Here is a 72,089-nt window from a genome sequence, read left to right on the forward strand (position 1 = left end):
GTGTTTGACATTTTTTTTTTAATTTACTTTTACTTGAGTTATAGTAATTTTAGTTGAGTCGAAAGTTAATCTTTAGGTTTACTACGAATTTGTGAGTATTAAAGAGAAAGACTTGATTTCTTAAACGAATAATATATTCTTGTTTTAAAGTCACTGTATGAACATAAATAAATTATACTTACTAATATTTAAAATAGACTTCCATCCGAATTTAGTTTTAAAATTGACTATACTGTAAGGAAAATATAAACGTTTTTTGTTTGCAGCTAAACTATTTTGTAGTAAAACTTGCTTTAAACAACGTTTGATACATATATCAATTTATAATATTAATATTAGCTAAAAATAATTCAAAAAAAAAATTGTATTAGAAAAATTCATTGTCAGTTATTTAAAACCTAGTAACGGCAATATTTTAAAAAAAAGTTCATTCCAAACTATAAATAAACAAAAAAGTATCTGTCAAACATAGTTTAGTCTAACTAGCTGTTTAACTATAAAAGTACGAAATCATATTTTAACAAAAAACCGTAACCTTTTGTTTTTTATGTACTAATTGAATTTCAGTAAAAATAAAATGTGTTTAACCTTTTTAAACAACTTACTGTTGAAAAAATAGCTGTAAAAAAACACATTTTACCAAATTAATCACACGCATTTAAATTATTTTATTACATGAATTACAGAGAGTGGCTAGAAAATTACTAAAAACTAAAAATAGCACTAAATTTAATTGACAACTATTTGAAACATAAAACATTTATTGTGGTAAAAACAAATTAGTCAAACATATGCCTACAGAGAGGACAAGTGTTATGTTCAGCAAACCATCCTTCAATACATTTTTGACAAAAATAATGCTGACCATCGCAAGTGAGACGTCTCATCTTTTTACCAACATCTATGTCTTCCATACAAATACTACATTGATCACCAACAACTGAATAATCGGCTGTAAAAAGATTGAATGTCTGAATTAATTCTTTAGACAAGCCTTGTGACTGATCATCATTTTGTTGTTGTTGTTGTAAATTCAGAGTTAAATTTGTAAGACGATAAACTGTTTCATTAAACTTTTGATTAAATTTTTTATAAATGCTCAAAAGTTTAACTTTTTCTTGCTCAATATTTCTACGCCTTATTCTAATAATGTTTAGCTGATGAGTTTGTTGAATAATAGCCAGTTTTTCAGTCTCATTTGTTACAAAGTGATGCTTTTGTAAGTTTTTTAGAGATTCGTTATTTTCAGTCAGTTCTGTGTCGCTTTGAGATACATATTTTGTTAGATGCTGTACTTTATTGTTATATCCAGTGTCAAAGTAATGTTGGTTTTGATACAAAGTCCTTTGCAACTGTTCAATATCAGAAATATATCTGATACCCTTTAACAAATTTTCCCAATTTTGAAACATCCTTTCGAGATTCTGCTCGAACTTGTTCCAATTTAGCTGAAATAAATCGTTATACAATCTATATTTAAAAAAAATTAAAGAGATTTATATTAGAATAAAATAATAATCAAGTTTCAAAACAATTTAGTTGTAAATATATATAACTCAACATCATAATTTTAAGTTAATTAATTAAGCATCTTCCTTAAACTTAAGCATGTTTAAGCATTTAAAAAAAATTTTAATAAAAAATATGTTTTTTTTTTTTTCAAAGAAAAAAAATTTCTCGAGGTATTTAGTAATAATAACTGGAGCACGAAAACTTTTCGGTTAACGACTTGCACACCACTTGAAAATTTATAAAGTCTTGTCCAGGATAATATATTTAAAAAACTAAAGTGTTCTTTTTATTTTATTTCAAAAATTTTGTAGCAAGGATACTAAACGTTCTAACTGGGAATAAAATAAACAATTTTAGTCTATGTTTTGTATTAAAGATTATTAAGCGCAGTTTAAGTATAGTTTAGGCTGCAGTGAAATTAAAAATCGTTAAACTTATTAAACTAAATAAATTACGTTATGATCATATAAAATGTTGTATTAAGCTAAGCATTATAGAAAGCACAACACTTTTTGTAGTTATTGTAATAAGCATTTGTGTAAATTAAAATTGTATGGTAAACTATTACTAACAGTACGCCCAATATTAAACACATAAAACATTAATGCCAATTTAATAGTTAACTTAGCAGGAACTGTATGGTAGATTAAGTCTTTTTTATATCAAAATATTCGAACATAACTTGGCATGTATTTGTCTCAACTTTTAAAAATTTGTTAGAAACAATTTTTAATTTAAAAATTAAAACGCGCATAACAAAAATGTATATAAGGTTTACTTACTAAATTATTTATACATTTATAAATTTTATGGAACATATTAATAGATTTTTATTAAATACTAACCTCAAGTTTTCCATTTGGATTCAAATCTAAACCAGCTGTACTTGATGATGAACTATCCATTGCTTATTTTATTTATTTTATAATATATCTAAGTAAGAGTTATATGATTTGATTTTTATATGGTTTTGCTAGTAGAAATTGAGTTACAGTTGTTTATAACAAAAACATAGAAAAGTTTCAAATCTTTTTATATTATAAGTAAGTTTAGTGCAGTAAATTTAAAGCAAAAAACTTAACTGATTTTTTTTAATTCTAGCTAAATGCTGAAAAATATCATATGAAGTTTGAGTATAAAATAAATTGTCTTAACATAATAAAAAGTTTATTAGATAGTTAACAACATTTTATAAATTTTATATTTAAAACACAGTGCTATTAATGTATTATCATTAATAATTGTCAAGTTTTAGTTAGCTTATTAATTATTATTTATTAAGAAGACTAAAATTATTTACAATACAACATCACACATGTTAAATTAACATAATCCTATTCTGTTGTTTAGAAGAAACAAACCTTTAGTCCGAATATTTACTGTTGTACAGTTTGAGTGTAGTGCAGGGGCGTGTCTAGACTTTTTTCAAAGGGGGTTCATATTTTTTTGTCTTAATTTGCTGCTTAAATACGTGTTTCTTAGGTATGCACTGCCAGTTAAGTACACATTGTGCGTACTACTCAAAATTTAGCCGAAAAACCCTGTGTTTTAAATGCTTTTTTCTGCTTATAAAAAAAACATATAAGTAGTAAAGGACAAATATTATTTTTTTTATTCTAAAAATTAAATTTAGATGAAAAAAAAACCAAAATAACCGAAACAAAGTTATGAACTTACAAATTGTATATCAAAATTTGTTATTTTATTTCTTCAACTGTTACAGACATAACTAACTTAATCTGTAAAAAATTCAGAGTTGCCACTCGCTTTTTCAAAAATTTTTCCAGGTTTTCCATATTTCTTCCAGGTTTTTATAATTACTCATTTTTGGGTCTATTTTCAGTTTTAAGTTTAGTTTAAGGTGTTAAAAAGTTTAAATACATTGAAAAGATACTGTAAAGCTACTTTGAATGTGCTTTTAATAAAAAAACAATTTAATAATACAATTCTTTTTATTTATGTGATAGATTTTTAGAGTCAAATTGAAATTTTATTAGTGAAAATTGTTAAATTTTTGTTTTTTCCAGGTTTCTTTAGTTATTTTTGTTCAAAATTCCAGGTTTTTTCAAAGTTACTAAATTCCAGGTTTTTTTTGCCTAAATTGTCAAATTCCAGGTTTTTCTAGGATTCCAGGTAAAATGGCAACCCTGAAAAGTAACTTTTTTATCAGGAATCAATATTATAAAATAGTTAAAACTAGAAAAAAATTTTACAAAAAGAATTCCAATTTTGATTTAAATGTTAGTATAGATGGAGTTCTTACAGTTTTTTCTTTTAAATTTAAAACCTTTTTCATTTAGATATCTATTTATAATAAAAATATTTTTATCGATTAATTCAATCTATAAAATTTGAAATTTTACTAAATATACAATAACATATACAAAATTATAACAACTTGTTAAAAATTGAAATTTCACTTTAAAAAAAAGCTTAGACTTATATAATTAAATTAAAACAAGTTCAAATTATTATTGAATGTTTGCCTGATGGTTTAGGGATTCTGATTATGGTTATGAAATGTCTAATTGTTGAAAATTTCAAAAAATCAAGAATCAACTTAGTGGTCAACAGATGTACAAAAAAAAATAATAATAAATAAAAATATTACAATACCATTAAATGATAAAAGAATAAATTGCAAGATGGTGTAGTAGCATTTGATTTAAAATAATGATAGTGATTTTGAAAATTCTCTGGATTTAACTTTTTAAATTTTAAAAGCTTTAAACATCATTATTATATACAATTAACTAAGTAAAATAAAACTTTTGTTATCATATTGGAAACTTTTTAAGTAAAATTGTAAAACTACTAGTTGAAAAACAATAATTAATCAAAAGTTATTTAGACTAAGTAACAATTTTTAATGAAAACTAAGACCATCTTGGTAAAATGTTTCCCAGAAAAAAAATGCAACTTTGAAACTTTTACCTATTATGACGTTACAATTAAAACTTTATTTAAAATTTATTTCAGCTGAGCAAAAACGAGAATTTTTGTTAAGGAAACTTAACAATCTTTCAGTGTTAAAAATTCAACATTCATTATTCAAAGTTTATCAAATAACCAAAACATGTCAATGAACAACGTTATTAGTGATATTTTAAGAATCGTTTTATTTTTTTTTTTTCCTTTTTTTTTTATCGGGGGGTTCACAGGAAACAGGAAACCAGTAAAAACACGCCCCTAGTGTAGTGTACAGCCTAAATAAAACTATAACTAAGTTTAAATTAAATTTAAGAATTTATAGATGCTTAAAGGTACTTTAAACTAGTTATAAAACTTGGACATAAATTTTGGTAAATATATGTTACATTAAAAAGCATATTAAACACTAAACTTTAAAATGTTTAAGTTTTTGTCGTTTTTCATCTTTTTTAATGTTAACATGTTATCAAGTTTACAAGTGGATTATTGATAATCAAAGGATTATGTAGTTTGTTCCAGGTTTTAAAAGAACAAGTTTATTTTTTATGTTAAATAACTGTCTTTAAGTTTATAAAAGTTTTAAAAACATACTTAAAAGCTGCTTAAAAAGGGTTTCATAAATAAAAAACTGTATATGATACTAAAACTAAATTGTATCCAATGTATCTTTTTATAAAATCTGTATTTAATAATTTACATGTAAAATTGGCTTAAAATTCTATGTTCTTAATTTTTAAGTGTCAAAAGTTAATGAGGCAATCCTCTCTTTCCTCAATTAATTATTGATTAAGAAAAATTAAAACTACAAGCCATTGAAGAATAATAAATAATACAGCTAAGTTATGAAAAAGTAGTTTGTAAAAACTTTTATTAGTCAAGACTAAATATTTTAACTAAACTACTTGGGCTAAGGCATCGTAGAAATTGATATAAGAAAAAAACATATTAAAAAGTAAAGCATGTAAGTCTATAACTGAAAAGATTAATTAATTATCTATAGCTGTAACCTTTAAATCAGTAATGTAGGGTTGCCATTCCTTTAGCTAACATAACTGTCTTGGATGACCAAAGAATTTTCCATTCTTATATTTTTCAGACCTTGAAATATTTTATTTTTATTTTTCAAATCTAATAAATATTAAAGTTTTTAACTAAAGTTGGTAATAAAAGAGCTTAAATTATACAAATTAAACCTCAATCAAAATCTAAGAAAAAAAACTGAAAAGATTTTTTTTTAATAAATAAACTATATTTAATTTTGTATAAAATATATTCAGTACATAGAGTCGGCCTATGTTTAAAAAATTTAAAATTCCTGTGTATTCCTAAACAGCCTGAAATTTTAAATTGTTTTAAATGTACTAAAAATACTGAGTGTCCTTGGTATTCTGAGTAAGCGGTAACCCTGTATAAAATTATAAAAGCAGCCGTATAAAACTTCTGTTTCAAACATTTTTCCAAAAACTTTTTATACATTGACAATACTTTAAAAACTAGTTTAACTAATTTTAGTTTTAAAAAATGTGTTTTACAGCAAATAAAATCAAAAGCTTAAAATCATAAGTTATTATTTTCAAAAAAGTACGTCTTAATAGCCTTTTAAATATATAAATATAAAAATAGCCTTCATTAACATTAATAACTTTATATAAGAAAAAAATAAATTGAAGCTCATCTTGTCGAAGGTGTTCTAGTAATTTGTTTAAAAGTTTTCTTAATTTTTAAAATTTTAGAAACTTTTTCAGGTCTTTAAGTTTTTTTTAAACAGCTATTTTAGGCAATAGTTTCAAATGAATTAATATTAATTTATCAAAGGTGTTTTTAGATAAATAAAAAACTTACAAGATAATGTATTGCAGCTAAAATTTTTGTTTAGTTCTAATATAACCTGTACCAAAATTTTAAATCTGTTTTTTATTTCAAGCTAAGATAAATATATTTCTTTTAAGTGTTCTCATCTGATTGTATAAAAATTGTTTATATTATAACTCCCATATAGGAAAAAAAAAGCATACAGTAGCAAATGTTTTAAGTCAGACGAATGAGTTTATATTTTCCTTAAATAATTGTTTCCTGTAGTATACTCACTAGTTTAATTTTAAAATATTATTGAACTACTGAACTATACTTTTTTACTTCTTAACATGTAAAAACTTACTTGTAACTTTAAAAAATCTTATGAAGATGGAAGTATAGCTTAAGATTTTTCTTCAAGTTTTTGTATAAATTCTAGGCACTTTTCATAATGATTTAAACTTCAGGTTATTTTTATTTGGCTCATATTAAATATTCAGACTAGTGTTCTAAATTTATAAAAGTTAGTAAACAACAACTAAAACTACAGTTTATACTATATATCACTCCTGTTTAAACTTTTATAACATGGTGGTATAAGAATGAAAATATTTCGAAAAAAATAGTAAACATATTTGAAGAAAAATAGTAGATTTTAAAGAAATCCCTTGTTTATAAGAACAAAAAGTTCAGAACAAAGCAACAGATTATAAACTAATTAACTCATTACATTTAATCCTTTCTTATTCAAATATCTAAAGCTAAAGAAGAAATAATATAAAATAAAAAATTCGTAAACAGTAAGTATTATAAAAAAAGTCTTTTATTGTAATAAGAGTTTTACTACATAGCAATTCTGTGTTTTGTATGCAACTTTTTAGAAAACTTATTTGTTCTTAGGTTCACAGTCTTATGTTGAATTAAAAAATGCGTTCTCAAAAGAATGCTTATAGTTTTAGTATTAGAAAAACAATAAAGTTAATTATTTTAAATTTATAACTAAGACATATAAAATTGATAATTTTTTTTTATTATGGTAATTTAAGAGTTTATTATTCTTAAAGCAATAAATATTGACTTCAGAATAAAATATTTTAAGGTTTAAATTGCAAGGTTTAAAATGGAGAATTTTAACTAAGCTACACTAAAATCTTAACACCCTCTGGTCAGTCTAAATCAATTTTTTGGAATTTGCTGTAAAAATTGCTGCAATTGAGGTAGCTTTAGAATGATCTTACTAGAACTAAATAGAAACTAAATACTTAAAAATAGTTTATGTTTTCAAATTCCCATAGAAGAAAATCCAGAATGTTAATTTTACCTAAAATGGTTCACAAGCAAAGACAAAAATCGTTGGCGATAAACTTAGTGTGAGATGAATTGTTAAAAAATCTGAGATTAAATATTTTTTAATCTTTTTAATGCATACGGTTATAGATGTTATTTTCAAATTCCGCAATAATATTTTTTTTTTTCGTTGTTAAACTGAATAAAAAACAAATTAGAAAATATAAGATAACATTACTATACGATTAGAATATCTAGTGAATTATAAATGCTTAATGATAATTTATTTATTTCATTGTAAACCATTTTTATTGTTAAAAAAAATTGTTGCTAATAAAAATAAAAATGCTTTTACTTTAGCATGTTGCATACAATTATTTTTTATAACAGTGAAAATATTATAATTTATATTGTGTTATGTTTATGTATTATATATATTTTATTATAATTTATATGACTCTACAAAAAACTAATAATAATTCTAAATATCTAAGTAAGTCTTATTTAATATAAAACTTAAAGAATACTGCATTAATCTAATTTTTTGAATTATCCAGTATTATGTTAATTTTGTTGATACTAATACTTGTTTTTATTTTTTTTTGTCGAAATGGTAGTAAGCAATTAAATGTAAGAAATTCCAAAAAAAAATAATTATGTTCATTTTGAAGTTATTTTTTATATAACAGATGATTAGCTAGAACATGCTTTAAATCCAGAACATACGTTAAATATATCCAAGAAATGTGCTATTTTATCACGGTCGCCTGGCCCTAATACACTACTCAAAGATGAAGCCGGCGGACGCCATTTATTAACTAAATCAATAACAGCGTCAGGCAACGCGTCTGACCAAGAGCGAGTGGTCATTTTGGTGACCACCTTTTTCAGAACCTTACTAGTCACCATACGTGCTACTTATATACAATATTATAGCGAATAAAACCTTAAGTAAGTACTTAACAAAATAAAATACAACATAACAACTAGCTATTTACTAATTGGACTCACAATATAAAATATCAAAACAACAATTAAACCTTAGTAACACGTAAATGAAATAAATAAGTATAATAATCGAATAAAAACTAAGCAAAATGTAAAAGCTGACTTATGTAAACAACAAGGCCATGAAAAATGACGTAATCGCTCATGCGTAGTATATTTAGTCATTTAACAACTTTTTTTTGCTAATTCTCCTAATGCAAAAAAAAGAGTTTTTTTAGATCTATTAACATTCTGGATTTTCTTCTATGAGAACTAGTAAAAAAAATATTCTTATTTTTAATTTTATTGCATTTTAGTTTAGAAAGGCCACTCTCAACTTAGCTTGAAATTTTATCAGGGAAGTTAAAGCTTAATCACCATGTTGTTTTCAAGATAAATTATAATACAATTTTTTTTTAGTTGTTATTACTGGTTTTTCAATTTAGAAAAGTAATCAAAGTTTTTTTTTTTTTGTGTAGTTGTTATTGTTTAATACTACCAAAATCTAATCTTGTTTTTGCAATGTGACTATTTATAACATGTCATATTCCAATTTAAAATTGATATTACCTGTTTATGTTTTAACAGATTAGCCATAAAACTTTGAATCCTAAAAAACCTGGAATTAAAACTATTAACGAAAAAAAATAAAAACCTGAATTTTTAAAAAACTATTAAAAACACTTGCATTTATATACAAAAAAAAATCTATAAAAAGCCTGAAGCTGTATTTGCTTTAATTATATATTGTTTCTGTAAAATTACTAATTAATTTAAACATGTTAAGACGTAAAAAATTTTAGTTTTGTTTTTTATTATGATAGTCACATCCAAAGTCAATTGTCAAAGTTAAAAAAGTAAAGTAAAAAAAGGAAATACTTATCAAAAAACAATCAGTCGTCGTTTGTTACAATTGTGTTTCATTTATTTTTGGAATTATGAGGTAGTATACTTTTTGAACTATCAAATCAGAAAAACCCTAAAAAATTCATTATGAAAATTGATAGTGATGGTACAGATTAAAACAGAAAAAAAAAATCTCTTGTTTATAAGAACAAAAAAATCAGAATAAAGCAACAGATTATAAACTAATTAACTCATTACATTTAGTCCTTTCTTATTCAAATATCTAAAGCTTGAATAACTCACAACAATTATGTTGACTTAAGGAGTAGCATAGCAACCCTGTCTAAACACAAAACTATGTCTGATAGATTAAATAAAAAAAGTTATATTTTTAGAACTTCTTTTTATTATCACAAATACTTTAGGTAAGTTGATTTTAGAAATAGAAAATATACTGTTTTTAATTAAAACTTCACTAAAACAGTATATTTTGCTTCTAAAAATAAGTAAGAGAATTTATATAAAAAGTTTTCTTGAAGTTTTAGACTACTTTATTAAAAAATAACAAAAAAAAGTAAAATAATGTAAATTTAATGTGTATACAGAATATTTATTACTAAATACAGATTTAATATTTTATCTACAGGGTAGCCATTTTACCTGGAAATACCTTTAATTAGGAAATTTAGACAAATAAAATTCAAAATATGTCATTTTGAACAGTTTTATGTATAAAACAATACAAATTAAAAAAAAAACTGATTAACCCAAAAATTTTAGATAGTATGAACATACTTAAAGTACCACTACAGTACCTTTATAGTAAAATTATATTTTTAAAAGCACCTTTAACCTTATTTTAACTTAATTAAAAACACCAAAAGACAAGTTTTTTTGAAATAATTTTTTGGAAAGACTTTGGACAACATGACTAAAAGTAGATAAAAAATAGCTAAAAACTAAAGAACGAGAAATATTTTGTTGAAATAGCCTATTTTTACTATATTAGTTTACACCTTTTTATAGTTTATCTACTGAGTTTTCCAAATTTGAAGGCTTATATCTCACAAGTTGCTTTTAAAATAAAGTAATAAAAAACTAGAAGTTTAGTTATCAAAGTTTAATATAAAACTTTTTTTTAAGATTTCCATAATTCTCGTACTGCATTAATCAAAACTGTATGCTAGATAAAATTTGACAACTAAAACTACAAAGTTAAAAAACCTGGAATGTGAGAAGTTAATAAAAAAAACTGGAATTTAAATAATATTCACGTGTAAATAGTTAAATATTTATTATGTAAAAAAATTTATTGCATTCAATTTTTTGTACTACTTACAGTTTTTCTAATCATAGAACCTGTAATGCAGTATTTAGTATCTTTTTAATATATTTATACTATCTAAGACAGTTAATTAGTTTAAAATTTAGTTTTACACTAAAAACTAACAAAAAATTTGTTTTTTTCAAAATCTAGAAGGAGTTAAGAAGTCCTTGAAACACTTACCATTTACAATAAAAACCATTTCTAAACCTGATAAAATGTAAACCTTAAAAAAGAAAAATATATCAAAACCTAAAAAAAAAAAACTTATTGAGTTTTTATGATTTGTTTAAACAAAATTTGAATTTTGTAAAATTTTATGCTGTTAGACTATGATGTCATAAGACATCAAAAACAGTTGAAATGTATACAAATGTATACCTGTGAATAAAAGGTACAGATTTATTGTTTATGACATGTATAAGATTTTTATTATGTTATAAGTAAAATAGTTAAAAAGTATACTAATCAATTTTTGTGCAACAGTTTGGTTTTTTTATAAACATTTTTTTTTCTAACGTTAAACTCTCTTATAATCTTCTGAAACCTGCACAATGCTTTTTTGAAATATTTTACAGATGTAAATAGAAATCGTTCCAAAACTATTTTGTGTCAGTTATTGAAGCCCATGAAGTTTTCATTGGGTTACTTTCTCAAAAGACTAAAAATATTATGTCTGCTGATGTCTTTAAATTGTATTAGATTCAGCAGAAAGACTTAAGATAATAATAGCCCATGTAAAACAACTTAAGTTTAAAACCCTAAGGTCACATTATTTATATAGACTCTAATGACTGACAGTAAATTTAAAAAATGATCTGAATAAAGTTTAAATTTTTATAATCAACTTGCTTCAGCAAAAATGTGATTGCTTTGAAATTCTAGTCAAGACCTTCGAGATGTAGTTCCAGAAAGGAAACTATTTGTTATGTTTGTTTTATTGTAAAGTTCCGTAATGAAAAATGCTTATTACTTATAATTGATTTTCCGATTTTAAACCCAAGCAAGTAAAACTTAATAGAATTATACATTTTTTAGTATATTCCTATTAGATTCAAATCTTATGTAAAAGTTTTGACTACATTTAAAATGTTTTCTAAAGTATTATGTTTTTCATTTTTTAGTGTTTGATATGTTGTTAAACATAAAATATAACCACTATAAATCGTGCCTATATTTATAAGTAGTATAAAATACCTTCGATTATCATTAAGTTCTGAAGTTTTTTATATAACAATAAAATAAGATTATGGTAAGTATATTTAATTAAGTTAAGTTAAATTGAAGTGTAAACAAGTGTAGTCTGTTTAAAATATCATTATTTATATGATTAATTGAAACTTAATTATTAATATAGATTATAAATTAATATCACAATGGATAAATAAAGAAGCTATTAATTGTTATTAACTTATTTATTGTAATTAGTTTTATAATTAAAATTTTTATTTTTGACATAATTTCCATATGAGATTTTATAGCCTAAAAATAGAATTAAAAAAACAATACTAAATGTGTGCTATAAAAATACTATATTAGGCTTGTTTTTATTAAAAACTATTTGTATTACTTTTTTAAAAACAACTACAATTCAGTTTCTGTTAGCAAAACTAACTACAAAAAATTTACTAAAATATTATTATTTTTACTTAGATATATTATAAAGTATAATAAGCAATGGATAGTTCATCAAGAAATAAAGCTGGTTCAGTTTTGATTGCATGGAGAAGTGAGGTATGTAAATCATAAAATTATAAGCACCTTGTTATTCTATATATAGAAATATGCACAATAATTAACAATATGTTTGTAAGTATATTCAAATGAGTAAAACTTATTGTAAGTAAAGCTTGATACTTCTTTGCAATTATGTATTGTTAATTTTTGTATGTTGTTAAATTTAAGATTATTTCTAGCAAACTTATAAAATGTGAGATGTGTATATGCTAAGTTAGATTTGCATATCTTCAGAATAAAAAACACTCAGGCTACCATAAATCACAGGCTTGTTTATTTTTTAAATTTAGATATATTTTTTGTGTTATAAGTATTTGGTTATACTATTTAAACTTAGTACTATTAGCTAGCAAGTTTATTTTGCTCATAATAATATCTGTAAAAAAATTATGTGCTTTTTATATTGCTTAATTTAATATAAAACTGGTTTTATTTTTTACAATTATTTAAAAAGTAAAAATTAGATTAAAAGTTCTGAATGTTATAGCAGAATAAACTAAACGTAAACTTCAATAAGTAAATTTTAATATAAAAACAGATGAGCTTTCTTGGTAAGTTCAATTTCAAACAGATTAATTACAAATTACTTTGGTCAGATAGTTTTATTGCCTTTTTAAGGGTTACCGAATTGTTTTATTTAATACCCTTTTGAGAAATAAAAAAAAATGTAGCCCACTCCGACAAGATTTATTAAAAAAACTTTTTTTAAATACACTTAAATATTTTCTTCTTTTACTTTTCACTACCTATTCCAGAATAATTAATGAAAATATCAAATTTTAGCCTGATTGCTTCCCCTATTACTGCTTATGGCCCACTAAATTTCTAACACTTTCCAATAATATTTAGAATAAGTCGACAATTATCGTTAAATACACCTAAGATCTGTTTTTTTTTTCAGTATCAACTTCAGAATATTTAGTGTAAAGACTTTTTATGGCTTTGAGCTCCCCTTTAAGCCGTTTGCTGCTAATGTTTCTCTAAATATTACCAATTGCTAATCTTAAGTTTTAACTTTCATACTTAGTCTAAACTAAAACCGTAAAAGCTTTAAAAATTCATACAGTTTATAACTACTTAATTAACGAAAGTATTAGTGACCTACAAGATCTGAAGAACTAGTATCCGCTTTGATCCGTACCCGTATCTTGTTTCAAAATAAGTATCTTGCTTGATCTGGATCCGAATCTTATCTTTTAAGTTAAGACCCAGATCTTATTGATTAGAATAGGGTCGGATCCATGCTTTATTTAAAATTGTAATATGATCAGATTCTATTTATTTTTTAGCTATTTAACATGAGCTCAAGAATATGTAGTGTAAATTTTATATTTTCGTAATATTCATTGAACTTTAAATGACTTTCCAGTAATCTCTAGCGTTACTGTATTAATTTTACTGTAATTATTAAAGTAACTTTCAAACTAAAACGAGCCTAAGACCTCTTTTCCGCTTTGTATCATGAACTCCAAAATATCTAGTGTAAGTTTAATTCTTTTCTGCGTTATGTATTAAAACTTTCAAAAATTCCCTAAAATCACCTTAAAACGTTTTTGGTTTTTATTATGAACTTACAAATATTAAGTTTAAGTTTCATGTTTATTAGTAAGTAGTAGTAATATCTATATTGACTTAATTAATTTTTAAGAAATTTTCCCGTAGTACTTAGTAAAAGTGTTAAAACAAGCCTAAGATCTTTTTTTGCTCTTCATTAGTGTAAAAATAAAAATCTAGAAAAAGTTTCGAAACTTCTAAGTATGTCTTTTATCTGTTTTAGTAGAAAAAGCTAAAACGAATAAGGTATTGTCATTGACTTAACGGATCCATGATATTAGGATTCAGCTAAATTCGGTAAAAACTATCAAAATTTGATCTGGCTGTATCTGGATATTCTTTAAGATTAATATCCGATTAGATCCGGATCTGAAAACTGCGTTATCCGACCGGATCACAGTACAAATACTAGGATCATGTCGATCACTAAAAAGTATTGTATGAAACTAGCTAGTGATATTGCTTGCTAAAAGACCACATTAAATTTCGAATCTTTTCTCATAATGCTGAATCTATGTAACTAAAAGTAGTTTACAACTATTTTTTTGAATAGTTTTTAAGTATTAAGTTATATTTACTTAATGTAAACATATTCACATACTGACATTCTTAAATTTAAGGTAAATGATAAATAACTTTACTTAAAATAGTAGTAGTGAATCATACTTTAATACATAACTTTGATTATTTAAAATTTTACAAGTTTTTGTATTAAAAACTGCTTTTCGGTTCTCTTCCTTTAAAAAATATAAAAACTTTTTAGCTAAGTTTGGACAGTTTTGAACAAAATGTTGAAAGGATTTATCAAACTTGGGAAAGTTTATTTCAAGAAATTAGAAATTACTCTGATATTGAGCGGTTTCAAAGGATTATTAATCAAAACAAATGGAGTTTTAACACAGAACTTTACAGCAGGAGACGATGTCTGAACAAATATATACTTCAAATCGAAGCGGAACTAAATGAGAAAACCAAATGCCTGAAAAAATTACTAAAGCAATACTTTACATCAAGCATGACAAAGAAACAAACTATCATTCGACAAACTCATAAGCTACAATTTATTAAAAGTAAACAAACAAATATTGAGCAAGCTGAAGTCAAGCTTGAGTTGCTTCGAGACAAGTTTTATCAAAAGTTAAATGAAATAAATAGTCGTCTTCGAAACTTTGTTCCAAATCAACAACAAAATGATGATCAATCACAAGGCTTGTCTAAAGAAAAAATTCAGACATTCCATCTTTTTACAGCCGATGAGTCCCTTGTTGGTGATCAGTGTAGTATCTGTATGGAAGACGTAGATGTTGGTAGAAAAATGAGACGTCTCACTTGCGATGGTCAGCATTATTTTTGTCAGAAATGTATTGAAGGATGGTTTGCTAAACACAACACTTGTCCTTTATGTAGGCATAAGTTTGATTAAAATTATTTATAAACAACTATAAACGTATTATGTTTAAAAAAGTTGTCATTGAAATTCATTGCTATCAAAAAGTTTTAACAATTCTAATACTCTAAAATATTTTTTATAAATTAGATGATAAAATAAATGAAATTGGTTTATTTTGTTTTTTACAAAATTTTATTTTGTATTTATCATTTCTTAAGTTAGATGTTTGTAAATTTGAACATCTTTTTTTTTATTTTGTTTAGTGCGAAAACTAAATGTTATAGCTTATAGTTAAGAAATATTTTTTCTAATTTTACAGTTAAAAAGTTGTTTTAATTAGATTATGTTTGACCAATAATTAGTTGTGGATTTATAACCTGTTTGTGCACTTTTTTTTCCGGTTACTTTCCACTGTACAATAATAAAACTTGAACAACTGACTAAGGATTTATCATATCGAACTTTAAGATAAATTATTTTCATATAAATATCTAAATATTTCATTTGATTTTTGTACTAAACATTGTGTAAAAAAAAAATATATAACAATATAATTTAGCTGTAAGTATTAAAACGGATTTGTTTTTTTTCTAAAGTAAGTTCACTTAAAAGGTAAATTAGGATTGATGTCAAGTTTAAAGTAGTAATATATAATTTTGTTTATGTTCATCGGAGACTTTAAAACAAGAATATATGTATAAACTTTTAAAGCGAGCGAGTCTTTCTCTTAAGTAATCACAAACCCGTAGTAAACATGAAGATTACTTTTCGACTGAATTAAAACTACTTAAACTCAATCAAAAGTAAATAAACAAATCTACTCAAATATCAGACTACAGACAAGAATTTAATTTTTCAAAAACCATTAAGTATGTATTTTTTTTTATAGTGTTGATGTTAATAAAGTCCTTGTAGTAAAAAAACATGTTTGTACCTTAATTAAAAACTTTTAAAAAAGATTCCATGACCTTTTTACAACTGATTAAAGTTTTTAAATCCTAGATTAAATAGTTTAAACAAATCTAGCTTTATAAATTTAATTAAATTTAAGCCTCCAAATTCCTGTTCGAAAAATCATAACAGTAGTTTTTTTATAATTTACTTAAGTAACTAAAGTTCACAAAACTTTATGTATAACTTTTTAGAAAATATTTTTATTGTTTGCTTAGTTTTTTTAATCACTAACGATAAAATTTGTTAGTCCACTTGAAAGCCGTTTGATCTAATACGCAGAAAGTAAAGTTTATTTAGTTATATATATGTTTACAATCTTCGAAGCTACACTAAATGTGATTTCACCATCAACAAACATTAAGTATTAAAAAGCACAACTCCAAAGCAATTCAAATTTGAGGAACTTTGATTCTTAGTTTGACAATTTCCAAACAATTTTTCAACTGCGACCATAATACTGTTACTAAAATAAATGTTAGATAATTTTACCAACATTTCTCAAAATTTTATAGCTATTTATTGCCCTAGTATCATTTTTAGCAGATAATTGTCGAACAAAATATTTTAATCGTTTGGTGTCGCCAAAGAGCTTAATTTGAATTTATATCATTGAATGATTTAGCTTAAAGTTAAAAGTTGTAGTATAGTGCGTTTCTCACAAATTTTCAGTTTATAAAAGTAAACTTTATAAATAAATTTAAATAAAACTGTTTTCTAGGTGATTACAAAACTACTTGCAAACATTTTTTTTTGTTTATTAAAGTAATTATAACTTCCGAAAGTAGTAGTCTAATAGTTTGGTTTATACTTGAGTTTGCACAGTCGGTTAATTTTGCAAGTTAAAAGTTTGCACTGTTGGTTAATTTGCAAGTTAAAAGTTTGCACTGCTAAATTAGTTTGCATTCTAGATTTAAAAGTTTGTTTAAAATACAACTTTTTTCAATTTTTTATTAAGTAAATTACATTGGAAAATAATTTCACAAATAAACAGTCATTAATTTACTGATTTCTTTATGGTATTCTTAAACAAAAAACATAAAAATAATTACAATGTAATTTTAAAGTTTTATTAACTTTAATCAGTCTAATCAATAAAAAACATTTCTTAATTCGCCGTTATAGTAAGATTTTTAATTTCAAAATAAAAGCATTTAACACTTATTGCTTTAAATGCAAAAAAAGTACATAATTGTTTTAAAATGTTTATTAAAAACTTAAATCATTAAAAATCTGTGAAAAAAAAATAGAATTCAATGAAAAGAGTTTAATTTGAACAAATTTTTATATATTAACTTTAACATTTATAACCTGACAATAAAACATTTAAGCTTTAATACATTTAACTAATTAGAAACATATTTTAGTCTATCTAAAATGTTAAACATAGTTAACTTTGAAATATAATAAAATTAAAAGGTATGAATTTACCTAATTAACATTAATATTTATTTCTTTTATCACATAGAATCTTTTTAAAAACTTAAGCTGGTCGTATAATCCTTTTTATTCATATTAAAAGTAAAAATACTATGCAGCGATTCTTAACCTAGGGGTAACTTACGTCATGGGGTAAAATACCTTGTTTTAGGGGTTATTTTTTTATATACAGGTTTTTTAAATTAATGTTTACTTAGATTGCTTTAATTTATAAGTAAGTATTAAACTTGTAATTTTTTAAAGTTAAATATCCAATTTAGATTTTACGATTTTATACATTTTATAAGCTCATAGTTCAAAATATCTTTTTTTCTCAAAGTTAAACAATGTTTTGTATGATAGTGGTAAATTTGGTAAAAACCTTCCAAAAAGATGTAAAACATGAAAAAAAGTAAGAACCCCTGGAATAAAGAAATTTTAGAAAATACTTCCATTGGTACTTTTTAAATTTACTTACAAAAATAGAAATTAACACTATAGGAGGATTCTATCTTACTACTACTTGTTATAATTCTACTTATAAATTAGAAAAAGATCAATTAATATCAGTAAATATACAAAAAACGCTTTAAAAAATGTTGATGAAATGATAAAAAAGCAACTAGTAAAAACTAAATGTTTTTTAGATATAAAAACACAGAAAAATCAAAGTCTCTAAACTATAAAAGTTAAAACAGTTGATTATTTATAACCTAGCAAATCTAAAAACTGTAAATACACCATATAAACAGTAAAACCTATTAAACAATGAAAACTACATAGAAGCTTTTTTCAATTTAAGATGGTCTTATAATGCTTTTCGTTCATCATAAAAATGAAAAAAAAACATATGGCTTTAAATTGTTTTTTAAAATAATTTCATTGTTCTTCTAAAATTAAGTAACAATACAAATGAAAATAAAAGTTAAGATTATGTACATACTTTTTAAAAAGTATTTTGTTATTAATTTAGGTGTAAATAAAAACACAAAGATTTAATAATATCAGTAATAATACTTTAAAATGAGAAAAAGTTGAATTAGAATATTTTATACATTGGTTTTTCATAAAAATTAAATCAATAAATTAGTTATGGCTTAAAATGGATAGTAAACTCATTGTAAACAACTGTATTCTTAATTTAATAGTTTTTAGGTCAAAGTCTGACTATATGATTAATAAAATTAATATGCAATTCTAAAACGTGTTTATACTACCTAAAGAGACATCAGATATTCTCATTTTTCAGATTATGACACCACATACATCTATTTAGAAATATTTTATCTAAAAAAACAACAAATACATAAATTATTCGTTTTGCTACTTCAGCATTTAGTTTTTGTGCAAAAATTTTAATTTAGGGTAAAAAAGAACTTTAAGTATACTATTGTTGCTATACATACACTTTTATCAAAACTTTTTGAACAATTTAAAAAGTATTACTAAATTAAGTATTCTAAAACTATTAAAAAATACGCACCAAAATAGAACCAGATTAACTAAAATTAATTATTAGTCTTTTTTACCCGACAACAGTAGGTAAGCTTTAAAAAGTCTTACATGGAAAACAGACAAGTAAGCTTTTATATTTGATACTTAGCAAATGGTACAGTAGTAGTTTTAGAGTGTTTTAGTATTTATTTTAAGTTGAATTTGTTTATTCAATAATCTAAATGTGCTTCAAGATACTATATTATTTTATTGGTTTAGGTTTTAAAACTTAATAGTATAATAAGTTAATTATTTTTTTAATATGACCTTAAAGTTTTTACATTTTTAATAAGTCTATAAAATATAAACAACAATATCTACAAGTATTTAAACTGTAATAAATGATATGGCAGTAAAGTTATTGTATATGTGATTACTTGTGTATTGTTCTAAAATATATAAAACATATAAGGTTAAGTTATCACTTAGTTTAAAAGATTTGACATAAAATTGTTTCAAGTTTTTGTTAGGTTTCAATAGTAGAATTCGGGTATAAATACATTTAAAAGATAACTAAAATGAAAAACAAAAACACTCATTACTATCTCCTAATTATGTTTAAGTGGATTAAATTCTACTTTTAAGTATTTAAAGTATTTAAAATTTTGAAGTGATAAAATAAAATAACAACAACAAAATGACAACAATAAATAATAGACACAAATAGACAAAAAGTTTACAAATGAAAGTTTTAAACTATTCAAAAACCAATAACTTTGCGTTTGTTGTTGGGTTGTTGTATCTTCATTGAGTGAAATGTCGTCTTCGTTATCTATTTGTATTGTATTTAGTTGTTTTGATGAGTATTTTTTTTGTTTGTATTATCATTCGGTAAAATAACTTTCAGTTTTATTAGAGCTTTCTTTTGAGCTGAGAACTTCTTCAAATGACTCTTGTTTTTACAGGTTACGATTTCATTTAACCACGAGTGCTTAAATATTTCTTCTTCTGTCAGTCTGTCTTCCACTTTTCTCGAAAGCATTTTTTTTTTCATATCCTCACATTCTTTACTAACGTCGACTTTAAACTCAATTTCTTTTTTAAGAACCGCTTCATCATCTTTAAAAGCGAAATCGCTTTGCGAACAGAAGTACAACGTCTGAGCTATACACCACAAGTCTACATCTTTTGAATAACAATCCGCTTCTTCTTCAATTTGTTGAGGGGTTCGTAGACCAAAAGTCCCATAAACAAATTCTACTTCTGGATTAGTTTCTGTATCATTAAAAACAGAGTGGACGAAATCTAATAACTTTATTTCCTTTGTTTTCGAGTTAAAAAGGAAATTTTCTGGCTAAATATCATAATGAAATATTCCATTTTGGTTTAGTTTAAAAATCAATTACAAATTAGCTTGAAAATAGTTTTGCATTTTTTTTCAGTAAAATGCTTACTAGGTTGGTTTGTGGTGCATTCGAAAAAAATATTTGAAATCTTTATCATATTCTGATATTATGACAAAACAATTGTCATAAACATACTAATCGAACGCTTTCAAAACTCTTCCATTACCATTGTCGACACTGATGTTTTGTGCCATGCTTTGCACATAAAACTCTTTAGGCGTTCCGTTTTCTATGAGGTATCCTTCAATATCTCTACACTGAAATCTTTTAATTGCAACTTTAACCCTTGACTTTTTGTTTTTACCGATAAAAACAATGCAGAGTTCACTTTAAAACAGTACGGAGTTTATACTGTATTTCTCGTGAAAATTAATAGTGCTACCATTTTTCAACTCTTTGTTATCAATACTAACTAAACTACCGTATTTGGACTTATAAGCAACAAAAGAACTACTTCTTGTTATAAGTTTTTCAAAACACTTTTCGTTTTTAGCATGGCTGTTTTGATTCACAAGATCTTTGGGCTTGATCATTACTATTATTAAGCGATCTGTATCAAATTGACTGAATACGTAAGTTTTAATATAAACTACATTAAAGTTATATTTGACAATGATAATTTATAAAATGAAGAGTTACTTTTATTTATTTAGGTTAAAGAAAATCATTGATAATATTGTTGAAAAACAAACTAAAATTTAAATGTTGTTATTAATATTTAACATGTTTTTTTGTGATGCTAAAAATAAGTTTAATCTATCTTAGTCATTAATATTTTTAAAAATAAGTTTTGTTTAAAATAAGCGACCAGTTAAATAAATTAATTACATAATTTATACAAAGTCAAGCTATCTTAGTATTATTTTTGAACATCATATATAGTTAAAAAAAGCTAAGCTATTTTTTATTTTACTACAAAAAGTAATACTAACAAATATATGAAGTTGAACTATTTATAGTTAAAAAAAACGAAGACAAAAATCAAATTTATTGCTGTAAAGTCCAGCTTAGCTTAACTTAAACGATTTAATATTAGTGTAATGTTTATTTAAGTGCTTAGGTAATTTTCTTTAACTATTTAAAAAAATTCTAACAAGGTAAGACTACGTAAAATGTTTTCGTTCTTTTTTCGAAGACTTCTAAATTGTTTACTGTTTAAAATAATTAAGTATAAAAAAAAGTGTATTGTCACAACCATTTGATATATTTAAAAAAATACACATACTTAAATAGTTAATGTATTGATTTTCAAAAAACATATACAGATATCTAAACAAAAAAAAAGATTTTTGTTTTACCAAATTTATAATTTTTATGATATTTAAATTAGAATACTTATAAGTTTCAGATAAGACTTTTTAGGTACTTTCCTATAAAATTAATATATTCTGTTATTTTTTTTAGTTCATAAAAAAGTTGACAACTTTAAACTTTCTTTTTTAAGCAGTTTTATGTCTAATAATGTTGACATATATTGTTGTTTAAAAATGGTCTGTAAAATTAGTCACAATAAAAATATTAGTTATTGTCATTAACATGGTGTTAAGTTAAAAAAGTATAATTTTAAATATAACTATGTTTAAAAGTTAAACTAGTAACCTTGAAGTCTTCTTTTAAATAAAGTAGTAGAAAAATTATACGTTTTTGTAAAACAACTTTGATTATACAAAACCGGACCTAAGTATGTTTATACAGACATGTAATTTAACTAGAAAATAGCAAATAAATAACTCAACTTATTTTTGAGCAATATTTAAATTTGGCTATGTTTACAAATTAATCTTAAAATCACATTAATGTTAAACAGATTTTACGATTTGAAAATTAACAAAAAATATCTACAAATAATAAGTCATAAGTGAGGTTTATGTGTTTACAATGTCATGTTTAGTTTAATAGAAAAAGAAAGTCATATTTTAATTAGAATTCTCAGTTTAAGTTTGAATAAGTACAGAATGACGTATTTGATAGTTTTATAAGATCAAATAAAAGTAAAACTATTTGAAATCTTTTTCAAATCACATAGTGAAATAGTTTCAATCTCTAGCTTAAAAATAAGTATAAAAAAAATTAAAGTTACAAATAACTTCAAAACTAGAATTAATTATTTTAACAATTTTTTACTTATAGTTTGTACTTTAAGCAACAGTATAGAGTTTACCTATAATAGAAAAGCAGTTTTAATTAATTAAAAAACTTTAAAACAATAATCTTTAACTTTTTAAGCAAAAGAAAGTAAATAACTAAGCAAAAAGTTATAAAGAAGTTTTTAGGTGTTTTATAAAATTAACAAAATTTTAAAAGATAAAACCTAAAAGAACTGTAAGTTTGTTATTTGCAATTTAAACAACTTAAGTGAGTACTTTAAGTTTGTAAATATTGATAAACTTATAACTGAAACTCAGACAAAAATTAGTTTTAATATTTAAAAATTGTTATTCAAGTATTTTTAAGTAATACACAATACAAGTAGTAAAAATACACAAGCAAAAATTAGTTTTTTGAGAAATTTTAGACTTATACTAATTGTTTTATATCTGATTAAGCATCAACGTCTTATTCAAATTTTTATTTTAAATGTTTGGCTATATTTTTAAAATTTACAGTCTAATAGGAATCAATAATTAAATCAATTTATCAAACTTCGGCAAAATAAAACTCTTGCACTAGGTTCGAATTTCGGAGCAAAAATTTCTGACCAGAAAATTATATTTTGCTTAAAACCAACTTATGCAAATAAAAAATAGCTTAATAACTTTAATTTTTATAGTCAACTAAAACTAAAATTATTGTCGGTATTCATAATATTTATAATTTATTTTCAACGTCAAGGACTAAGCAAAAAATAAACAACATAAGTTTTGTAAGTTTTGGCGGCTCTAAAAAAGATTATTGACATTATTAGGCTTCAAAGGAGTTTTCAAGGTAATGTTGCCTTAAAGTAAAGCTCTTGGTATTTTCAAGCTAAATATGAAAACAGAGAGCAAAAAAGTAGAAAAATATTAGTGCTAAAATTAAATTTATGCTAAATTTATGTTAGAGAAAAATGTTTTAAAATAAAATTAATAAAATTAAGTACACATGACGATAATAAAATATCATTAGTTAAATAAAAAATGGTTTAAAGGCAATTCACTTTATAGTAGAACTGCTTAGTTTTTGTAAAACTTTCTTCCTGTTTTGTTTCTAGAATTTTGCAATAACGATTTTTATTCTAATAAAAGTCAACTTTTGTGGACTCTATATCATTTCATGTTTTATTTATTTTAATAACAAACTATGAAGCTATAATATCCTCAACAATTTTCGACTAAACTTTCATGTTATTGTAATTTAGAATTTTATTTTTTGATTTTAACCTATGACACTATTTGTTGTTAAAAATAAAAAACGTTTTTATTTGTAATTTCTTTATATGTTTTAAAATTTTCAAGTTGCGTACACATTCTTTTTAAAACTTTTGTATATATTTATCTTAAACAAACTTTCTTTTTTTTATCTTTCTTTTAATGAACGGTTTGATTTCAACCTTAAAATAAATATGGCTAGCATCTGGTGTAATCATGAGTAATTGACAATTGATATTACATGAAGAATTATATGTTAGTTCTGACCTAAAATATTTTTTTAATGCTGTATTTAGTAGATTTATATATAATATATTTTTTTAAGTAAAACTATTGCTGTTAGATTTTGGTGTACTCATTTAAAATACATCTTTTGCTTTTTTAAAAATAACTAAAAGAAAATTATATTAGTAACGCACATTATAGTATTTTTTATCTATCTCATTTGTTTTGTTTATATGTTCAGAATTAGTACTTTAAGGTTACAAATAAAATAAACCTTACTTGTCAGTTTGTTATATTAATTTTACTTTTTAATCATTGTACTTAATTTTTTACTTTTGTTTTTAATTGGTAAATAATTGTGTAATAGATACTAGAAAAGTAGTTGTAACTGACTGAATTATATTCTGAAATATTTGTATAAATACGTTCAGGTCTTAGATAAGTAATCAGCTAACTGCGGTCCACTAACCAAATGCAATCAGCAAAACAAAAATGTGCGGCTTTCGAGGTAATTTTTAGCTAAAAATTACTAAAAACATAAAATATTTTTTATGGAAATTTACAATTAAACTCTTTGTTTAGTATTTACCAGTTTATTATGCTGTATTACTGCTTTTTTACATTTTTGAATTGAAATACAATTTTATATTGATTAACTAAACTATTAAAGAAAAGCCAAACTGATTTTTTTTCTTTATAGCTATTTCTACTGAGATTATAAACCGCGACCTTTGCCGCGTTGTCAAAGGGTTGTCAATATAGGGAACTTTGTCAAAAGATTGTCGATATAAATGCATCTATCATATCCCCTTGTATTTTGATGTTTAGCTTTCTCCGGCTCTACGAAGTATGAAAAAATATAAAGTTTTAACTTAAATATATTTTGTATTTTTAATAACTATTTTTCTTAAAACCAAGTTTCTACAGAAGTCAATAAATAAAACAACATAAATAGATAATTCTTTTGTTATAGAGTACTAGAACGTGCTAAAACTTTTAACTATACTAAAATACATTTACTGAAACCTATGCTTACATAAAGGACATGTGTTGTGGTCAGCAAACCATGCTTCAATACATTCCTGACAAAATGTATGTTGACCATCGCAATCGAGACGCATCATTTTCCTTCCAACTTCAATGTCGATCTTGCATATGGCGCATTGATCCTCAACTAGTGGCTCATTAGCTTAAAATGGTGAAACTGTTGGATTCTTTCTGCTGTCAAACCTTGTTGCAGATCGTAGTTAGGTTGATTGTTAGATAGTTGCAGAGGTCGTCCTATACTTCTCTGTATGTGTGTTAAACTATAAAAAATGTTGTTTTTTTATTTGAACATTGAAAACTGACAGATATTTAGTGGATGTTTAGAACTTGTAAATTAAAATAGTTTCAATACTTTGGTTATTTAAACTGAAATTAGCTTATTTTCTTTAGCTCCCATCTACTAGATACTTATTTTGTTTTTTACCTTGAAATTTAAACGAATATACTGTTTACCTTTTTTAAGTACAAGTTAATCATTATATCATACTTATTTTTCTTGATATTATCGTGTTTATGCTGAAACTAACTTTTTATTATTAGCATCTTTTTCTTTATTTATTATTTATGATTAAAACATGTGCACCATTATACTTGTTTGGCGAAATTACCTATGTATTTTGTAAGGAATTTTATTTTAAGAATAAAATTCCTTACAAAATACATAGGTAATTTCATAGGTAATCACATAGGTAAAATTAATTAATTTAATGGCTAATACATCGGTTATTTTATGTTTTAAAAACTGTTAAACAGCTAACATCTTAAAATTAAAAAAAAATATATATAAGCAACAAGCTAAATGATTTTAAAACGCAATAAAGAGAAGCCTTGGCATTTCAAACAGTATTACAAATAAATGCATTAAAACAGTAGAACAGTACAGTCTTAAACAATTTGACTATAGATCAACTGTTCAGACTTGAGTTAGATGCGCTATAATAAACTTATTTCAAAATTAGTTCTATTAACCTATTTATTTTTAATTTTTAGTTAAAAATTAATTTACTTGTTTTATTTAAAAAACATTAATTTTTTTAATTAAAAACTGGACAAACCAAAAAATTGATGGCGTTTTGATTGACAGCTTGAAGTTCACGTACATCTGTTTGAACTTCAGCTTGAAGTTCACGTACAGCTGTTTGAACTTCAGCTTGAAGTTTACGTACAGCTGTTTGAACTTCAGCTTGAAGTTCACGTACAGCTGTTTGAACTTCAGCTTGAAGTTTACGTACAGCTGTTTGAATTTCAGCTTGAAGTTCACGTACAGCTGTTTGAACTTTAGCTTGAAGTTCACGTACAGCTGTTTGAACTTTAGCTTAAAGTTCACGTACAGCTGTTTGAACTTCAGCTTGAAGTTCACGTACAGCTGTTTGAACTTTAGCTTGAAGTTTACGTACAGCTGTTTGAATTTCAGCTTGAAGTTCACGTACAGCTGTTTGAACTTTAGCTTGAAGTTCACGTACAGCTGTTTGAACTTTAGCTTGAAGTTCACGTACAGCTGTTTAAACTTCAGCTTGAAGTTTACGTACAGCTGTTTAAACTTCAGCTTGAAGTTCACGTACAGCTGTTTGAACTTTAGCTTGAAGTTCACGTACAGCTGTTTAAACTTCAGCTTGAAGTTTACGTACAGCTGTTTAAACTTCAGCTTGAAGTTCACGTACAGCTGTTTGAACTTTAGCTTGAAGTTCACGTACAGCTGTTTGAACTTCAGCAGCATTCTGGTTTGCTGATTGCTCCAATATTTGAATAACATCGATAGTGTCATATTGCATTCTTTGTAAGTAGTTATCCATTTTTAATGTTTTATTAAGCTTCAAAAAAGTATAATTTAATAATAGCTTAATTAAAATAAAAAAAATTAAAATCTAACTAAAATACATATCTCAAAAACCCGTCTAATGTTCTTTAAGTTAGTTAAAATGTGTGCATACCAGAATCAAAAAAATTGCTCATCAAGCTGTAATTTAAGAATCTACTAATGTTAAGACTACATAGTCTTGTACGTAACCGTTTTAATTCACAAAAATAATTTTAGCGCTTATATAACATTGATCTTGACTTATTTTCACAGGGAAAACTTCTTTATACTTAAGGTTAAAAGTAAGTATTTTAATCAGATAATCCTCTCTGAAGGAAAATTAAATACTTCGTTTATCTTAATTTTAGAATATAACTTGTTAATATAGCTTTTATCAACTAATGAAATTAAAACATTATAACATTTTTACCTAATTCAAACATTTTTAATGTTATTAATAACTACAGACTTAAATTAACTGGCAATAACTATTTGTTTCAAGAAACACTCCATTTAAGAAAATGACTTAACAAAAACAACTATGTCGGTTTAAAATACATATCTCTCTCTATCTACATGTTACTAATATTGACCACTTTAAGTGCATATATGTTTAATTCCAAATTATGCACGGGTAATAATTTATGTGCGGTTTCGAACTGAGCGATTCTTGATTTCTACACAGTTAGGTTAATGACTATACATGGTCATTTATACATGGTTTGCGTTCTATGAAGGTCCTTTTGCGCTCGATAAAATTCATGACTAAAAACACTATCTCTTCTTTCTGTGAAACAAAATATAAAACTTAAGCTATTATTGAAATAATCAATGCTTTAAATAAATTTTAATCTATGTAAAGAAGACGTTTTTGAAAATAATTTTCAAAATACTTGATTCAAAGTTTGTTACTGAATTGCCAATCTTTGAACGAAAACATAGCTTAAGATACATCAAGCAAGCCCAGTTTTTGAAGAAAATTGAATTTAATAAAACCAAAATGTTAATTTCAGCCAAAAAGTTAAAAAATTCTTTCAATAAAGCCTTACTGTCTTAAAGTTTAAAGTTTAAGAAATGAGGTTAAAAAACACAAAACTTTGAAAACTTTTAAAGCTTTAGATTCAGGAAAAATATTAAAAATTGTCTGAGTCTTTCAAAAGTAGTACAAAAAATCTGTATCAACTGAATTTTATAAAAAAAAAGTGGCTACTGGTTTTAAATAATTTTTCCAGGTTTTCTGATCTTCTTTCTTGATTTAAAATAACAAGTTTTATTGTTCATCATCAGAATTCATAGTTCATATATAAGTAAAAACTAAATATTTTTGTAAAGTAGTGCGTGGTCTTCAAGCTGATTAAAACTTAGGTAGCCTAAAATGCAAAAAATATAAATGGTGCATTTCAAGACTCAAGTAAGTGCGGCAGTAGTGCATAAAAACTCGTAAACACATTTAATTGTTTTTATTAGGCCTTAACGAAAATCTCTGTGCTTTCAGTTGTTTAAAACGATGTTTTTAACATGAAAATACTCTATGAACTAAACTGAGAATTTATAAACAAACAAACAGTTGACCTTATGTCCATTTAAGTAATTTTTTTGTTGAATTTAACATGTTTTAAGAATAGTATTTTACTTATACTTCATAAGGTCTTACACACTTTTTAAACAACATTTCTACAATGACTATTAAAAATTAATTCTCCTAATATACAATTTTAACAATTAATATTTAGTCAAATTAATTTAATCAACTTTCAAGAGTGATTGCAATCTTTTATAAATAAAATATTTAAAAAAACACTATGACAAAAATGAGAAACAAAACAAAAAAATATCCAAACAGTTAAAAAGGCAGCATCTCTTGTATTTCTGGATAGTGGCTGAAATCTTTGTGTATGCTTGTTGCTGGCATTTCATTTGTTAGGTTTTGTAGGAATAATTTCAGATATAAAAATAAGTATTAAATAATAACGCCTAAAGAGTTTTAAATAGTTTACAATTCAAACTTAATTTAATCTTATTTAAAAAATAGGTTGAATATTAGTAAAAATTATGTATTCTTCTTTAAAAAAACTTTTTTAAAAGCTAAAGTATAAGTATAGTATATAATTTTTGAGTTAATGAAAAACTAAACTTATTTAACTGAAATTTTGTTATCTCCGAATTAAAACAACAGTATTTATCAGATAAAATAGGCAAATAAACAAGTAATTTTATTCAACCTTTAAAGTTTAAAACAATAAAAAGATTTTGTAGATTGGCTTGTTTTGTGTTATGTATATCTTTTTTAATTAATGTTAATTTAAATGATATTAATTAATTTTACTTTATATTCATATAAAATCTTATTTTTTTTCTGTCTAATATAAATGCTTTAAACAAAACTTAACTTTTATAGATATAATTCAAAAATAGTTCTATATAAAAATAAAATTAAAACTTAAACTATTGTCAAATTAAGCTACAAAAAATCATTATAAAAGTTTTATCCACTAACTATGCAAAGAAATTTAAACAAGAAAAATCATGATAACATATTCTATGAAAAAAATTATTTTGTATTTAGAAAACTTTATGTCAAAATACAAAATAATTTATTTTTGACTTTTTCACTTTTACAAGCTGTAAAAGGCTATGATTTAAGTTTAGTTAGAAAGATGTTTATAGTTAAAAAATGTATATTTAAAAATTTTAGATTTAGCCTGGTATACTGTATAATTAAAAAAAATACTTAATTTAAACAATGATAGGTTATTTTTGTTTTTTATTCCTACCAAACAAGACTTAATAATTTTAAAATAAAAGAGGTTAAACATTTTGAAACTTGAACATAATAAGATTTTATATATACCAGGGTTAACAACCTTAAATTAAAAAAACAATTTTTTTAATTATTAGTAAAAAACAAAAACTAAAAGAAAATTTTGATAAAAAAAATAATATATTTGCAGCAAACTAAGATAATTTTAGAAAACTAAAACATTAATTTTACACAAAAAAAAGATTAGGTTAACACTAGCTTGAAATATAGGAAAAACGTCCAAACAGCCATGAGTTTTTACAGAAGTTCTTATTAGTCTAAGTTTTAAAGAATATCTGTAAAAACTTCAAACTATCATGAGTTAACCTTAAGTGTGTGGCAATGATGAATAGTATTGATTAAAACCTAAAAATTGATTATTAACAGGAGTAACACGTTGTAAAAAAGATATACTTTCTCAGTGACTAAGTTTAGTCAGAGTCATACTGAATTATATATTTCTAATTCAAAAGCTAAAAACTATAAGCGTTTAGTTAAACAAACATTTGCAAACACAAAGATTTAAGATAAAGTAAACACTTTTTTTACGAAACAAAAACATGTGGTATTTGACAAAATATCTTTAAATTTAAAAATAACTACCTATTTAGCATGAGTTTTGCAAGAAAATTTTTCTACAAACTTGAGTCAATCTTAGCTTTGGAGAGAATACTGTGTGTGGCAATACTGTCTAAAACATGTAAACCCTCATTTTTTCACTAACTTTGAATCATTTCAAGTAGAATAATGTTACAGATAAAATATGAAAAAATGTCTAAAATTAAATATTACAATTAACAGTGTATACTTATTTTTACCTGTAAGTATATGGATAAAAGTAAAATGCACTATCTAAAATATTTTTGAAGCATTGTATTAAAATCTACTTAGTGTGTGTATTTTTAATACTTTAAAAGGAATAGATTTGTTTTTTAAATCATTCAACTGTTTTCTACATTTGTTATTACAAACTAGATAGAACTATACAGTAGCCACTATTTAAAAACAAAAGCTAGCTTATATGTGAAAACTATACTGAATTACACCAAGCTAGCCTTGAGATAGCTTTGAGTTGTATGAAACTTATAAAATAAAACTTATATGAGTCAGAAACTAACAAAATTTTTTTTTAATCAAACTTAAATAGTTAAAAAAGTGTAAGTATTATAAAAATATCTTAGTAAAAATAGAATCAGAAAATTATGTTTTAAAAACAAAATTGTCAGAGACTTATAAGGATATCAAAACAATATTAATCTTATACCAAAGTCACATAGTCTGAGTCAGGCTGAACTTGTGAAAACAATTTAAAACAAGCCAGAGTTATCTTGAGAAAATTCAGTGTGTAATCTTAAGGTATGTTTTATAAGAAACTAAACTTTGATTATAAAGTGTAATTTTGTACAACCATTTACAACTTTTAAATGCATATTTTAAAGAGAAATTTACCTTAAGTTTGTGAAAGTGACCTACATCAGATGCTACTTCAAAACTTCCAATCTCAACAGAGATTCCTTGTGTTTTCCTAATTTGTGAGGCATTCAGGTCATTTAAAAAACGTTCAAAATTTATGGAACAAATTTTTGTAATCAAGTATCAAAGAAGTTTGTAAACATGATTACTTGATAATCTTTTGAAATAAAAAAACATTTAAGTAAAGAATGCCAAAATTTAAAGGTATTTATCTAAAAGTATCTAATTAAAACAAAAATAAGCCTGAGTAAGTCTTAATTTCATAAATTTAGGTTGAATGTTATAAAAAATAGTTTTTTGTAGCCAAAAAATACTATTCTAATTGACATCGAACTGTCCAAAGTCATTCTGAGATTTTAAAACATTAAAAACTGTTTATTATTATAAACATTTATTGATGTAAACTTAAATTAAATTTAAACTATACTAAACTTCAATATAAAATAAAACAAGATAAAATTTTTTTTTACATGGGTAGGTGTTAAAATTGCACGAAGATACTTTTGTGCAGAAAAATACGAGCATAAGAAATAGTGAGACAATTAAATAAATTTAGAAAGGAGAAAATCTGTCTGATGAAATTTTTTGTGCATTGTGTAGAAAGTTTTGTCATGGCTGTGTAGTTCAACAAATTATACTTAAATTATTTTGTTGTTGTTTTATATTAAAGATTTTAATTAGATACTTTTGTTTTCTTTAAGTGTTTTATAAGTTAAAATTCAAGTTTTCATATTTCTTAAAATAAATTTATTTTATATTTACTTTATGTTTTAATTTTTTAGATACACTTTCAATACATCCAAAAATGTAGTTTTTTTTTAAGTTGGTTTGGTATCAAGTTGTGTTAGTTATAATAAAACACAACCACTCGTTTTGTTAAGTTTGTACTAAGTAATTTATTTTTAAGCTAAAATTTATTTATGGTCAATAGTGTGGATGTAAAATATACTACAAATATACTGATATGTTTTTTTTTTGTATAATCCAGTAAGTTTATATAGCAGCAGCATGTTTTGATTGGTTATATGATTCCTGTACATTCTTGAAAAAAAAGAAAAAAAAGTAAATTATATGAGGTTATTGATTATTTAACTTAAGACTTAGACTTGGTTTAACTTATTTAGTAGTTTTGTTAAAAATAAAGATTGAAATTATTAAAAAGATTTATTTTTTTTTGTATCACTACAAGTGACTTGTATCACTACAGGTTACTAGTGAAATGCAATGAAATTTAACTTTAACTGTGGTATCACAATGTATTACTAATTTTAAAGTTTTTTTTTGTTTTTGGAACTTTTATTCAAAACGCTTATGTTTCCGTCAGAAAGTGCTATTTTATTTAAATAAAAGATCATTATGCATTTTTTTGAGCTAGTTAGTACAATTTTCTTCAAAAATTTTCAATGTCAGTTGCATTTGGTTAGTAGAATAAAATAAGTTTGTCTGAGGCTTTTATACTTGATCGATATTTTTGCAAAGTCTTTTTGTAAATGTGTCAACCACTGGGTATAAGCTCGGAATATTATACATATAAAGTCTAAAAAAAAAGATTTACCTAGAGCAGGGATCGGCAAACTGCGGCCCGCGGGCCAAATGCGGCCCGCGAAGGGTAAATATGCGGCCCGCGAGCACGTTATTTTTTTTAATGGAATGCGGCCCGCAAAAGAAAATTTTTTGGCCCCGAGCATGTAAATGCGGCCCGCTATGCAAAAATATATTTTAAGTCAAATTTGTTTGATATATTTAGTTTTAAGTTCCCATATAACATTTTAAAACAATTAAAAAACTTTAATGATTTAGCTTAAAAATGTGAAAAAGACAGGTTAGCGTTCTACTATGTCATTTTTCTTAATTTCATAATAACTTTATTCTTACAACAGCAAATTATTTTCTTAAAAAGCAGTGTAAAAAGTGCTTTGAATTAGTAAGCTAGTTATATAATACCTATTCGGGATAAACTACATTCAAATGTTTTCCGTTTTTTACAAAAGTAATGCATAGTAATTAACTAAAATGTCATTTCTTTACAGTTTAGTTTTTTTTAGCCATTTTTTATTCTTAAGTTTCTATTACAGATGTTTTATTTCTAAATGTTATACTATAGTTTAAAGATTTTTTTTTTAATAACATAATAATAATAATAATAATAATAATAATAATAATAATAATAATAATAATAATAATAATAATAATAATAATAATAATAATAATAATAATAATAATAATAATAATAATAATAATAATAATAATAATAATAATAATAATAATAATAATAATAATAATAATAACAATAATAACAATGATAACAATGATAACAATGATAACAATGATAACAATGATAACAATGATAACAATGATAACAATGATAACAATGATAACAATGATAACAATGATAACAATGATAACAATGATATCAATGATAACAATGATAACAATGATAACAATGATAACAATGATAACAATGATAACAATGATAACAATGATAACAATGATAACAATGATAACAATGATAACAATGATAACAATGATAACAATGATAACAATGATAACAATGATAACAATGATAACAATGATAACAATGATAACAATGATAACAATGATAACAATGATAACAATGATAACAATGATAACAATGATAACAATGATAACAATGATAACAATGATAACAATGATAACAATGATAACAATGATAACAATGATAACAATGATAACAATGATAACAATGATAACAATGATAACAATAATAACAATAATAACAATAATAACAATAATAACAATAATAACAAACATAACAATAATAACAATAATAACAATAATAACAATAATAACAATAATAACAATAATAACAATAATAACAATAATAACAATAATAACAATAATAATAATAATAATAATAATAATAATAATAATAATAATAATAATAATAATAATAATAATAATAATAATAATAATAATAATAATAATAATAATAATAATAATAATAATAATAATAATAATAATAATAATAATAATAATAATAATAATAATAATAATAACAATGATAATAATAATAACAATGATAACAATGATAACAATGATAACAATGATAACAATGATTACAATGATAACAATGATAACAATGATAAAAATGATATCAATGATAACAATGATAACAATGATAACAATGATAACAACGATAACAATGATAACAATGATAACAATGATAACAATGATAACAATGATAACAATGATAACAATGATAACAATAATAACAATAATAACAATAATAACAATAATAACAATAATAACAATAATAACAATAATAACAATAATAACAATAATAACAATAATAACAATAATAACAATAATAACAATAATAATAATAATAATAATAATAATAATAATAATAATAATAATAATAATAATAATAATAATAATAATAATAATAATAATAATAATAATAATAATAATAATAATAATAATAATAATAATAATAATAATAATAATAATAATAATAATAATAATAATAATAATAATAATAATAATAATAATAATAATAATAATAATAATAATAATAATAATAATAATAATAATAATAATAATAATAATAATAATAATAATAATAATAATAATAATAATAATAATAATAATAATAATAATAATAATAATAATAATAATAATAATAATAATAATAATAATAATAATAATAATAATAATAATAATAATAATAATAATAATAATAATAATAATAATAATAATAATAATAATAATAATAATAATAACAATAATAACAATAACAATAATAACAATAACAATAACAATAACTAACGATAATGATAATAATAAGAAGAAATAAGATTAACTTGTTTTTGTTTTGTCACCTTTGATTTTTTTAAAGTTTTCTTTGCATTTTCAATTAATTCCTATGCAATTCTTTGAAGAAAGATGCTTATATTTTAAACCACATTTAATTTATACTTAACAAGATAAAATTTAATTTATGCATGATTTTCTAACACTATTGTTTCTACATGTAATATCTAAACGTGTAGAGATACATATAAACAATATATATGACATAAATTAAAAAAGTTTTTGTTAGGTATACTTTTTGATTTTTCAAACCATGTTTTTTTGCAAAGTAAGTTAATTTTTATGCGTTGCATACTAATATAAACAGTTGCTGTTTTTTTGAATAACCTTTTTAATACAAACTAGATTGAGAAATGGTAATTTATTAAGTTTGTACATTTTTAATCAAAATAGTTCAAATTCGATCAAATAAATAAAGAGAAATTGCCACACACTCAGACTATGATTATTTAAGACATGAAACCTCAGGCCAATTTAGTCATTTTTCAGTTTTCGGTTTCAATTGTTTTTTGTATTCTAAAATATCAGGCTAGTTTTTGTCACTCGGATTGACTTTTTTGCTTTAAAGAGTGATAAATTAAGTTGATGATGTATGTTTTGTTCATAAACAGTGTTGGTTTGAATTAAAATATATTTTAAACTTTAAGTCTTTTAGCTGATATAATTTAAATTATTATTTATATTAATTGTATATATATATAAGTGTGAACAATTAGTGTTGACAAAAAATCACGGATAAGCTTGGAATTTGAGAATTATCGAAAAAACCTGGAATTTTAAATGAAATTTACATGTAAAGTAATGAAATTTCGATTTGACACAAAAAATCTACCATATAAGTACTTTTTATTAAAAAACACATTTAAAGTATCTTAACAGTATCTTTCAAATTATACTATTTAAGACAGTTTTTTTACCTTTAACTTAATTATATACTAAAAATAGAAGTAAAAAGTTGTACTTTAAAAACTTTGTATTGGTGCATTATACCTTTGCTTTTAAAATGTCTTTACCTATTGTTGTGCTTTGTATTGGAACTAAACCTAAAAATTATTCTAAAATTTCAAAATTAGTAAAAATACCTGTATTAAAAACTCTAAAATTAGCAATATCTGTTGTATCAGTTCTCGCATCTTAACAGTTTGATTTAAGTCCTAGTTTAATTTATGAGGCTTTATAATCTTCAGACATTTCCTAAACACGACATTTTGTTGATATTTAAGAAATAAGCAGAAATATTTCACTAACGCAAAAACAAATTATTTAAATAAGTTTTCAACTCTCAACGGTATCTCTTTTTAGTAATTATTTTTGCTACTTTATAACTTGCATAAACAGTTTTTTCTGATCAGTCTGTAGTAACTGTAAATAATTGTGTGCGTTGTTGAAACTGTCTTAAGCTATTTTTTTTCGTTTCTCGCAATAAATCCAAACTAACGTATTATAGTTCTTACAGCTCGTCTTATAATTCACATTTGCTCTTCTTAAATACAATATTTTTATTGCTTATAAAGAATTGCTATAATGCTCAATAAAAATAGGTTTTTCTAATTCATTAACAGCTTAAAAACTTTATACATTTGTTAATTCAATTGTCCTTTCAAGCTAAATTAAAACACTTTTTTTTTATATAATTAATTCACTGTTAATAAACTTCAGTATTTTTTATTTTATAAACTTTATTTTAAACAGGGTTGTAAAGCAATCAGGCTAATTTGAAAAAAATTTAATATTTAGATTAGGTTGAAGCAGTTTGAGAAATTTTTAAAAACTCAGGTGTACCTGAAACTTTCATTTCAAACACTTTGAATAAATCTTCGAATTCTCAGAATAGTTTTTATGACTGTAGTGTAGTTTAGTAATTGTATTTTTTGTCTATTTACTTATTGTGCTTTTTTAAAATTATAAAATTTTAGTTATGTATTTAGGCTTGATTAACAGAAAGTTTTTAGCTATTTCAAGTTTTAGTAAACACTTAATATGATTCTGATTTCTTTGCTTTTAAATTGGCAACCTTTTAAAATACTAATCAATTACTAATAAGGTATTTTATTAAAGTAATCCAGCATTAATTATACTAAAAAAAATTATTTATCTTATCTATAATATATATAGGTCTTAATTTTATTTAATTAACTAACTACTGAATTTTCTAAAGAGTTCAAATTTTTTGAGACGCAAAAACTATTTTATAAAGTTAACATTTTTTGATACGAAAATGTGGTCCATAATATAAAAAATGTATAAAAGTGACCCATAAATGTTTTTCAAGCTCGGCTTTTACAGAGAGTCAGGTTGTAAGTAAAATAATAAAAGTTTTTTATGAAGTATAACTTATTAAGTACTTAAGAAAGTACATATTTAGTAAGACTTAGTATACTAAACTATGTAAATGCTATTACAGTAGATATTTATATATAAATAGGTATTCTATGTGTAGCTAGAAATAATTTTAAGTAATTAAGTGAATAAAAGTTAAACTATCTCTGGTGTGACCAAAACAAAAGCCCAAATATTATTCAAATATCACTAAAACTAAAACTGTGGCCAACGAAGATTTTTAAAACTTGAAATTTGGCCCGCGAGCACCAACTGCCTGCCGACCCCTGATTTAGTTTATTAAATAAGTAGGTATTATATAACTAACTCATTAATTTCAAGCACTCTTTACACTCTTTTTTCAGATAATTACTTAACTAAAGCAGTATCTTCTTCTAGTTATTTTAAATGTTATACAGAGACTTAAAACCAAACTAATCATATTAAATCGAATTACCGAAAAAAATTTAACTTGAAACATTTTTTTGCTCAGCGGGCCACATTTACATGCTCGCGGGCCACAAAATTTTCTCTCGCGGGCCGCATTCCATTCAAAAAAATAACGTGCTCGCGGGCCGCAGATTTACCCTTCGCGGGCCGCAGTTTGCCGACCCCTGGTCTATATCATACGACGTTTATTTTAATACTAGAAAAAGCTTTAAAATATCTAAATTCACGTGGTTCTTGTTAATTTTTAAACAGAATGTTAAATATATCATTAACTTATATAATCATGTTTATACTTTATACTATATAGTAGCACTTTTATGCTTGTAAAATTTTTAAGATTTATTACTTGAAGCAGCAAACACATTGAAATAGTGTGCATCCAGGCAAAAGTGCTTGACGTGTATTTTAAACACAAGTATGTTATTTTATCACTAAATAATAGGTAATATGTTGATTAATTTTTTAATGCAGTCAATTATATTTTTTTACAGTAAGAAAAAACTTTCTTCTCTGATTATTTTATATTTAGATTTATTAATTTAAATTAATTAAACAAATATCTAAAGTTGTTTAATTTTACTTATACCTAGATTTAAAACGAAGATTTTAAATGTGAAATTATAATTTGTCCCTTCTTATTGCTTTCACAACACAAGTTTGTCATTTTATGTTTAAATCTCAAATATCTAAAACAAAAAGTTAAACTACATATACATATGTATATAAAATGATAAAATCTATTTAATTTATATAACTTATCCCGCTTGGAAGGTCTTTAAATAAGTGAATTTTAAATGAAAACAAAATAAAGAGTAGAACCAGTGTTTTGTGTAAATTATACTAAAATCATCAACTTTTTTAAATGTAAATAACTTCTTAAATGTACACTACAAAAGTAAACAAAAGCTAAACAAGTTTTATAACATATTTTGAACTTTGTTTAGAACAAATTGTGCGAAAATCTAACTTCGCCCAAAATAACAACTAAAAATTATTGAACCTTAAATAACTGACCATAAAAATAAATCTAAAGTTGTTGAACTTTAAAAGAATTATTAATAATCGGGTAAGGATACAAATTCGCTAATTTTGTTTAAGCAACCATTTGTTCTTAAGCGTATTTAACAGCAGCACTTTCTTATAAGTACAGTATACACACAGGGCTATTGTTATTACATCCCTAGGTATTAAATTCGAAGTTTTATGCCTCTTAAGTCACAAACATACTTTGAAACCCCTTAATATTTTCATATACACCACCTTTAAGATTTTTTATGGTTACTATATCAAAATCTAAACTGAGTTGAACAATCAAAAGCTGACGTAGAACTTCTTCTCAAACTTAAAAATTAAGTCACTTAAACGGAAATACATTAAAAAGAGATTAGAAATATAATCAAAAATATTCAAAATTTTATTTAGTTTTATTTAGTATTTTCTGACTATGAGCATTAAATATTGTCTTTCAAAAAGCCTGACGTTAGTTGCTTATTTGCAATATTTTCTGTTAAAAAGTATTACTAAATGATAATTTGTATATATATGTTATTTTTGTAAGTTTGTATTGTCTAAACAAATATTTGTTTTGAGCAAAATGCTAAGTTTTAAATTATACTAAAATACACGTCGTATTTTAATTAAATGTTTGTTTGTTTTATTTTTTGGTTCGATGCTTTAAAAAAAAATTTATCAAAGTTACTACTATTTAACAAACTTGGTTAAATACGGTTTAGTTTTATTTTCTATTATTTTTTTTTACTTCATACTAAACCTATTAAAATGTTCTTATCAGTTGTAACTATATATGTTATTTAAGGGATCTGGTTAAAATACATTTAGTAATTTAGTTAAACATTTAAATATAAAATTTACTTCTAAAGCCAAAGTTAGACATTTTGATAGCTTTACTTGTAAAAAATTCAATTATTAATTACTATTAAAAGTTAAAAATGCAAAACATGTTTTAGTAGGAATTTTTTAGTCGCGGTCCAGTTTTATCAAAAAGAAACTTTCTCAATTGTTATTTTTAGTTTTGTCTCTTCATGTTGTAGCTGAATCAACAAGTGGAAGTTTAACACTTCCAGGGTTCTTTTTGTTTATTCATTTTTAACATTAGGATATCTAGTATAAGTTGTAAAGTTATTTTTCGCGGCAATTTTCAACTGTTTGTAGGTCAACACTTTCTACCCTTAAAATAAAAATATTTATAAAAACCGTTATACAACAGATATGGAATCTTATTATCAAAAAACATCTTTATTCCTCTAAATATCATAGTTTATCTTTATTTGTCATAAATATTTTTAAATTTTATGAATTTCAATGGAATTCCATGATCTTTAGTGTTCTGTTAAGAATACTTTTGTAAAACTAAATTAAAAATATTTTTATATTAAAAAATATTAAAATAAATATATTAAAAATATTATTATTATGTGTGTAAAATAATTAATGTTAAAAATGACTATTAGTTTCAGATTATCAGGTACATATAAATATTAAAAACAACACTGGTTGATTTATTCACATCAAATCATTGTTATTTTAAAAATTAATGTATGGTAAAATTAAATTATATTTTAAATTTAAAACTTGTTTGAAATCTTATTAATAGGGTTGCTCTAAACGTTTTGCATAATGTTTTAAAAACTCATTTTAACTGTTAAAATAATAATCAAGACTTTTACACATTTAATAATAGTAAAAAATGGGACTACTAGCGTACTTTTATTTATGTTGTATAGATATGGTATTCTTTTAAAGTTTTTTTAAGGTTTTAGAGATTATAAGCAACTAAAAATTTACTTTAATATATGTTAACAGAGTATTATAACTGCCTTTAAACAGTCAAAGTAAACAAAACTTTTTTAATATTGCATAATAAAATTATATCTCTACTAAAATTAAAAAAAAACATCACAAAGCTCTATTGTCTAATTGATAAAAGTAATCAAGATACATATAATTTTTTTTAATTTTAAATGGAACCACCGTAATACCACATTTACAATTTTATGTCAATAACTAATTCTAAAATAAGATAATTCTAAAACTACTCTTTCAACAACCATTTAAAATTTTGTAGGTTGTAATTGCGTCCTGAGTTGGTTAGTTTCAAGTACAATGAACTGATTGAAGCTAACTTCAAATTTCGAAACAAAGCTTGAGCTCGACGTATTTGCTTTCAAACTAGAGAGCTGTGTAAATACAGCTAACTTAAAAAAAGACAAATAAAGTACACGAAAAAATTTTTAACTAGGAAATGATAAAATTGAATTTTTTCAAAGTATATTTTATTTATAGTTTAACTAAATTAACAGGATAGTTTACGTAAAAATATGTTAAACATTTAAAGTTAACTAGAATAAATACCTAAAATTTTAAATAAAATATTATGACACTTTGATAAGTTTAAATAAACTTAACAATTTTCGATTGTAATTTTGTTAATTACAATAATTGACTTCAACTTTACTTATTTCTGTAACTATCGCATAGTATGAAAAAGTGTTTATAAAGAAAGACAATAAAACAAGTTATCGGTGGAAATAAGACCCAAGTATTTAGTCTACCGAAGACTTGTGGTCTTATGATCGAATTTGTGTAATTTTGTATAATGAAACCTTGTTAACTCAAGCTTTTCTCACGGCACACGAAAGTAAAGGTTTAGGACCTGAAGATGTTGATCGATGTTTTTAAGTTTCGAAGAACATTAAATTCTTTTAAGAAGTCGCTAAATTAATATGTTTATAAAATATTAACAGACATTAGAAGTGGTTAATTTAGACGATATTTAATTGCTTAAACAATTAGCTTAATCATTACTTGTTATTTAACAAGAACAATACTAGTATCACTAGTATATTCATATTTTAGAAAACCCAAATAAATACTTCTTACATTAATATGAAAAAAAAATCCCAATATCTTTTTAGTTTTTTATTTTTGAAACACCTTTTATAACGTTTACTTTAACAATATTTAAGTACCTCTTTATAATTATAGTAAAAAAACAGCTAAATTTAAAAAAATATTGTTTACAACTAGTGTAAAAAAAAAAAAAAAATAATCAAAAATTAACTTTTAAAGAAAGAAGTATTTTAGAAGTAAAATGCGGAACGTAACAATAAAAGCATATGGACCGGTAAAATTTATTTAAAAAAAGTAATAAAATAAATAAGAGCAAAAAAGAATTAGAAACTTTTTTCAGTAAACTTTCAAAATTTAAAACTGATTTAAAGAAAAAAAACATGTACATTTAAAAGTTAACTAGTTTACTCTTTACCTTTCACCAAAATATTTTTATAACGAAACTAGAAAATACTTATTAGCATATATAATTGTTAACTGCACAAGCATATACATTCGATTCAAATCCAGGTGAGTCGACTCCATCTGTCCAAACATTAGTGTCTAGGTTGTAGATTTCCATAGATTCTGGGAAGTCAAACGATCCACCAAAAACATAAACGAGGTTTCCAGCCCTGCAACAAGCAAAATCACTTCTAGCGTGTTTCATTGGCGCCATCATGATAAATTTGCTTGTTTTTGGACAATACATTTCCACGGAGTTCAGTGAACTTAGTGGTTTTTCTTCTCCACCAAACACAAACAATTTATCTTTGTAAACGATCACTTGGTGATTTGATCTTGCTTGCACCATTGTTAATAATGATAACGACGTAGTATTTGAACTTAGATCGTATATTTGTATTGTGTTGACTGGTTCAGGACAAACATCTTCATCATAGTAATTGGGTTCCTTTCCTCCAATAATCCAAAACTGGTTTAAGTAATAAACAACAGCAAAAATTGTTGTTTCTTGTTGCATTATTGTATGAAAGCTAAAATCACTAGACTTTTTGTTTTTTGTGTCTAACAACTTACAAAATGGTTTTTCATAACATTCTCGAAAAACCAATAAGTCGTCTCCAGCTAGACATGAAAAGCACAAACTATACTCTCGACCCGATGGCAGCTTGTAAAACTCGTTGTCCAGTGTTGAAATTCCTTTTGCGTCAACTACGTATACTCTGTTGTTGATTTCATAAATACCATAAATGTCACCTACTAACTGTGGATATTTGTTTATTCTTACCCACTTTTTATCATCTATAAGATACTGGTAACTGTATTCGTTGTCGGAATTCACAAACACGATGGCTTTTGCTCCTGTTCGATCAACTTCGGTATCTTTTACTTTTTCACCTATCTTTTTATTTGTTTTACGTTTCACGCAAAAAGAAATTATCTTAAAAACAAGAATCACTAATAATACAAAGTAAAATTTAAATTTTCTTTAAAAAACATAATAATTAAAATTTAGTAGAGTTCTTTTAAGTTGTAAAGAACCTTACGTTGTTAAATAATTTTCTAATAATAGTTTTATAGTACCAAATATTTATTTTTAAAAATTGTTTGACATCTGAGTTGTGGCCCTAAATAAATATTTTACTTTTAATAATTTTAAGAATGAAATCAGTTCACAATAGCTTATTTTATACCAACTTTTGAGTTTTCGGCTTGAAAAAGTTTCATACTTCAAAATTTCATAAAAACACTTTGTACAAAATTTTAAATGATTTGAAGATATTTTCTATTTGGCACCAACTAATTTTATAAAAGCCATCACAATGCAAAGTATATAGGATCCAAAAATTTCCTCTTTAGAATGGTAATCTGACTGTTTTTTAACATGTTGCTAGATATCACATATGTACATTGTACACAATTTCAGATGATTTAAAGAACATTTTCTTGAGACATTTCTTGATTTTATGTTATTTTTTATCCATTTTTAGGTTTTTTTGAGTCTAGTTTTTTTTTCAAGGAAAGTTTTAACATTATACTTTTTTAATCGATTCAAAATGTACACATTGTACCTTTGGTTTTGTATAATCTTTAATAACTTGTGATTATTAGCTGTTAAAAAAATCAAAGGTGGATTTTTTTAAGTCCCAGACAGTTTGCATGCAGGTGGTTTTCAGATAATCGCCAAAGTAAAAGTTTGTTCGGATCATCTAAAATTTTGCACAAGATGTTTTTATGATATTTCTAAAAGGTTAAATTTGCCTGCTAACAACTCAATAGTCATTGCAAATAAAAAGCACCTTAACGTACAGTTATGACACAGAAAAAAGTAAACATTAAAATAATTATATTAATTAACTTCAGTTGGTACAATGGAAATGTTTATAATAAAAAATTTAGTTAATAATTTTTTCTTGATTTCTTCATAACATTTAAAAAAAGTCATCTTATTTATTGCCTCATATTGTTTAATACAACATGTTTGTCTTACAAGCTAGCTTTCAAAGTTGAGTTGATTTTATTATCAAAACAAATCGTATGCTTATAGGATGATCAATTTAATCGTTTGTAAAGCAGAGTAAAAATAAAAAGTTTGAATCATAGAAAAAATATAATAAATAAAATAAAAATTATACTAATTTGTTGCCTTAAGTGATTTTTTTTACTGCTGATCCTTTATCACCACCATTTTATATTAAGTATAGGTTTAAATCTTATTAACTAGTACCATTTCTAGATATAAAAGAAGTATTTTAACTTGTTTTATAAAGCAAACTAAGAAACAAATTAATTTCGTTACAAACCTCAACTTATTTTGTAAAGCAGTGTAAAACTATGATAAAAAATATCATATAGTATCATAACACATAAATATTGACTAACTTGTACTTATGATTTCACTATCAATACTATTCGTTGAAGACAATTGTTTCTCTAATATCTTTACTTTGGATTTCAAAACTTTGTTTTTCAGTTCTTCATTGTCCAGTTTTGAGCGCAAACTTTCTTTTTCATCTGAAGACTTTTGTAATTTATCTGCCAACTCTAAATTTTTATTTTCAAGATTTACAATTCCTTCGGTAAATACTTTTTGCAGGTTTTTTGTGGATTCTTCGTAAACTTTTAAAACGCTTTTAGTTTCATCAAATGGTCCTCTGTACACAAGTTCTGCATCTTTTTTTTTAGAAGGGTAAAGTTTTCACACAAAATTATATCTTGTAACTGCAGACCTACATTCAGGACAAGTTTAATTGGTACTTAACCATTGCTGAAGACATCCATTATGATATAGATGTCCGCAGTTCAAGACTGAAATTTTTTCAGTACAAAATTTTATATCTTCTTGACAAATTACACAAGTTAGCGACATTTTTAAAAATTCTGTTACGAAATGATAACCTGTTTACCTTTTAAATTAAAGTCTGTAAAGTGTTTTTAATTAAGTATTATTAAGAAATAACATTTCAGCTTTATTTATGTATTTCGTTAAATAATTAGGACTAATAAAAATATAGTATGAACGATGATATTCCGTGATATAGCTCATAAAAATGCATTATAGGATATGGATTGTGGTACATTCAAATTATTAGTACTACTCACCACAAGTAAGTCCTTACTTAATATCTTATAAATAGTAAATTCTATTTGAGACTCCTTTATATAAACCAGACAAAAAAATTTAGTAATATATCTTTATAAAATGTTATAAACAATATTTTAAAATCAACATAAAACATCGGCGAAAGTCTGCAAAGCAGAAGCCTGGACTTTCGTTTGCCGTGAGACAAGCTAACAAAAGGGTTGATCGTGCCAATTCGATCATCAGACCACAAGTTTAGGTAGACTGAGACCGGTTTCGTCCTTATTAGGACTCATCAGTCAGTCACAACCGAAAAACTTGCAGTCGTCAATCTACAAATGGTTGAACATGCTTTGACATGAAGCAACCATTTGCTGGCAATAATCAGTGACGTCAGCATTGTCATTTGCCGTGCAACGTCTAAACATTGTCCACTAGGCAAGACATCTTGTACGCTTGTTTTAGTACGATCAACAAAAAACATTGGCGAAAGTCTGCAAAGAAGAAGCCTGGACTTTCGTTTGCCGTGAGACAAGCTCAAGTTTAACAAAAGGGTTGATCATGCCAATTCGATCATCAGACCACCAGGCAAGACCACTCCTAATAAGGAGGAAACCGGTCTCAGTCTACTGAAACTTGTGGTCTGAGGATCGAATTGGCATGATCAACCCTTTTGGAAATATTTTAAAAAGTTCTATAACAAAATGATGTTTTGTTAGTTCTTTGACTAAAATCCATGATGTTTAGTTTGTTAAGTATTTTGTAGAAGAAAAGTTTTTATTTTATAAAGTGAATAAAGATATAATAATACAAAAAATTAACATATAATGACCGATTAAGTCATAATTAATTTAATATTTTATGACAATTTTTGTAAACAAATATACTATTAAAATACAATTAAATAGACAACAGCAACGTATAATTTTTTTTCTGTAGTTTACTAACATTATTGCTATTATTTACTAGCAATTTACATTTTTTTTATAGCCTACTCACTATTAACACCTCAAGTAACCTTAGTCGTTAATTCTAGGGAAATGTGATAAAAACTATCCAACTAAAATAGTCTCTTTTTCATTAGCTCTAACTTAAGCAAAAATAAGATTATAAATCTTTTGAATCTACAAATTTCTTGCTATACACTAACGAAAAAACAAGCTTGAAGGCTAAAGTTTGATTTAAATAGATTTATGATAAAACGAAAGTAGTAACAAGAGTTGAGACAAAGCGTCTTGTTAGACCAAGGTTTCTCTTTTTTTTTCAAAAATCACTCTTTAAAGAAATAAAAAAGGCTATTCCCCTGCAACAACATTACTCAAAAACTACTGTTAAAAACACTATAGATCTTTTATTTATTTTTTGCCCTTCATCATCAACTCAAGAATATCTAATTTAAGTTTCATGTTATGACCTCATAACCCCATGTGGCCCCTTTACTGCTCATACCCCCCTAAGTTACTATCAGGGCTTCAAAGGAGTCACTTTGAACACTCTAGAAAACCTATTGTTAGATTAACTTAAGCTTTGAAAGTTATTATAATTTACTATAAAAATAATATAAACACAAATGTGGAATAACAAAAATATTTTGTAGACAAAAAAAAGCCTAAGATTTTTAAAAGAAAATTAAGATAATTTGAAGTTTGAAGAAACTGTAAAAAAGCCTAAGTCAGCACATTTTTACCTAACATTTCAGTTCTAAAAATGGTCAACGAAAAACAATATTATCTTATATACCACACTAATTAGAAAAAAAAACTAGCTACTTAAATACATTAAAGTTAAAATAATAATTAGTAAAGTAATAAAATATTAATAATAAAGTTATTTTTGTTACTTCTGGTTCTAGTTTTATAATTTGAATATAGAAAAATAATTAGTTTGTTTAATATAGTCTGTAATTTTAATCATTTGTTTAAATATCTAAACATATTACTCAAATGTAAAAACTTTAAAAAGTAGTACTATTGAACACCAAATTTTATATAACACACTAGTAATCATAAAACATTGTTACTAAATTAAAATTGTTACTTAAATTTATTCATTACTACTAACTTGTATTTATTTAAGGACAATTATTAATATACTTTAAACATCTATATCTTAATTTAAGCATTTTTTATCGAACATACATTCTTAAAGTTTCCTTTAAATGTAAAAATTAGCCTTAAATTTTTATTATACTAAACTAATATTATCATTACCATGTGAACATCCTTATAGGAATAATTGTTTAGTTTAAAAAGTAGGTAGTATTAATAGCTTTAATAAAACAAAAGGGATCTTTCTTCGTTAGGTGAAATGTTTTAATTGACTTATAATAATATTAAAAAGAAAAATATTGACTTTTTTAAATTTGTCCTTTAATCATGATAGTAGCTGGATGACAGCTTCCTCCAAATCAGTCAATGGACTTCACAAGAGCTTTGTGCTTTGTCTCTATTATATGAGATGCAGGCTGTTTCTTCAATGAAATTGTTTATATAAAGAATGATATGTGAGAATTAATACCAAAGTAGGTCATGAGAGTAAAATGGCCAATAAATTTAAAGCTAATATACTCACCAAGAATATGTATATCTTTAATATTGAACTATGTCCCTTAAACTAAATAAATAAAATAAAAAGACTAAAAAGTTTTTTTATGTAATCTAAAAATATCGTGCGTCTCTTAATGAGTTTCGTGTACCTTTTTTTATTTATTTGATATTTTATTATCTATTATTTAGACTTAACAGACCTAAAAGTAAAAAAAAAAAAATTTAAATTCTGTAAAAATGTAAAGAAACACTTTATAACAAAATATAAATAATTGTACGATGCTGTTTTACTTCCAAATAAGTCAACTTTTTCAGTTATAATTAATTAGGAATTAGCAACTTTCGATTATTAGACCGGAGCTAATTAGCAACGTACTTTTAACAACAAAACAACTAAAATATATGAACAAGTAAAACTGAGCTTTATTCCAACAAGTACTTAGAATTAATTTATTGTATTATCCATTTAGTTTTTATTGTATTATATTTTTTTAAGCTACACTGCCGGCGAAGACTTCTTTAAGAATTTCGGCCTGCGAAAAACTCTTTCTGATAAATCAAACCGCAGAATTTTAAAATGCACTTAGACTTATGATTAACCAACTGCTTTGTATAATCTTAAACACAAATAGCTTGATAATGTTATTTTAAATTAATGTTTTAGCAGGAAGTTACAAAAAAGATTTAAATTTCTACCTCTATGTTATTGACGTAATAAGCAAAGTTTAAAGTTTATTTAAGTTATGTTTTGAAACATTTATTAAGTAAACAACTTCGTTTAGTTGGCACTTTTTGCTTGAAAATTTTTATGTTCTCATTTTACTTGCTTTAAAAGCATTTGATTATAAAAGCTATGGACAAGTTTTACTGTTTTAAGAAAAACTGTGTACTGCTTTAAACGACTTTTTAAATTCTAGCTTTTGTTCTATTTTTTGGCTCTATAAAAACATTTGAATCTTTTTAACATTTTTATGTTGAATTTAATTTTGTTTACAGAAATATTATTAGTTTGTAATACTTTTTTTTTTTCTTAAAAGGAACACTTTATAAATATGTTATCAATTTGTTCTAATTGTTTGAAAGCTTCTTCTGTCAAGTAAGCAGCAAGCTTTTCAATCTCTGTAAATATTCTATTTTGTTAATTAGGACTTTAATTTCTATTCTTTGATTTCTGAAAAAAGAATTCAGAGTTAAATATTTGAACCACTTGTTAGCTTCTTTTTATCAAGCATCTGCAAAAAGCAGCTTCTAGTTTTCTGAAAGACATTTTTTTTTTCAAATTAAATACCATTTTATTTTTTTCGGTCTTTTCATTGCTTTCATTGTGCAGTGGATAGTTTACTTTGTCATATTTCAATTGCTTTTTTTTTTTTTGATCATTTATATGGACCCTTAGTCTTGTAATATTTGCCTGTATTAGTTTTATAGGCTACAAAAAATTCATAATGATCTAAATTTATCTTATATTTGTTTTACTTGACATCATTTTTATAAAAAAGGCAAAATTATTGAAGTATAAGTTTTTTTTTGTAGTCCTCTACACAACACTTTTGCTTGAAATAGTTTTAGTCTTTGTTTTTTTCTAGGAAGCAATATTCATAAAACCTTTGAAAAGGTTTTACTATCAGAAGCAGGAGCTACTTTATTATGGTGCAAATAATTTTTACAGCATCATTTTAAATTTTGTTTTTATTTTTTGGACTGCAGTTTCATTTTAAAACAGTAGAATCTTTTAAAAAATTGTCTGATTAAGTTTTTTTTAAGGTAAAATAAAAAATAATCTACAAAACTTTTTTATACTATTTCTAAAGTACACTATACCAGAGTGTATAGTTAGAAACATTTTTTTTTATCATACCTTTACTGATTAAAGTTGTCTGAAAAATAGTTAAATTTTTTTCTTCAAGTCTTTTTTCAGCTCTCCTAAGTTCTTATAAGTTTGTTTAGTAAAATCGATTTAATAATAAATCCTCATGATTTGTGTTATGGAGGTTTTTCATACGTTTTTACCAAACTAACTACTGTGTACTTATTATTAAACCAAAATACTATATTTTAACCTAAAAAGAAACTGATTGTTATTAGTTTAATATTCGTGATATTCCAATAATAGTTTCATCCAAGAGATTTTTTCTGCAAACCTTTTCTCAAACCTGTTCTTCTTTTGCAACTTTATTTTCCACTTTTATATTTTTTTACTTTGTAAGACACCACAATTTAGTTTTTAAGCTGGTTTACTTCGTCTACTAAAAGTATTCCTTATAATATAAAAAATAGTAATTTATACAAGTCAGTTTCGCGATATTTAGTGGTTTAAGTTATTAATGAATACTTTTAAAATAAAACTTAATATTCTTCACAACAAAAAATATAAAAATTATCTTGACATTTAATAAAAAACACGTTTTTCCTTAACTTAAGATTTGAGTTTTTATTGAATAATTTCCTTTTCCTCAGAAAAAGTCTCCATGCAAGTTTTCAAATTGTTCATTTCTTCATTTAATTTAATTGTTTTAAAAGTTAATTGTTTTAACTTATGTTTGAGGATCTCAGCTTGTGTCTGATAACATTTTTAAGATAAAAAGAAATGTTTCTTTAAAGAAGTATATATAAAACTAAACACTGTTAATAATAATTTAAACATAAGAATGTGCTTTCAACAAAAATAGATAGACTAAAACTAAAAATCAAGACGACGTTTCATAGTTTTATAAATAAAACAAAACAAATTGAATTGCTAGACTAACTTTTTTTATTTTCTTTAAAGAAATTTTTCTTCAAAGTTTTTTCAGTCCACCCAAGTTCTTATATGTTCGTTTAGTGTATTTATTTTCAATAATAAATCCTCTTGCTTCGTGTTTTGGAGGTTTCTAATAATTTCAGTCTAAAATATCTGCTTTGTCTGACTTTATTTACCCAAAATACTATCTTATAACCTAAAAAGAAACCGATTTCAACATATTTGTTAAATACACGGTATTATTCGTGATATTCCATAATTATTTCCATTAAGATGATTATTCTGCAAACCTTTATATTTGATTTTGCAGCTTTATTTTTCTCTTCTAGTTTTTTTATTCCTTTGTTCGATACCATAATGCTAATAAAATGTATAACAACTTATACAAAGTATTTTTATTTTATACGTCAAAAACAAAATGAACTTGACATGTTCACTAAAAACATTTTTAAGTTTGTCGATATAACAAATTTAGTTTTCTTTCTGTTGTAGCATCTTACAACTTAATGTTCACAAACCTCCAACTTCTGCGAAGCTTCATCAAACTGAATTTTTATTTACTTGTTTTTCTCGTTGACAGTGTTAACTTCTTCTTCAAGAGTTTAACGTCTTTCCACTCTTTTCAGCCCTATCTTGGCTATACTTTTGCTAAAACCTTCACTATTGCACATGATTATTTCCTGCAAACTTTTTATTTTTTAAACCTAATGCTAAAGCATTTCGTTTTTATGCACTATTTGAAATACTATAACAACTACGCTCAAATTTTTAAACAACTAACTTTAGAATATAAACTATATTAAAAACATTTAGTACTATACTAAAAGAACTTATTTAGTCTTTTTTATTTTAAAACGTAAAAGTAATTATTGGAGTACTGCTAAATTGTAATGAACTTTAATGATAACTATCTGAAACATAGAATGTTTAATGTGGTAAAAAATAAATTCAGTAAAATTTATGCCTACAAAGGGGACATGTCTTGTGTTCAGAAAACCATCCTTCAATACATTTCTGACAAGAATAATGCTGACCATCGCAAGTAAGGTGTCTCATTCTTCTACTAACATCTATGTCTTCCATACAAATACTACATTCAACACCAAAATGTCAATAATCAGCTGTGAAAAGATTATATGTTTAAATTGTTTCTGAAGTCAAACCTTGTGATTAAATATCATTTTCTTGTTGTTGTTAAACAATATTTGTAATTTAAAGACGATCAATTGGTTCATTTAACTTTTGTTGAAACTTTTCATAAATTGTATTCAGTTTGATTTCAGCTTGCTTAATATTTGTACGTCTTTTTCTAATTGACTGTAGCTTATGAGTTTGTTGAATGATGAGTTTCTTTACCACGTTTGTTGCAAAGTGTAGCTTTTTTACACTTTTTAGGCGTTTTGTGTTCTTGTACAGATCCACATCGATTTCCAATATATGTTTTGTTAGACTTTGTCTCTTACAAGAAAACATAAGTTCAAAGGACCGTTTGTTATCACGAAAAATATTTAGAAGCTATGCAAGATCAGTGTTGTTCGTGAACTTTAAATTAAATATTCCAAATTTTTGTATAACCTTTCAACATTCAGTTTAAACTCGTCCATACTTAGCTAACAAAATTAATTACTATTTAAGTAAAGGAAAAGATAAGCAAGTTTAAAAAATCATTCTAACATATATCTGAAACTTAAGTATGACAACATGTTAATAAATTTTCAACTACAAATACTTTTTAATAACTTTTATTTTAATTACTTATTTAATTTTACATTTAGTTACAAAAAGTTATAAATACAAATTACTTTTACATATAATTTTTATTTACATAGGTTTATAAAAAAATCTTCAAAATTTACTATAGTGGTCATGCCGTTTCACCAGCAAGCTTCATGGGTTTTTAGTGATTTACCGGATCCTAGTATTTTTACTCGGACCCGATTAGATTAAGCGTTTTTGGATTCGATTTGATCGGACACTTATTTTAAGAAAATATCGTGGTCCTAATTTGTAATCGAATCTGGTTGAATCATAACGGTATGAATCTGTAAAGTCACTGATACTACTTAGTCTGTTTTAGTTATTTCTACCACAAAAGGTAGAAGACATGTTTAAGAGTTTCGAAACTTGTTTTAGATTTTTGGATTATAGTGATAACCAGCAGAAAAAAAGTTCTTAGGCGTATTTTAAGGTAGTTTCAAAACTTTCACTAAATACTACGAAAAATTTTTTCAAGTCACAATAGATATAATGACTATGAATGTTACTATTAGAAATAATAATTTAACAAAATGTTATGTAGTTTATGTAAAAAAGCAAAAAAGGTTATTTGGCGGTATTGGGATAGTTTTCAAACTTATATTAGATAACAAAGAAAATAAAAGAAAGTTAAACTACATGTTTATGGGGAACAGGTCAAAATTGCATGTAGACAAAATTGCATGAGGTTACTAAATTGCACGAAAACAAAATTGGATGTAGATACTTTCGCACGAGGACAAATTTGCACGAGAGAAAATGTTGCAAAAAAACAATTTTTCACCAAGGTTCAGTTTTGCACGAGTTAATTTTTTGCAAGAGCGTAAAAAAACATATATAAATATTTATAAAAAAACAAAAAAAAACTAAAACATAAATTGATATAAAAGCAATAAGAAAATAAAGTTACTGATCGAGGGTGAAAGTTACGAGTATCAGTGATAGTAAAAAAGAACATGAAAAAAACCAAATAATATTAAATTTTTTTATTTAAAAAATAAAAAATATAATAAAAAATACAACTCGTGCACAATGTCTTCATGTAAAACTGTCTGCTTGTGCAAAATGTCTTCTTTCAAAATTGACCATTCGTGCAATTTTATCCCCTTGTACAATTTTTTCACTTGTACAAATTTAAGAGCTACACATGTTTAAGAGTTCATGATAAAAATGTCGTAGGTGCACTAGATATAACGGGAAATAATATAAATGTCACACTACGAAACATTAAGGGAAAGTCATTCAAAGTTAACCGAACCGAGTATTACGATACAATATAAAACTCACACTAGATTTTTTAGAGTTTATTTTACATAGTAAAGCAAGGTGTAGAAGCTACATATTTTGGTCGATTCCGACTTTAAAAACAAAACCTAGATTTGGTACTATCTAAACTGAAAAATGTATCCCTGATCCGGCCATTTCCTGACCATAAGATTCGGAATAATAAGATACAGACCCAGCATATTTTCGTTAATAAAAGTATGTAGAAACTCTGTGATTGTTTCAAACTCTTCCAGTTTTAGTTTTGATTAAGTAAAAAACTAAAATTTAAGACTAATAGTTGGTAACATTTTACTATAAAACAAATTACATACTTAAATATATTTAATAACTGTTAGTTTTGGTATACTATCAAAAACCACCTGCGTTTAGATCCGACCGATTTTTTTTATAGTTTAATATTATTAGTTTATGTTTATATCTTTATTTTTTTTAATTATTTTCTATTTATTTCTCACTATTACTGTTAACCCTTTTCATAACCCTCGAGTGGTAAGCTTTTCTCGAATTTTACTGGGCGGATTTTGATCACAGATGGATTTTTATCGCGGGTTAATTTAGAATGCGTCCCGTTATTTCTAGTATCTTAACATAATGAAGATTTATTTTCTAGTTTAACTTAAGGTGTATGGATTATCAAGGTCCGAGGCCTAAAATAAACATTGCTGGTTTTAACTAATAAAGATAATTTGAAATGCTTATGAGTGTTAAGTTTTTTATTTAAAAAATTGGTAAATTATATTCTAAAAATATGTTAAGCATTAGATGTAACACTTTGTATTAATTAAAAATGTGTTTAAAGTATCTATTATGATCACAGTTATCAATCAGTACCAAAATAAGATTTTTATTGATACATTTTTTTACTCGTTCTAAACAGTTTTATAATCGGTAGTTTTAAAATAATCTCGAAGTAATTTTATTAAAGTATTATACTCATTTGCTACAAAAAACAACACATGTTAGACCAGTTTTCCAAAAGTGAGCCTAATGGCCCGCTTTGGGGCCATTTCAGTAATTTAAGGACAACAACCAGTAAAGGGGCCAAAGTGGGCTCTTATAATACTTAGTAGTTACAAAAGATGTTTTGTATTTGATAGTGAAAACGATATTAAGGTGTATTTAATGTTATTAAGTTTTTACTTAAAACTAAAGGAAATTTCAAAATTTTAGGGGGCCGTAAGCTGTAAAAGGGGTAACCATGTGGCCATTATTTGATAGATACATTAACTATTCTGGAATTGGTGGTGAATAACAAAAAATAAAACTTCTTAGTTGTATGTAAGGAAAATTTTTTGAAAAATCTTGTCGGAAGCGGTTATAAATTATTTTATTTTATTAAAAAGAGCCTTACGAAAAAAAAAGTTGGGAAACTCTGAAGTAAGTAATATAATTCCCTGACGAGAGTGATTTTAAGTTAGTCTGATTTATTTTAAACGCTTTATCTGTGTTTTAAATGAACATTTACATATTGCAGTTTACGTTTAGTTTATGCTGCTATATAACTTAAACACCTTTAATTTATCTTACAAATTAAAAAACTTTCATGAATAAATTATCAGTTGTATTGAATTAAGCATTATATACAGCACAACACTTTTTTCTAGGTATTGTAATGAGCACTATAAATTTGAATTTATAGAGTAACTAGATTTAATAGTAGAACAGAAATCTACTTAAAATTAATACAAAATTTAATTCAATGAAAACAACCTATTGTAAACTTTATGGGGTACTAAACATGAGACCACAGAGTTTTAACTATTTTTATGCTTAACATGCATAAGTTATTTCAAAAATAGTTTTTCGGCTTTTAGAAAATTTAAAGAAAGTTTAAGTGATCCAAATAAATTATTGATTGCAGTAAAAAACTGTTTTTTTAAAAAACGCATATTACCAGCCCAAAAAATGCATTTTTTTCAGTTATTTGAACTAAAAGGTAATAAAAGCACTTATACAGTTATACATGTCATTAAAATATAAGCTAAATCTTAGTTTAAAGCTTATACTGTGTTTATAGACACTGAAATTGCTTATAGTTTTTTTTTGTCTGTATATAAAATTTCAGCTTACAAAGTCGCAAATTATATATTTTTAAATATTATAAATAACTTGATACATTTAAAAATTTAAAGCTTTTACTGTATTTCTAGACACTTAAATTGCTTATAGTTTTTTTTGTCTGTATATAATGTTTTACCTTATAAAATTGCAAAATATTTTTTTTTAAATATAATAAATAACTTGATACATTTAAACATTTAAAGCTTTTACTTATGTTAAAAGTATTTTCGTCAAACAGATTATTAAAATTTGATACGTTATTATAGTTATGACATTTGTTATATTTTAAAAACTTAACATGTTATCAGGTTTGCCAAAGGAGTTTTGTTAAATTTCCAAGTTTTTTCATTTGCTTCTAGGGTTTTAAATGTTTTATAAAACAGTAAATGATAAAAAGAGTTATATTATACAATAGATTTCGTATCTAATAAAAATTTAATTGTATTACTAGTAAAATTTTCTAAAATTTCTAGGTTTTTCTTGATATTTTCCAAAATTACTAAAATTCCTGGTTATCGTTTTCTTTCCTTTTACTCTGAGGTTTTTTTTTAACCTTTTGTTAAACAAAATAAATTATCGGTTAATAAAAGTTTTATGCACAATCCAGTGACAAACAATAAATAACACATTTTAATTATGAGACTAGTTATGAATTATTCTGCTAAAAAGATTTTAAGACGAGTAAAACTATAATTGTTACAAACTGGTGACTTTCCGACATAATCAAAAAAGCTAGCAGTTTTCTATTTAGTTATCTATTCTATTTTACTAAGTATTTCTTTATATTTTATATCAATTAAAAACCAAGAATTCAGCTAATTTCTTATCCTATACGTTACAAAATACTAATTTTTATAATAAAGTTAAAGAAATTATAATTTTAGGTACTTTAAAATGTATAAAAATTATTTAAACATTTAAGTAATTTATAAAACCTATTTAGTAAGTAGTATTTATTTATTACCAATAGAATATTAAAAAAGCATAGTTATCAGTTTAGACAAACCAAAATGTTAGTTCTAAAAGTTTATGTTGAATTTTTTTAAATCAAGAAAGTAGTTGTTTAGCTTAAATTGAAAGTTGTTCTAAACTGTGTAGTATTACATAACTGAAAATTTAACATTTCTTTTAAGTCACTGGATCTTAGAAACAAATAAAGAAATCTAGTTACTATTGACTGTAAGCAAGTTTGCATTTTTATTAAGCTTAAAACTATCTTATTAATAGTGGTTATAAAAAGGTCAGTCAAGAGTTTTACTTTAATCATTTTTATAAGCGTCTTTTAGACATAATTTCGAAAAAATATATAAACTTTTAAAATTTTTCAAAATCTTAATAAAAAAAAAAAAATTATTCAATATATTTTTTGCCTCAAAAAATGCCTTAAAGGGACACTTAGAAAAACAATGAGTTAAATAAGTCAATTGCTAACGGTGTTTATTTTTTATTATGTATGTATTTTTACTATATAGACTTATTTTAGTAGCCTTTTTATTTGTAAAAGTTTAATATTTTGTTAATCTGGGTTTATAAAACTATAAAATTGCTTATGCTTCAAACAGTTTCAAAATAAATTGCTGTTTATAGATGTGCTAAGTGTAAACAAACCAACTACAACTTTAGTTTAAAAAATTTGTATAACTATAGGCTTCTCGAATTTATTTCAACTATTCTTTTTTTAGAGTTTAAAAAAAAAACTCATTCATAGAACTCTAAATAGCCTTTTGCTAGTATACTACAAATAACAATTTCGAACCTTTTAGTGTTCACCCTTTATATGGTGTACTTAAGATAGAAAATTTAAGTCTTAAGTTTAGATAAATAATAGACTGTTAAATATTCTACGACCGTTCAAAAAACTAAATTAGCCCGTTTTTTAATTGAATTTTAATAAAATCAATTAAAAGAGGCGATATCGACGACTTTAAGTAAAAGTAAATTTCTATTTATCTTATTTTTATTTTGTAATAAATTAATTTTGATTGTAAGTTTTTTTGAAATAATTGTTTACTTTATAAAGTTGGTGTCAAAAACATAAAAATTCAGGGCTTTATTTTAATAACGATAATAAAATAATATACTCTCAATATGGCATTAGTTAAACTAACATGTGTCGTCTGACTTACATCTTTAGTTAAACAAAACTAAGTAAATTTATAAATGTATTATCTTTTATTAAAAAAATAGTTTTAGGTGTTGCAAATTACATATAAGAAAAAAAAAACATTTTGGAGTATTAAACTGTTTTCGTATAAAATTGCAAAAACTTTATACACGATAAAATACCAACTTATTTTATCAATATTAAATAAACTACGTTAATTGTTTATAAAAAAACTTAAAGTGCATTAAAAACTCCATTCAAATAAAGTAGAAGCAATAAAACAAGTATATTGACAAAGAAACAAAATATAATCTTATTATTAAAAGGAGGATAGATTATTCCGGTAGATTTAAAGAAATATAGTTTTTGAATTTAAGGTAATAAGAAAAAAAATCATAAATATTAACAGTATTTTTCGCTAGTTTTAACCTTTAAAACTTAAGAAATTTTAAATTATTTCTAACGAAAGTATAATAAAATTAAATTATTTGTTTGTAGACATTTACATATAATTTTTAAACGATACATTAAAAGACCAATATGGAAATAAGCAGATAAGTTCTTGAAAAATATTCGAGAGTTAATCAAATACATGCCTACATAAAGGGCAAGTCTTATGCTCTGCGAACCATCCTTCAATGCATTCCTGACAGAAATAATGCTGACCATCGCAAGTGAGACGTCTCATCTTTCTACCAACATTAATATCTTCCATACAATCACTACATTGGTCACCAACATGTGACTCATCGGCTGTAAAAAAATTGAATGTCTGAATTGTTTCTTGGGTCAAACCTTGTGATTGAATATCATTTTCTTGTTGTTGTAAGTTCAAAAGAATATTCCAAACAGTTTCAAATGTTTCATAAACCTTATAAGAAAACGTTTTATAAATAGTCGAAAGTTTAATTTGCTCTCGCTTAATATTTATACGTTTTGTTCTTATTAAGTTTAGCTTATGATTTTGTTGAGTAATAGCCAGTTGTTTTTTTTTCGTTTGTTGCAAAATGTTGCATTTGTAAAATTTTTAAGCGTTTGGTACTCTCAATCAGTTCTGTGTCGGTTTGAGACAAATATTTTTTAGACATCGATTCTTGTTGTTAAATTCAGTTTCAAAAAAATCTTCGTTTTGTTCTAAATGCATTAGAACCCGTTGAAAATAAAAAATATTTCTGAAACCTTGAATTAAATTTTCCCAAATTTGATACGTCTTTTCGACATTCTGTTCGAACTTATTTAAATATATCTAAAAACATTTGTTGTAACTTTTAAGTGAAAAAAAAAATAAACAGTTCATGTTAAGATAAATTTAAAACACATTGAAATTACTAAAGTGGTATAGAAGTATAGTTTAATATGAAAATTTCAATTTAATCATTTAAATACTACTTTAATTTTAATCACCTTTTAGCATGTCAAGGATTTTTTTAAAATAAAGATTTTAAATATCTTTGAAAGTATTTAATTTGTCTTCTATCTTTATAAATTATTAGCCAATATCATTAAAATTAACAAAGTAGTTGTAAAATTAAATAGCCTTGTTTTATTTTTTGACTAAAACATTGTTAAAATCAGTTTACGTTTATTTAGGCTTGTATAAAATAGAAAAACCTTAATATATCATATTAATTTAAATACTATCATGGTAATATAAAATAAACACTATAGAAAGCACAACACATTTTGTATGTATTGTAATCAGCACTATAAATCTTTAAAGCGAACTGGTTATTTTATATTACCATCATAAACAAACATTGAAAACAGAAATCATTAATTTCAATTCAATTATTAAACTAGTCAAATGTATGGTAGCCTGAATGTTTTTTTTATTTTTTATATACTCCAACCTAGTTTAGCATATATTTATTTTAGCTTTTATTAATTTATTATAAATAATCTAAAATTTAATAATATACTTTAACGACCATGAAAAAAATTTAAGTAGTGTTAACGTTTATTTACAAATGTTTTATACATTTATATATTTGAAAAAAATAAAGAACAGAGTATTAACTATTTTAACTTATTTAACTAACCTCGAATTCTTCGTTATGATTCAAAACTAAACCAGTTGTACCAATTGGTTAAGTACCCATGGCTTGTTTTAATTATACTAAAATACATCTAATTAACAATGTGATTGATTAAGATTAATATTTGTATGAGGTTTTGCTAACAGAAATTGGATAACAGTTGTTTTGGATACAATAATAGAAACTTTTTTGATTTTATTTAATTGAATAAGATTAATATAGTAAGTTTATAGTAGGTTTTATATAAGTTCTAATTTTTGTTCAGAAATTAAATCTAAAAATAAAATTGTTATTCTAATAATAAATTTATAAAAGTTTTCATAATAATCTAGAGCATTGAGGTTTAAAACATAGTGCTTTTGAATTATTGTCAATTTTATTTTGTTATTTTTAGTCAAGCATTTAAGTAATGTAATGTTTTATAAACTAAATTTTTTATACTACAACATTACTCCTGTTAATTATATGTATTAGATAACTTTTCCATATTATATAGAAACATTTCTCTATTACAAATGTTTAATATTGTAATGATATAGTGTAGTTTACAGCCTCTACAAAAACCATAACTAAAATTAGACTCAACTTAGGACTAAATATTATTAGAATATTTTAAATAGTCATTTCTAAATCTAGGCATAAATTTTCGTGGTAATATTTTTTTATTCTAGAACGTATCAAACACTAGATTAAAAGAATATCATATCATTATAAATACTTTAAACATGGTCAGAACTTTGACAAAAGAAGTAAAATAAAAGGGAATATGCTAAAAAAATCTATAATTATATGTTACTGAAGAATTCATAACTAAAAATAAATCATAAAATTAATTATCATTTATTAAACATAAACAGGTCATATCAAGTATAGTTTAGAATATGACAAGTTTAAAACAGCCACATTTGACTTACACAATTGGATTTTAACTTTAGATAACAATATTAAAAACACAAACATTGTTTTAAATTTTATTATATTATAAATTTAAAAACCAGTAAATAACTAATAAACAATTATTTTTAAACAATATAAAACCCATTCCAAATAGAACATCCTGATTAAGCCTTGACTTTCAAGATAAAATTTCAAGCTAAATTGAAAGTGAACTTACTAAACTATAATGAAATTGATTTCAAAAATATTTTTTTTTTATTAGTTCTCATAGGATAAAAGCAAGAATGGTTATATATCCAAAATAGGTTCATGAGCAAAGATATAAAATGGTAGCGATACACCATTTTTTTAAATTAGTATATCTAGATATTTTCAAATGTTCAATAATATTTTTTATTTGTAATTCGCATACCTTTTATTATAAAACAAGAAATAGATTATAATATAAATTTAAAAACATATAACTATCTGTATGACAGATATAGTTTTATTAGTTAAGAATTTATTTTTATGAATAACAAACTTATGTTAGAAATAATGTTTTATTTTTTATAATTAGTTAGTAAAATACAATTAAATAAGTTTTAAAAACGAGTTGAATTATAAGATTAATCAAACTCATACAATTGAATCTAAAACAAAAATAATTATTCAAAGAATCCAGTTTGATTAATATCATTGAAAAAATAGCAATAGGAAGTAGTAAAAAATAAAGAACTTATTGTATACTTTACACTAGGTTTACATATAACAGACATTTCTTGACTGTAACGTATGTTAATCTAAAAGAATGTTTTACTATTGAGTTTTTAAGAAAAATTGACTTAGTAATCTATTCAAGAAGGAGATTAAAAATAAAAGTTTTATTATTTAGAATAAAAATCTAAAATAAATATTTTGTGTTAATAAATTGAGTGCTATTTTATATAAAAAACTAACTACGCTCTAAATTACTACTTTAAGTATTGAATAATTATTATTAAACTAATATTCTAAAGAAAATTTAAAATATAACGAGAATTTTTAACACAAATTATTTAACAAACAATAATAGCAATAAAAATGTAGTTTTTATTTTAGTTGTTGTACTAAACCTTCAACTAAAAGTATTTGTTACAGTTTAAACTCCAGTAATTTTTTTTATTTAATGTTTTATAGCAATTATAAGATCTATTTCTTAGTTATTTCTGGTTTCTTTTTTATGTAATTTTAGTACTTACCCTAGATGTTAGTAGTTATGTCCAATTAAGCACTTAATTTAAACTGAACTTAAGGTACTTAGAAATATTCTACACTACTTATCAAACACTAAAAATAAAGAACATTTTGAAATAAAAACTACTTTATATGATGTCAAAACTTTGACACAATGATTATATCTAACAACATTATACTATAAGAAAGATTAATTAAATTAGAAGTGAACTACTTAGAATTAAAATCAGAAATTTTGTTTAAAGTAATGTTTTTTTTTATGATTATTAAGAAAATAACTTTACATTTAACAATAAAATGACAAAAAAGTTTTTAAATTTTAGAACTAAATCTAGAGGGTCTTGACTAAAAATTTACTGAAATCATTCTGTAGCTGGTTTTTATAGCTATTATTAAAAATAAAAATTTGTTAGAGATTAACTTGCTTTTATTTGATTGATTTTTTCTTTTAACTACCTAAAACTATTAAGTTATGACAAGTTGGAAATTATTTTTGGAAAATATTATAGCAGTATTAAAGTTTTTTAGAGGTAATAAGTAGCTAAAACTTAATATATTTTCAAAAGACCTACAAAAACTTATAAAAAAAAATGTTAAAGCTCTGTAGGTTTTTTTTCAAATTTTGACAGAACTGTTCATGATTTGTTTCAATTGGTCTAAAATTAAGTAAAAAAAGATGTTTTTTAATTATTAAAAATTAGTTACATAGTTTTTGATACTAATTAAAAAAATAAAAGTGGAAAACTTTGTTGAAAACTGTTAAACAAAAGTATTAACTAAATAAAGTTGATGCTTCTTAATTTATAGTATTTTAATTAGGAATATTTGATAATATAATTTTGCTAAAAGGTTGTTGATATTTTCTTTGACTTCTTAATTACTCCTACGCTTTAAAAGCTTTTTTCATTTTATAAAAGAATATTGAATTTAAGTAAAATAACTGTCTTAATGTTGCACTAAAAGGGTTTTTTATTAAAAAAAAATTGTAAATAATACAACTGTATACAATAGATGAAAACTAAAGGAGCCACAGAACTTTCACTAGTTATTATGGAATTAATGATGAGTAAAAAAAAAAATTTACATATGATTTCAATGTGGTTGTTTGAGTAATCTCGTTGAAGAGGCTCAAAGCTATTTTAATTTCTTCATAAATGGCCTTTTAAAAAATAGTTTGGGATACCCTGATTTACAGATTGACTTATTTTTATAAAATAATTATAGTTTAAAGCCTTTTTGTCATATGTTTAGTGATTTATTTTCCTGGTTTTTCTTAAGTTTTTTAGGTTTTCAAAAGTTATTCCAGGTCTTTCAATTTTTTTCAAGGATTTAAAACATAAACACTTTTGACTATAGTTCAAAATAGATTGATGTTAAATTGTCAAAGGTGCTATTAGACAAAATTAAAAGACTTGTGATATATTATATTGCTGTTGAAATTTTTGTTTTGTTCTATTGCAACATGTACAACTTTTTTATCAAAATCTTTTAAGTTCTTCTGATATGGTTGTTTAAAAGTGTACTATATCATAATTGTTAAAATAAAAAAAAAATACTAGTAAGTTTTACCAAAATATTATAAAATTGAAACAAATATATCTCCAGGCTTTTCTATGATTTTTGTATAATACTCCAGGTATTTTTGATAATTTTCAAATTTCATATTTTCTTTTTTTTATGGCTAATAAAAAAATTCAACTTTTTTTAGGATTCCAAGTGTTATGGCAAATCTGTTAAAAACAAAACAGATCATATCAAATTTAAATAGGAGTATGACAAATTTTAAATAATTACACTATATATACAAATTTTGGTTTAAACTACTAGGAATCCTCGTTAAAATTGTGAATTATAAAAACAACTATACAAAAGAATATACTTTTAACTACTGTTTTTAATTAAAACATCAGTAAATAACAACTAAATAAAAAGGTTTAATAATATAAAACTCATTCTGAAATAAGCATCCAGATTAAATCTAGCTTTCCAGATAAAACTAAATTCTATATTGAAGTGGCTTTACTAAACTAAAATTAAATTAAAAATAAATAATATTTTTGACTAAATTTTACAAGAGAAAACCAGAATGCTAAAAGATCCAAAAAAGGCTCATGAGCAAAAACACAAAGTGGTAATGATAAACTATTTTGTAGAACATAAACATCGATCCAAATATATAAAGATAATTTTATTTTAAATTGCATACTTTTTAGTTTAAAAAGTAAAAACAGATATAATACGTATATTGTTTATTGAACGACAAAAAAAAGCGCTCAAAATATTTTTCATTCAATATAATTTGAGCATAAAAAAGTTTTCTATAAATTAAATGCTCTATCTATATAAGATTAAGTTGTCTTAAAAATATAATTCAGCGTTAATTAAATTTTTTTAGAAACTTTAATTTTGTCATTATTTACAATACTCGTTGTACAGTTGATTTACTTAATTCATTTGGTTTATAGAATTACCCGTTTACGAATTGTTTATAGGTTTTTATAAGATATTTGTGCACCTGGATTGATTATGAAAGTTAATGTTATTTTATAGAAATAAATATCGATATACGTTATGTATAAAAAGTTAAATAAGTATATACAATAAAGAAAATAAAATTATTTATGAGATAATTTTTGATACAATAGTTTGATCAGTTAATACAATTAAAGAGATTAAACTTTGACCATTTAAGAAAATGTTTATAAATATTTTTAGTTATTTGTTAATGTAAATATATAACAACAGGTTTTGAGTGACATTTTGTTTTGATTTTGTTGTGATAACAAAACTAATAGAAAATACAAAATCTTGATTTTTTTTCACAAGTATCCTTGCTTATTTTAAACTTTTGGTGGAGTTTCTTAACCTTTAATCCAAAAACAAGATTCTATTTATAAAATAATTTATGTATACAAACATAAATGTTTATTCAAAAACTTTTTAAGGATAAAAGTAGATTTTTGCAAGCTAAACTTTCATTTATACTTTATATACTAATAGAGAACTAGTGATTTTTAAAAAACTTCACCTTTTAAGATGAAATTTTATCTTTGAACTTTTAAAACTAAGTAGTGAAACGTTTAAATTTCAGGTAACAGTAGTATAAGTTTGTAGACAACTTATTTTTTTTTATTCATCTTATTTTTAGTTTCTGTCAAACTAGGTTTTATTATTTATCTATTTAGTATAAAATATACGACTAAAACTAAGCAAATTAGTTGAGTGTAACACAATACTATTAAATAAACAATGGTCATTGAATTTAAATATTTATTAAAATTTGAAAATGTTTTCCAACAAAAACATAAATATTTTTTTAATTTTGACATTTTCAAAGTTGATCTGGATTTAATGAAACCATTTTTTATTAAAACCTAAAAATAATAAAAAAACAACTTATAAAATCCTTGAAATATAAGTCTTTACTTTTAACTAGGTACAACTAAATAACACTTTATAGATATTTACGTGAAAGTTAAATATATATTTCAATAGTTCTTGTCAGAAAAAACCAGTGAAACTAAGCATAAAATTAAAAGTATTTTTTTATTAAAAACAATAAATTCTAAACTAACAACGTTATCATTTAGAACAAAAAATAAACAAATATTAAAGTATGCGATCACTAGATCAAACTAATTACTAGGAAATAAATGGTAAATTAATGTGAAATTTCACAATCAAATAATTTTTACACCGTTCTTTTTTTAGTATAAAAATAGCTTCTAACTTGATAAGATCAAGTATATTATTGCATAGATTGATAGTTTATGAATAGATATGAATGAAATTTGAGAGTTCTTAGGAAGATTTTTCCTATTGTTCGCATGCCGGTAAATGTTTTTTGATCTTAGTTTTGAAATGTCTTAAAGTTTGTATATACAGCTTCTTTCACAGAAGTAATTGAATTCGTATACTACACAATTTTTATTTTAATCACTTTTCTAATTTTTCAAATGCATTTGTAATAATAATTTTAAATATTCTCGTATTTACTTGATTGTACGTTGAATTCGGAAAAAATCTTACATTGTACTCAAACACAAAAAAATTATCAGCGTTATTTAGTATTTTCAGATCTTTAAAAATATAATCAATTTAAAGTCATGACTAATGTATAAGTTGTATTCAGTGTTTACTTATAAAAAAAGTTAATAAATAAATAAAAGTTATCTATATAATGTTAAAATTGATATTAAAAAAAATGTGTTACAAAATCAATTTAAGCTAATAAATAAAATTTTTGTAAAACAAATAAAACAAACATACCAGAACTAATCGATTATCATTTTTAATGACTAAATTATTTTTTAAATGTCATAGTCAAGTAATTCTATCAATGAAATTAATTATGTAAGTCAATTGTTAAATAAAAAAACATTGCAAATTATTACATATCAAGAATTTTCTAGAAACTTTTGAAATAATGCTAAAAAATTTTACCTGAAGTTAAATTTATATAACATCGTTATTCAATTACGTAGTTAAAGTAACTAATAAACTAAAAATATATTTTAGATGCTCATTGCAAGTACTATTTTAAGCATAGTTATACTTTTGTTTGTTTTTTATATTTCTGCAGACAATTGCAGTATTGTATTAAACATAAACTTCTGCAACATATCATATGACTGAATTACTTAAAAGGGTTACAAATTATCATAAGTCTGTTTAATTTTTACTTAGAAGGCTTTTGTCTTTAATCAAAATTAAAAAACTATTAATAATAGTATAAAATAAGTTTTAAAATGTAATATTTTAAAACATCTCAAAAAAATTTATAAGTTTTTGAGAACATACAACATATTATATGACTGAATTACTTAAAAAGGGTACAAATTATCATTAGTCGATTTATTTTTTTCTTGGAACCTTTCTGTCTTTAATCAAAGTTAAACAATTAATAAATGGCAAAAATAAGTTTTATAATGTAATATTTTTCAAACATCTAAAAAATATTTAAAATTTTTGGAAAATATAAAAATTGTTAGCTAATATTATCAAGCCTTTATATGTTTTTTTTTTTGTAATTTGTTTGTTACTTTCTGAGATATGGTCTCTTAAATATATTTAAAAGAATTTGCCTGTCCAAATTTGAACTGTCATGTAACTTTACAACCCTCTTTTTAATGGTAACTTAGTGTGCAGAACTACTTAATTAATACATTCTTTTTTGCTATAATAAACGACATTTGCTTGAAAAAATACAGGTTTGTTTAGCTTGGATGCAAAAAATATAACCACTCAAGATTTGCATTAGGATATACACATTCTAAAACTTAATTTTGTTGGTGTTAACTTTAAAACATGTGAAATTTTGAAACTATCTTTTAGTTATCAAAATAGCCTTTTTTTTGCTAAATACAAAGTCTTTTGTTATTTCATGATAGGAAAGTTATGTGTTTTAAAGTTACAAGTAATTAGGTTTTTTTGAACAATAAAAGCAGCAAACTAGTATGAGTTCAATGGATGTTTTTAAAAATTAGAAGTTAGTATGTTAGCATAAATTTTTACTAATTACTTTTATTAAACAAATGTTTTATGAAATTTAGGCATTAGCGTGTAAATTTAGTATTACTTTTAAAGAAGTATTATAAAAAAAATGTATTTAAAATAGCTTTATAAAAATTTTAAGTGTAATAAGCGTGCTTAAATTAGTTGATATTAGTTAAGTAAACAAAAAAAAATTATATACTTCATCGTTTCGGTTTGTAAACGTTAATATGATTAAAACATAAATAGCTTGCTTGAACATTAGTTTTTACACTTACAAACAATATGAATGACTCGACCAGTGAAATACAAACATTCAAAAATGAGATAACCGAAATGATGACGGGGATCTATGATGCCAAATACACTTACGCTGAAATATTTGCTGACCTTATAAGAATTTTGCAAGTATTAAAAGGAGCGATGTGTTATAAAAAATCACAACATTTAATTGATTTATACTCTGAAATCCACAACATGTTCAAAGAGTTTTGTTCGGACTCAAGACAGTATTTTTATACAGAAAGTTTGAAGGTTAAAATTTTTGACAGTAGTGGTGAAGGAGTTACAATTTGCAAGTTTAAAATAAACTATAATAACTCGTTTGTGCCATTTCCAAACGAAGACTTCAACTATGTAAGACAAGTAATGCATACCAAAGAAGATGATAAGAATATTGAATTTGAATATTTTCCAACTTATCACATTTCCTTGCTAAGCCTTGTATTTGAATTGGAACTTTTTGAGAAATCTTTAAAAAGCAAAAAGATTAATTCAAAAGAAATTCAGCTCAAAACCGAAAAACTGAAGTCTACCTTTAGTGCCTTGAACGTAAAGGAGTACATTTCGACTTTGCAATCGATGCTACAAACTGTTTCAGAAAAGGGAAGTAATGCATTTATAAAGTATTGGCCAATTTTCGTGCTCAGTACACAAGAAAAATACGAAATAAAAAAAGATGAAACTTTAATTTGCGCGGTTTGTTACGAACACTTTAATGAAGGGACTACTTTGATCAAGCTCAAGTGTCGGCATATGTATTGTAGTGGTTGTATAGAAAGTTGGTTCCAGCAAAGAATTAATTGCCCGGTTTGCAGATTTAAACCAAGATAGTGATAGTTAAACAGAAAAGAAACCTCTTTAAATTTCAATCTATTTTGTTTGAAACTTAAAAGTTTTTCAAACATTTTTTTTTGTTATGTAATAAAGCAAAGTTTCGTTACTAAAACGGAATAAATCAATCTGAATTTGAGTTAAATAATAAAAATGTTTCAAACTCTTTCAAATTTTTTTTTTTTTTTTTTTTAAATTACTGAAATTATTTTTTAACATTCTATTGTGTACCTTTTATTTTTGTTTCGATATCCTCGAATTTCCATCATTTATGATTTCTGTTTCACTTAATGTTTGTGATACTAATTTAAGTATTTTTTTGCCTTTTCAAAATTTTTATGTGTATTTTTCTTGTATCTGATCTTTAACATTTTTAAGAGTACTACTAACAATTTTTATAGTAATTTTCTAGTAAATATACTTTTACTGTACATAAATTGACATTTATAAATAAACTATTTAATGCTATTTTAGATACTCTACATATTTTATATGGTTTTGTTAGTGATTTTAATTAACTGTACATTTGAATGATTTACTTTTTATCTTACTATCAAATAATTTAAAAATGCTAAAGTGTTATTTCATAAAGTTTAATATTTTTGATAAATAAAAAAAATATTTTATCTGTAAAAAAAATATCAAAATTTGTTTGCAAAACATAAAACTTAACTTATATTAAAATAATTTATTACATAAAAAAATTAATTAGAAAGTTATTAACATGTCTCTTTTCAAATATATAACAGAAAGTAAGTCTACATTTGAAAATAAATGCAAAATTTCGAAGTCGATTCACTCTACTAAATACTTAAAACAGCTTCATTTTCTAAAGTTGTACTACAAAAACAAATAAAGCGACATATGTTAAAGTTTTTGTTTAAGTTAAATGTATAAAATCAACAAAAATATATTTTAAAAGAATAAACTTTTAAAAAAAGTACTGTTTTAGTTTAATTTTTATGAAAAAATTACAAAAAAAAATTTGGCATGATAACTTTGTAGTAAGCTAGACGTTTATTGTTTTAAACAATGTCTTCAGTAACAATCAAGTTCTATGTATTTTTAGATTAGAAATTCAATATTTTTCTTAATTTATAATCATCTTAAGAGTTTTACAATTGTTAAGGTTTATTACTAAACAACAGTATAGTAAACATTTAAAACATAAAATGTATGTAGTCTCCCAATTTACTTAAACATTCTACTCCTAACTGATTTTCGCTTTGTTAACAATTAGGTTTTATTCGATTCTTAATTTAACAAAACACTTCAGTTTCTAAATGTTTATTTATACTGTTTTTGTAGCAGTATTAAACTTATTTAAAAGAAAAACTATCGTCTGTACAATATACAGGTAGTAAATAGTATGTTTGCAAAAATTTAAATTTAAAAAATTAACTTTATATAAATAGGAAAAGTTAATAAAAACGTAATTATTTCAACTTTAGAATAAATTTTTACTTAGTTTAAATATTATTCCAAAAAATAAGTATATTTATATTTTAAGTTTAAATTATGTATACAATATTAGCTTTAAAGCTATAAACACAAGCAATCGTACTTCTATTTTAAAGATTTCTAAGTATACTCGATCGATAATTAGAAAAAGTCAAACTTAAAAAATGTCTAACAACACTAAAATACATACACTTTGAAAAAAATAGTTTAATTAGATGCCGCGTATACTTGTTTGTTAATAAAAAAACAAAAAGGTTAACATAACTTTTACATAGTAAATTAGTCATTAAATTTGTTATAAATTATGTTTTATTTTTTATTGCTTTGCAAAAACGTAATTACCAACAATAAAGTTTTACTTTTGTTAAAGTTTTCACAATTTCAACTTAATAAGCATTTTAATTATTATAAAAAACACTTGTTGTTCTTATACCGTACAGTGGACTAAATCTTATATATATTTTTTATTTTTACAAACATAAACTTTTGGACGATACAAAATAAAATTGAATAATTAACATTTATAAAAGCATATGCATCTATTGTAAATCTAATAGTATTTATTTATTTCAAACATAAGATTAAAATATTATCTGCTACTAGTACATACAAAGCTGTTTACAAAACTTATTATGACCTAGTTTATTACGAATGTTGTTAATGTTAAGAAAACCTTGACCGTTGGGACTTGTTTTACTATAAAAACGTTTTTATTTTTAATTAAAAAAATCTCAATCTCCAAATTCTTAATCTTTTAACTACACATATAATTTATTAAACTTTTAAAATTTAAAATACTATATGAAATACAATAATTCACCATTGAAGAAAACTAATTTTTGTTGATTTTGTATTTTTCGAGTTTTATTTTTCAACACATAGCTAAGGTTACATAAGCTAACTTTATTTTTATTTTATTTTTAATGTTGCTTATCTTAGTTAAATTACTGATAAACTGTTTTATATATGCATTTATGAATTGTGAATGTCTAATTAATTTTGCTCAATTATGCTAATTAGTGTTAATTGATTTTTCTGATGTAACCTCTAACTATTTATATACTCAAAATTTAATCTTAAAATTAGTTGCTAACTAAAGTAATTGAAAAGCGTTAGCCGAAATCGATTTTACTTGTTTGTTGCTTTAATAAAGATGTTTTTGAATGAATTTTGTCTTAGATTTCTGTACATAGCTAAGAGTTATCCTAGTGGGTTATATTAACAATTTTTTGTAAAATGTCAAAACTTGTTAATTGTTCTAATAATATTTTTTCTTAAACTTTAAAAATCTTTTAGTGTTTTTTATAGTTAACTTATAACTCGGTCATCTATGTAATGTTATCAAAATCTGTTTATAAGATGAATACAAAAAAAAATATTTATCTTTTCGACGAATTTTGTTTAGCGTTAAACTTATTTAGTAGATATTATAAGAACAATTCAAGTTTAAGTAGCATAAAAACTAACAATAAATTATAAAGTAGTTCTTTTAGTACACATAAAAAGTTACTAAAACCTTAGGTTTAAAAACTTTTAATTTACAAGTTTTGATCTTAAAATTTTTAAATTTATTCTTAAAATTGAAGAAATATATATTGTTCCACAAACTCCCAAAAAAGATTTATTTTCATATAAAGTATTGAGTGCATCTAAACATAAAGTTACTAAGTGTTAATTTGACTTTATTAACAAAAGTCTAAGATTACAGTAAAATAGTATAAGAATAACAAGTTCATACAATTTATCTCTTATAAATTATTGATAAGTAAAAACCTATTTCTATGAATTGTATATTATCCAACTACTAACTGTATTAAAAGTAAACAAATAAACTAATAAAATTAAAAACATTATTTTTTTAATTATTTTTTTTGTACCTTTTACAACTTGATTCTATAACTAAAAAGTATATTTTTCGGGTTTTGCAAAAAAAATATATATCTTGCTCTTTTAAGTATTGTTCTTATTTGTTGTTAATTCTTGTGAAATAAATTTTTAACACCTTTTAAACTTAACGAAGAAATCGTCAGTTCTTATAAACTTCCAAAAATTAAAATATTTAATTTCATAAATTTAAGTGTAAAAAATTCAAATAAGTAAACCTT

This window comes from Thalia democratica, chromosome 7 (assembly GCF_965202585.1).
Source record: "Thalia democratica chromosome 7, ktThaDemo2.hap1.1, whole genome shotgun sequence".
Taxonomy (NCBI): domain Eukaryota; kingdom Metazoa; phylum Chordata; class Thaliacea; order Salpida; family Salpidae; genus Thalia; species Thalia democratica.